General features: G+C 41.4%; 5 protein-coding genes and 1 long non-coding RNA gene across 6 annotated transcripts in view; 3 read left to right on the top strand and 3 right to left on the bottom strand.

Annotated features, from left to right (window-relative positions):
- Positions 1-4,043: 4,043 nt before the first annotated feature.
- On the top strand, positions 4,044-6,032 carry LOC115774735 (uncharacterized). The gene is made up of 3 exons (XM_030722128.1): positions 4,044-4,296; positions 4,853-4,988; positions 5,217-6,032. Exons 1-3 carry the CDS (start codon positions 4,160-4,162, stop codon positions 5,967-5,969), a joined length of 1,026 nt encoding a protein of 341 aa, XP_030577988.1. The 5' UTR covers positions 4,044-4,159; the 3' UTR covers positions 5,970-6,032.
- A 6,013-nt stretch (positions 6,033-12,045) lies between these two features.
- LOC115774937 (uncharacterized) lies at positions 12,046-14,409 on the bottom strand. Its single transcript, XR_004019229.1, has 3 exons — positions 14,111-14,409; positions 13,398-13,476; positions 12,046-12,734 (listed from the first exon to the last, which is right to left on the bottom strand). It is a non-coding gene; the product is annotated as an uncharacterized LOC115774937 (long non-coding RNA).
- A 1,117-nt stretch (positions 14,410-15,526) lies between these two features.
- Positions 15,527-19,686, bottom strand: LOC115774928 (uncharacterized). Its single transcript, XM_030722402.1, has 4 exons — positions 19,618-19,686; positions 17,372-17,463; positions 16,324-16,752; positions 15,527-16,171 (listed from the first exon to the last, which is right to left on the bottom strand). Exons 2-4 carry the CDS (start codon positions 17,445-17,447, stop codon positions 16,014-16,016), a joined length of 663 nt encoding a protein of 220 aa, XP_030578262.1. The 5' UTR covers positions 17,448-17,463; positions 19,618-19,686; the 3' UTR covers positions 15,527-16,013.
- Positions 19,687-25,463: 5,777 nt separating this feature from the next.
- On the bottom strand, positions 25,464-42,856 carry LOC115774581 (uncharacterized). The gene is given in 9 exon segments (XM_030721935.1): positions 25,464-25,924; positions 25,926-26,132; positions 26,135-26,177; positions 26,179-26,209; positions 26,212-27,035; positions 30,092-30,183; positions 32,691-32,801; positions 32,890-33,063; positions 41,972-42,856. Coding segments are annotated over 9 exon segments (2,604 nt in total). The 3' UTR covers positions 25,464-25,687.
- An 8,234-nt stretch (positions 42,857-51,090) lies between these two features.
- Positions 51,091-56,219, top strand: LOC115773862 (low affinity immunoglobulin gamma Fc region receptor III-like). Its single transcript, XM_030720781.1, has 6 exons — positions 51,091-51,128; positions 51,202-51,237; positions 54,568-54,831; positions 54,911-55,156; positions 55,478-55,777; positions 56,112-56,219. The coding sequence occupies exons 1-6, from the start codon at positions 51,098-51,100 to the stop codon at positions 56,192-56,194; spliced, it is 960 nt and encodes a 319-aa protein (XP_030576641.1). The 5' UTR covers positions 51,091-51,097; the 3' UTR covers positions 56,195-56,219.
- A 13,793-nt stretch (positions 56,220-70,012) lies between these two features.
- Positions 70,013-71,621, top strand: part of LOC115774578 (Fc receptor-like protein 5) — a 6,667-nt gene continuing 5,058 nt past the window's right edge. The window contains exons 1-2 of the mRNA XM_030721932.1: positions 70,013-70,043; positions 70,126-70,161. Of these exons, the coding sequence (XP_030577792.1) occupies positions 70,013-70,043; positions 70,126-70,161 (67 nt within the window). The remainder of the gene's footprint in view (positions 70,044-70,125; positions 70,162-71,621) is intronic.

Here is a 71,621-nt window from a genome sequence, read left to right as displayed (position 1 = left end):
GACTTTTTTTCCCCTTGGCTGCTGAAGTGGAGCATGTTGGATAAAGTTTGAGAACCACGGCCCCAACCCCTCAACCTGCCAGTCCACCTGAACCTGAGCCTTAAACCATGTCTTTTCTTTGGTTTTTGAGCCCACAGTGTGACTGAAAACCACACGCGTCACATTCGAGGTGGGCCAAGTCCAGCCCTCGGGCCCTCATATCTTCAGGTTGTTCCTATAATAAATTGTGGCAAGCACAGTTTTAACTGTGTTTTTTTTACAGCATGCACAGCAGAACCGAACAGACAGCAGCTCCTCCACAGCAGCTTCACACTAACAAGCAAAGAAAAAACAGGCACACAGTCTCAGAGGTTTTAAAGAGTATGGTTTGTGTCATCATCTTGATGTTTGAATTCACACACCGGCAGACATAAGGTGCCGTGAACAGGAAGCAGAGGGCTCTGCTGAGAGAGGCACCGCAGGAAAATATGTCTCTGTGCTCTCTAACTGATGATGCCGGACTGTATTTTTCGACCAGGCTGTTACAGCTGAACTTCCTGCACAAATATTGAATTAAACGTTATTTACTTGAATTTTACATCAGCGTGTGTGTGGTTTTATTAAAGGTGTGTGAGTTGGCTACATGGCAGCCTTCCTGGAGCTCTATAATCAGCCTGTTTTCGTGCTGTGTTCACAAACTGATGAACTCCATCAATATATCACATTTAATACTAACATCTGGGCTTTAGTGGGTGTTATTGTGTATGTTAAAAATCAGTCATCAGGAAGTGACAACTGGTTATAGTTCAGCTTATTTTACAAGAATCTCAGATTGTGTTAGTTTTGTCTCCACTGTGTTGTGTTAGTTTAACAAGAGAACTGCTGAACATCAACACACAAACTTCTTTTTCTACAGATTCTGAGTATTTCATATTTTAGGGATTTATTCTTTAACAGACGTGAACAAACAAGCTGCAGAGGATTGAGGAGCAGAGCGATGGCGCCATCTGCCGGCCAAAAAGAAGAAACACAGCTGAAGGTCCCATTATGGTTTTACCCTGACAGGAAACAGAAGACAAGATGTTTTTGATGCTTTTAGTTAGAGATTCAGAGCAGCTGTTGAGCAGAAACCTCTTTGGTTAAAGACGGCGGCAGTGACAGGAGGAATGGACGGACAGAACTGGAACATTTGCTTTCCCCCCCTCTGTGGTGCCAGGTGCTGGCGATGGGTGTTGGTGTCTTTGAGAACCAGCCCACACCTCCACAGGTCTGAGAGCTGATTATCGATTTAGCATCACTGACTTAAGTTAGGGTAGAAAATCATGCAGTCACAGTCACTTCTTTAGCCCCTCCCACAGCCTGTGACATCAGTGGGTCCAACTTTGGGTTCCACAGTTTTGTGGTGACGTGCTGCTGCAAGACACGCCCAAAACTGGTTCTAGATCAGATACCAGCACCATGGTGGTGAAAAAGGGGTATTAACCATCAAATGAAACATCACACAGTTCAGTTTAATTCAAGGACAAACTCATTTTTCTTTGTTTCTTAATCTCGGATCTTTGAACTTGAAAAGCAAGAGAAACACAGGGTTAAACTGACTGGAGGAGAGCGATTTAAGCAACTCCCAAAGATGCCACTGACTGCCATGTTGGAGGTCAGTAAATACAGGCACAGTCAGCCTGGAACGTCCTCCAGATACCAATCATCAGCTACAAAGCGATGTGCGATGAGTGGTCCATATGTGGACGTGCAACACAGCTCTCAGGCCGACCTACTCGTGGTTCATCTACACATGCCAGTTTGTTTCAGCAGATTCTCCGACATAATGAAGCAACCTCGGTAAGCTTTCATGAGACGACATATTTTAGAGTTTCCATTTTAAATCTGTGAAAATAGTCGATGTTCGGAGACAGATGAGGGCTGTGGTGTCCACTAGGACACTAGAGCTACAGTTTACTTCCCTTTCAGGTCAGAAACCTTCTTGGTGAGGTCTGTGAACACTGAGGTGTGCAGGTTTGCTCAGGTCCGGATTCCCCTGAATCTCTACAATAAAAGGTGGCGAGAGCAAAAGTAAAGCTGCTGGTATCAAATTTATTCCTCCACTGAAGCCAAGCAAAGGTGGGAGAATGCTTTCAGTGCTATTTGTCGGTTTGTCATTGAGATTCTGCAAAAACTACCAAAACAAACTATCTTTCATGGAAGGTCCAGTTAAATTTTAGTGCAGTGACATCATTTACTCTGAGATTGGCCTCAAGGAGGACTGATGTCTCCAAGTTCCCCTGAAAATATGCAGGCCTGACAAAGGGCTGTGGGTCAGGAGGTAGAGCGGGTCGTCTACGAGTCAGAAGGTCAGTGGTTTGATCCTCGCTGCTCCAACCTGCGTGCCGAAGGATCCTTGAGCAAGATACTGAACCCCAAGTCACCCCTAATGCATCCAGTATGAGCGTGTGTGTGAATGCTTGCTTTGAGTGCTCAGACTGAGTAGAAAAGCACTAAATAAGAATGAGTCCAAATAAAACCAAACTGCCCTTTAATTAATCTCTTATAGCTTTTAATGACTCTTCCCTCATTTGAAAGGAAAAAGTCTCATCATCAGTCTGAGGTTTCCTGCCGTCTCATTCTGCATTCAGCAGCACGATGCAGCTGTCTGCCTTCCAAATGGGAATCTGGGAGAGAAATCCCTTTAAGTCAGAAACCCTGAGAAGCGATCGCGGGTGAGATGGCTCGTTACGGCGACCAGCTGCTGTGTCAGACTTCCAAATCGAGTCTTAATGTTCAAAAGCCGGAGAGTCATTTTCTGCCAGAGAGCGCAAAGCTTCTGCAAAGCCGTCAGCCTCGGCGCCGCTCGCCACGCTGAGCTGCCGGGACCATATGTGCAGTGCAGACGAACTAAAGATGGAGGCTGACATCAGCAGCACCGGTGCCCCCCCTTCTTCTACCTGAGTCACCTGTAATGCTTAGATTAGGCTCTTCAACAGGAAAATGTTCACATAAAGACACACAACACAGAAAATATTCAATTAATATGAATAATTTGACATTATGAAGATGCAAAATTCTGCAAGTGAGGGGAAAGAAACTATCAGAGCTATCGCTAACAAACGATAAAGTCACAGATTATTAAAAAGACAGTTTTATACAGCTGACTTCTGTCAGCAAAGCGCCTGCAAAACACTTTTCTGAGGGAGTGACCTTCAAGCCAGAGGTCAGAAGATGATGGAGCAACACAGCCAGCGAGCGGCGATGGTTTCCTCTATTTTAGAGTCAGAAGCACGAATAAACCATCAAAGGTGAAGAAAACTTAACGTTCCCTTCTGAACTAATCCAAAGAGAAATCAGAGGACTTTGCAGAACGAAAAACTGTCGTGGAAAAACGTTAACAGTTTAAATCTTTGATGACATGCAGTCAGGTCCAAATCCAGGACCTTCTCGCTCCTCTAATCTCTCCACAAACATTTTTTTTTTAGTTGTGTAATTATTTTATTCCCTTTTTAAGTAACTACGGTTAAAAACCTTTGTTTTATTCCCAGCTCTGCCTCAGTCTCCTTTTTCACCCGGACACTGTTAATGCCGAACAGTCCCTGCACTTCCTGTGGAAGATTACCAAATGGGCTAGTTGCACTAGGGCTTGTGACGTACTTCCATTTCGAAACTATGCTGCTGCATCGTTTCCGGTATGTTTGTTTTAATGCTTGTTAGCTGTTGTTGTCTGGTAATTCAGCATGAGTGTACGCATAAAAGTATTTAAAACGGTACATTTTCAAAGACAGGAGAAGAAATACTCCGAACATTGCTGTGTCCCACTTTGTTCGGCTTCGTCCAAATTTAACGGTGTTTTAAGTTTCCATAGTTTTCCGACTCAGTCCGACTTGAGAAAACGATGGCTGATAAACATACGCCGGGATGATTTCACTCTTACCGCTCACACTAAGGTCTGTAGCAGACACTTTGCCACTGATCAGCTCATAGAGCCAACGACCCCTGATGGTCGAAGAAGACTGATTAAAGGTGCTGTACCAATGCTTTTGAGTGGAATGGCTTTAAAGTTGAGCCACTGCGGCGTAGTGTTTGGGAGAGAACAGAGCGACCCACTGAACTTGTCCATCTTGAGGAGCAGGAAGAGCAGGGTCTCTCAAATGATCATGACTACTGCTCAGTCCCTGAACCGTCTGCATTGGACATGTCTGCATCAGCTGCAGAAGACCTGTGTAAAGAGGTAGAGGATCTGAGGAAGGAAATACAGGAGCTGCGTGTCCAGCGTGAGTTTGGATTACAGCGGTTTGCTGGCTCCGACACCGACATCAGATTCTATACCAGGTACACCTAAGTTCTGTTCAAGCTAACTGTTTCAAATATACAAATTTCAGCATCACTTAAATCAGTGATTCTCAATCTGTGGGATGCAAACGACCTGGGAGAAAAGTAATGTTAAGTTGAACATAAGATTAATTTTCATGGCATAACTGGGAAATCCCATCAGTATACGGCAGCAGGTACGTTAGCATAGCGGCTAGCGCTATTTTCCACCGTCTTTGTTTACATAGAGCAGCAATGTCGTTTCGACCTGCAAAGTGGGACATGATGGAAAAAGTTTGAGAACCACTGAGTTAAATTAAAGTGTTTCCTGTCATAATAAAAACACTGTATCTAGACACACACACATATATATCTCATGTAGATGCATTAGTATTTAAGCAATATCCTAACGCTATAGATAAAATACAGAACCAAATAGCTTCTTAATCATACTATCTGAAAGTTAAATAGCATACAATTTGAGACACTGGTTTAGTTGTCAAAGCTGACATCATTTTGCTCAGTGTGTGGAGCATTAATTAATGATTGAAATTATGTTTTTCTTTTTTGTGAATAGATTTCCAAGCTATGACCATTTGATGGCATTTTGGTTTTTGATTGAGCCTTGCATTTATAAAATGGTCAGGGTCTCAAGAGCCAAATCAGCTGCCAAGAGGAATGAAGAAGTGGTGACACCTGCACGTTCATCAACAGTAAGTTATGCTGGTACTCAGATCTATGCATTTATATAGGTCTACATCCTAAAGGACTCAGCCTCCCTTACATACACCTGTGTGCTACAGTCCCCCACTGTTTACCCCATGGTATTGTATACATAACCATTACAAAACATTCAGCCAAAAAAAAAAAAAAAAAAAAGCATAATCTTACTAGTTTGTAGCATAAGAAGTAACATTTTCTCTTTTATTTTAACCTCCCAGAGGCAGCTGCTCCAGCCAATCGATGAGTTCTTTCTTTTTCTCGTCTTCCTGTCGGTTGGTTTGAAGGAGAGGGACCTGGCACATCGACTCAACATACACCAGTCCACAGTGAGCCGTATTATTGCAACATGGACAAGTTTTCTTGCCACTGCACTGGGGTCTCAATGCATCTGGCTTACGCGTGCAGAAGTGCAGGCTTACCTCCCTGAGGAATTTAAAGATTTCCCAGACACCCAGGTCATCCTAGACTGTACAGAGCTGAGATGCCAAACACCATCCTCACCACTACTCCAAAGTGAAATGTACTCCTCATACAAATCCCACTGCACTATGAAAGCCCTGGTTGGCATAGCTCCACATGGTGCAGTGACATTCATCTCTGATCTGTATGGTGGTTCGATTAGTGATAAGGAGCTATTCAAGCAATCAGGCATCGCTGAGAAGTTGACCGAAGACATGGCAGTGATGGTTGATAAGGGCTTTCTAATCAGTGACTGCTGTAAGTGCAAAGTGTACTGTCCACCTTTCCTGTCTAAGCAGAAGCAGATGCCAGCATACCAGGTTAAGGAGACACAGGCCATAGCCAGACTGAGAGTACATGTGGAGCGAGTCATTAGGAGGATAAAACAGAACAAACTTTTTGATGGCATCATCACCTTATCACATGTCTACAACATCAACCAGCTGTTTGCAGTGGCATGTATGCTTTCAAATTACCAGAATACAGCTTTAGTTAAAAAATGGGTTAAGTGAGCCACAAGACACCAGAATGCAATGCAAGTAGCTTATTGTCACCATCCTAAAATTAATTTTATTTTTGCCTAAATCATCAAATTTTTAATATTTGGTTCAGTTTTGTTTTTTGAAAAAGTTACTTAGGCTATTATTTTAGGAGGGTGACTTTATGGAAATTGGCCTGCAGCTGAAGCCCCTACAGTCAGCTGACAAAATCTGATTACAGAACTTATACTTGGATGTTGATAGTTGAGTTCTAGTTATTGATAGTTCTAATTTTTTTGCAGATGTTGAATATTAATACTATATTATGCTACTGTGTTTCTATACATGTTCCAGATTATTTAAAATCTTGTTAGTCTTTTTTTTTTACATCAAACATTTGTCATTTTCTTCACTTGTGTAAGTTTAACTACATCAGTATGGGGTTGTTTGTCCTGAATATAATACAAACTCAGTATCTTAATGTGTTTTAAAAACTCAATCAGTGCCATTTCTAAAATAATTTATTTCACACAAACGTAAACTGTTGAAACAAATTCATAAATGTTTAAATTGCAAATAAAATGTAACTGTTACACAAGCAAACCTGAAGAATCCTTTTTACCCTTATGTGTTCAGTGTTCATTTTTCAGACACAGGTATCTTGGCATATATGTGTAGAAAAAAAAATGGTCAGCTTTTTCTCTGATTGCTCTTTGCACCTCTGCATCTGTGTATATTCTCTCCACAAGGTAGTCCTCCTGTGCCCACACAACAAAGTCACACCACTGCATCCCGCTGATGAGCAGTTGTCCTTGTACCTGCCAGTAATATGCATGGCTCTTCTTTAGTGCAGGAGAACCAGAGTCTATTTGTACATATTTGCAGTCAATGAAGTTTTGTACATTTGGGCATTGAACTCAACAAGACCAAACTGGGGGTATTCATTGGGGTCAAATACAACACCATCAGGAGATGCAGCAAGCCAGGGGGCAGTGGGGTGAATGACTAGACCACAGGGTGAGTAGTTTACATTCATTAGCCTACTGTACTCAGTTGCTATTGCTGGCTCCATCTCAGCACCTCTCCTCATGTCTGCTGTTTGCCTTGTTCCCTTCATGATGCGTTCAGCAAGTGACTCTGCAGAGCTCTGGCCTCTGACATGACACACTTCGCGAAACCTAGATGCAGTCACTCTGGGCCTGCGGAGAAGATGCCACTCAGAGCTGGAACTTTGCTCACGTGTAGCTGCTTCTATTTCTGAACCATTTCCAGAGTTACAGACAAGCTCTTGAGATGTAGGAGCTCCTCTTCTGAGCACACAAACGCACAGTCTAATGGCAAGATGTCGTAACCCTCCAGAGGCAAGTGTGGTGTTGGTGGTGCATCATGGTGTAGTGTGATGTACCGGGATTTCAAAACTGGCTGCTGATATGATAGAACACTGCCCTCCTGCACCAGGCCAAAGGCACTTTCCACAAGGGGCTTATCAGGTCTCATGTTCATCGTGGTCACAAGTGGCCTGTCCTCAATTTTAAATTTTGCATATGCCTCTGTTATTCTGAACATGCAGTGATCTGGTAATGGACCCACCATGCCTCTGTAGAATCCACTCCTAAAGGAAAAACATAATGATAACAATACAAGGGACAAAGTTATTATATTGAAGTAAAAATAAAAAACTGAAACAGTGCATATATTTGAGACAGGGATGTATGTCTAGATATGTGAATCTCTGAATAACTGTAATAATAATCAGCTGCCCTTCTCATATGTAGTGTGCTAAACAACACATATGTAAATCAATGCATATTCTGAACTTATAGAAACTTGCTTCTGGCATATTGTATATGCATGAACAATACACATATGCATTGACAATGGAAACAAAATTTCATAAATCTACTTACCGTACTCCAGTCTGGACCATCCTATTTGGTACCGCTTAGTGAAGACCATAGAGTTGATGGGTCCTGGCTTCACACCCTAACATAAGACATATTTACTATGGATGGTTCTACTGTCTATATGTAAACATGGACTAATACAAAAACTTTAATGTCATTTAAATTACCATTGTGCGTGGCTGTGCCATTGCTGTTCAGATTCGGTGCAGCTATGGACAGGAGGGACAACAGGAACTCTGAGTTCTGAGTAGTGCGCTGTTTGGAAGAGCAGTGCCACTGTGTGATTGCACATAACAGTGCCTGCCACACAGGAGCACTGGCTGGATGTCAGCGCCACTGGTGATGAATCCAGAAGCTTAATCTAAGAACAAGAAAGAAAAATTAGAAATGTACATCACTTTCTGGAAAAAGAGCCAACAGGAGCATGGTTCAGTGTTATGGTTACTGACCATGCTCATAAACAGGCATACCCTCTGAATGCTTAGTGTTGCCTTCTCTCCTACTGAAAAAATCTGATTAACCATCCTTGATAACTGAAATAGCTTGCTGTATAGTATTAACTTAATGTAAATTTGTTTCTGATCACCCAAACACACATTGATCAAATGATCTGACCAGTCAAATTATGTGTGATAAAGCAGGGAGATAAAACATTCAAGTTGGTGGGCCTTAATAATGAACTGACTGAACCCCATTGAACGGGGTGAACAACATTACACTGCTTTCCTGCCTACACTTAATCTGTGTGGTGCCTCACTCTTCCTCATTGACCTGTAGCACCAGGCTCTCACGCTGACCTCGCCGGACAACCTGTCTTTATTGGACACTGAATAAAGTCACACATGCAAGTCCCGTTAGTGTTTCTGCATTACTCACGTTAGTACTTAAGCACATGGCACACAGTAAGATTAGCATAAATAGCTAACTATTTAACAATAATATAATAATAGCTAATAGCAAGAGTGACATTAGTTAACAACAACTTCCGTCTATAGTTAGTATGAGACAAAACATTAAGAACGCATGTTGCGAGGTTATGTCGAAAATTACTATTGAATGAAGCACATAAAACCTTAGCTAACGTTAGCAAACGTTACTTTGCGGTTCATTGTTGTTTTCTTACCTTCATAGTTGTGTATATATGATGCAGCATATAATTTAAATCCTTTATCCAGTTTGCTGGCTGGGGCTTTCATTGTCCTGCAAATCCGATGAACATCAGTGACATTTAATGTTGGGAGCTCTTGCAAGCATCGGGTGTAGAACGTCGCAATTTTTAACCGGAAGCGGTGGAGCCGCGTCGCGCCGAACACGGAAGCGATTGTGCAACAGGCCCATTGAGCCAAAGTTGACACAGTTGTGTTTTTTCATCTGAATGTTTGAATAATTTTGTAGACGAAGGATAAGCTGATGGTATCTACCCAACACTGATCTGTTGGGTTCATGGTTCTAGGCTTGTCTTTGTTCAAGGGGCACGAATAACAGTAATATTATTATTAGAAAAACACAGCATCAGATGTCATTATTTAAAACATATTTCCATTTAAAGTCAGTTTAGTGAGTCACTGCTGGGGTTTAAATGGTGGGATTTGGCCACAGTGCTTGTGTGATCAGATCCCGTCGTCTCATAAAGACCTCAAACTATAATGCAGTGCCTGATTTTAACCAAGCAAAGAGCCTTCCACTGGTTCAGGAGCGTTACGTGCCTAAACGCTGACTGAAACATGGAAATCCGGAATGAGCAGGTTTTTCCATCAGTGGATATTTTCTTCCCTGATGGCATGGGCATTTTCCGATAGGACAATGCCGGGATTCATTGGGCTCAAACTGTGAAAAAGTGGTTCACATATAGATTGGTCACCACAGAGTCCAGACCTGAACCCCACTGAGAATCTGTGGGATGTGCTGGAGAAGACTTTATGCAGCAGTCTGACTTTCCCATCATCGCTACAAGATCTCTGCAGAACTAGATGGAAATGAATGTTGTGATATTGGATAAGTTTATCCAAAATGATGGCATGTTTAATGTGTGCCATCATCAAAGTTTTTTTGGCTGGGAAGTGGATTATCCCAACAGACCAGCCTCTCGTCATTCCTGGACTTCCTAAGAGTAGAATGGGAGGCAGAGCTTTCAACTACCAGCCCCTCCTCCTGTGGAACCAGCTCCCAGTGTGGATTCAGGGGACAGACACCCTCTCTACTCCTAAGCTTCAAACTTCCCTCCTTCATTCCATCTGCTTCTACTTATCCAATTCAGGAAAAAGGAAGGGCCCCCCCGGACAGGTCACCAGACTGCTCTGAGGCCAGCACAAAGTGACAGATAACCATTCACACCTACGGCCAATATAGAATAGACCTAACCTATGCATGACATTAGAGTGTGGGAGGAAGCCAGAGCACCCTGAGAGAACCCATACAGACACAGGGAGAACATGCAAACTCTCCAGCCTGCAGGGGGATTCAAACCCAGGACCTTCTTGCTGTGAGGTGATGGCACTAACCACTGCATCACCATGGGGAGTCCAGTGGTGTGGTGGTTAGCTGAATTAAAAACTTGGGTCAAAATGCCAAATTCTACATTTCTGTATATTTCAGATTGATGCTAACCACATGGCACGAAGATCCTGAGCTGAAGCTGCGGTCTGGAGAGTTTAGATGTTCTCCCAGTGTCTGTCTGGGTTCTCCGGCTTCCTCCCACAGTCCAGAGACATACTTGTTGAGTTCATTGGTCTCTGTATGAATAAACTGAGCTGAATTAGCATCGGACTGCAGTTTGCACAAAGTGCCATTTTTCTACAGGGATGTCCAACCTTTTTCAGTCCGATTTAATCTCAATTGAGACAGTAAATTATTTTATAATGAATATATAAAAAACAGCAGCTTTCTCCCTTCCTTTCAGGAAATAATGACAAGTTCCTTCTACTCACATTTAATAAGCAGACCATGAAACGGCTGGGAGGTCTTAGGAAAAAGGTTAAGTTTTAACATTATTAAAATGAATGCGTTTACCAAAAGGCTAAAACCTTCTCATGCATCATCTTCTCCACCTCTCTGCAGCCTTCACACTTTGCAGAGCAGTGCAGCGGGCTTGATTGGACCCCTCAGGCCTGTTTGTCACCACTGCTCCATCTCCCAAAATACTGGAGGCTGTCACATATACAGAGCTAATCTTAAACTCTGGGGTACATTTGCTGTTTTTGTATTCTGTTTGCTGAGAAAACTGTCAGCACAGAGGGCCACATGCAGACACAAGCAGGGAATCAAGAATTCGAGGCTAAAAACCTGCTGAAAGTCCTCTGAGGTCGGGCTTTACAGGGAGGCGATACGCTGCTGTCCAGCAGAGGGAGCGAGGAGCGTATCACACCCTCAGCCGAGGAAAACACACTGCAGAGCGGGTGGTGTCGCCTCCTCGCGGGTCTGACCAAAAATTTACCTTACAAGCTACGGCCACAAAGGAGAAACATCAGAGATCATCCACTCATCAGTTATTATGACCCATGAGGAGACTGTAAAGTTTAATAGTTTTTTTTTTTGTTTTTGTTGGGGGGTGTTTTGGGTTTTTTTAAGGTTAATTTATTGAAAATAAGGCAAAACAGTCTAATCACAGATTACTACAGAAATAAAAGGCATATGTCTGTGCATGTGCATGATGAGATATTAAATGCTGACAGGCTGTGCGCTCTCTCTCTTTTGACATCAACTGTGGATCATGCTCAAAGTTTTATGGCTGCATGTTCATATCTGCTGGCACATCCCAGCTAATTCCCCACGACTGCTGCCAGTGACTGTACAAGTGATGAAAAACATTAACGCAAAAACTTTGTACATGAGACTATAAAAGAGTAACTGTGATACTTTCAGTACAGTTTGCTTCTAGTACTTGTACTATAGAGCTACTGACTAGGAATGATCAATAAAATGATTCATCAATCCATCCCTGGGAAACAGCACTAAACAGGACTTCATGGCCCTTAAAGGGGTGGGTTGTTCAGCTGAACGGACCATCAGAACCACCCTGCCCGACCCGCAGAGAAGCCCAGCCCTCCCCTCCCTCTCCCCAGCCACCTCTACCAGCTCATCTGGGGGGGACCCCAAGGCATTCCCAGGCCAGCCAAGAGATATAATCTTTCCAGCGTGTCCTTAGTCTGCCCCGGGGCCTCCTCCAGGTAGGACATGCCCGGAACACCTCACCTAAGAGGCACCCAGGAGGCATCCTAGTCACATGCCCAAACCACCTCAACTGGCTTGTTTCGATGTGGAGGAGCAGCGGCTCTACTCTGATCCCGTCCCAAATGGCCAAATCTACCCAAAGCTCGTGACGTAGATCGACCGGTAAATCGATAGCTTCAATTTTACGCTCAGCTGCCTCTTTACCACGACGTACCGATGCAGCGTTCGCATCACTGCAGATGCAGCCCTGATCTATCTGTCAATCTCCCGCTCCCTTCTCCTGTGAACAAGACCCCGAGATACTTGAGATTCTGAGGCCACCAAGGTGGACGCCTTCCACCACTTGTCTACGCCTAGAAATTCTGTCCATAAAAATTATGTAAATGAGTCGCTTCAAATTTGATTAAATGAACATTTAACTGCAAAGTCGTTCAGTATCAATAAGCCTCATGATCAAAGAAGCTTTAAGTGTATGTATATATAGAGCAATATTATAATTAACAGGATAATATTTTACACACCAAAAACAAAGACATTTTATCTCGTGGTGGGTGCACAGAGGCCTGCTTTTTGAGAAAAACCTGTCCAATGATGGCCAGAAATCATGTCAATCAAACCAAGCGTGTGTTGCCTGGTTCCTGTTCGGTGCAGCAGCCGCCCTCTCTCCGTGTCCTGAGCATCTCGGAAAGACATTCAGGCTTCTCCTCGTCTGTCTCCCTCGTTCCTGTTGAACAAAAAAACAAACAGATCATTATTATAAAGCAACATCTTCCGGTCAACTTTTATGAGTTCACTCTGTTTACAGTGTTAACCCTTCGTCTTCATGACTGCCGCTCTTCTCTATGGCATGTTCAATATCAGCTTATGGGCCAAATCCTGATTGCTGGAGATCCACTCCTGCCTGGGGTCCAGGTTTGTGGGCTTCAGCTTTTTAAGGACTGAGCAAACTAAAAATGCCCTCAAAGGTCAACTTCTTCCAACAATCCAGCTGCAATTTTAGCAAATCCCAATCTGACTGAGAATCAGTGGTCAGTCCTTAAAGAGCAGGTGGGGAAGCAGAAGCCCACAGAAGGAGATCACGTGTTTAAAATAGATAAAAACTGACTCTGACTCTTAGAACGGGCAAAATTTACCAAATGGACTTTGCCCTTTATTCAGTATGACCCAAAATGAGTGACTGAGCCCATGAATTCAGTGTTTGCAGAGGTCAGAGGTCAAACTTTTATAGGACCCAAAGTCTTGTTGCAGTCAGAGCAGTTTAAGTGAGTTATATTTCTGGGCTGCAATGTTTGAACAGCTAATAGTCTAGTTGTGTCCATCCCTGAAAAAATTACTTTATCATACATGTTCATGTTTAAAGATACAGCATGATGAACAGCTCACTCACCTTTGGCTGCGTCTGTGAGGTCGGGAAGGACGGGGAAGCCCCATGCAGACGGCTCTTTGCAGGGGCTCCGAGTGATGATCTAAAACACAAAATCATAAACAGAACACTTTAAGAAATCTGCAGTATTTATTTATTGAGTGTGCAACATCAGCAGGGTAACAAGTTTACCCAACCAAGAGGAGAAGGCTAGCAAGAAACAGGCTTTAGGGCACGAGAGTCAAACCCCAAACCTGTGAGCCAGCCTCCTCATTGTTTTACATTCTTCATTTGAAAGTTTGAAGTCTAATTTTTGCAGCGGGAGGACCGTGTGCTACAGCTGAATGAAATTTACCACAAAGCAAGAACCGAATGAAAGATTCCTGATTTTCCTCTAACATCAGGATGCATCTGCTCCAATCACCTCGTGCTGATTGTTATTTCCAGGCTTGTGAGCATGTGGGTGTGAGCTGGCTGCCTTTCTGTAGATCTGTGATCTGTGACTGAGCTGTTGATCCCTAAGCACCTTTTTGCTGTCTGTTTCAGGTCGTTATGTGGAGAAAACTGCAGACGAGTAAACGGGGCAGTTAAATTAAAGCCTGTCAATAAGCTACACGTCTGTCTCTAAATGAAAGTGAATCTGACACCTCTGCTTTAGGAGAAACTAACGTGAGCTGCTTGTCTGTCTTCAGATGAGCGTGCCAGTGTTGGAGAGTCTTCAGTTAAACAGTATTTACCTCTCAGTCGATCACTGTCAGGGTGACCTCTGCTCTGAGCCTGGCAGACACCTCTGGCCTCATGTTGCTTGAGCACGCTGGTCTGTTGCCCAGTATAACATCTGCACACTTTTCCAGATCTGATCTGGTGAGGATCTTCAGAAGTTTGTGGTTTAGTCACTCAGCTTTCCCCCGGCACAGGTTTGCAGACCACACCCAGCTGAGCCGACCTGCTGTCTTTGTCTTCTCGATGACTCCATCCAGATTTCCTCTGGAGCGTAGTGAGCCCTCTTTGTTAATCCTTGCCTTGCTTTTATTGACAACCCCCCCCATTTTTCTAATGGAGTTTTTTCATTACTGCAAAGTTTTCAAAAAAAAAAAAAAAGATGATGAATATCGTTCTGAGTTTTGAGTTCAGAGCACGAATTTTTCGGTTGCTGCTCAGATGTACCCTGGGTGAGGAGCCCCGGGGTCGGTACTTTTTGTTCCCCCATGGAAGAAGTTCATCATGAAAAATATATGGTTACTTGATTTTTGAGACAAAATAAAAATGAAAGTCATAAAGTAAATAGGTTGTAATATCTTTCAGTAATGTTCATGTTGAAACTTCAATGTGTGCCTTAAAAAGGTTCAAAGCACTGATGACAGAAGCAGCAAAAACAAAGTTCAATGAGAGAAAGAAAGCAGGTAATTCGATTTCATATCAGATTACAAGTTACAGGAAGTAACTGTTTATATTTCAAACTAAAAGTCAGTTTGAACATCACAAATAATATTTCATTTTCCTCAAGCCAGATTTTTGGTCTCCCTTTGGTCTGTTTACGTAACTCTCAGGCAGGACTATCAAATGTACCAACCCAGAGGACGTGGAAACAAGCTCGAGCGCTGACTGGTTGAACAGATGGCCGGACCAGGAGTAGGAACTGTCGCACTGTGAGGTTGTGCAACCTCGTGCACAGAAACAGTTAATACTTTCAAGTTATCAAAGAATGTGATGACAGTTTTTAAATTATGTTTTCTGGTTTCTTTATGACTCGACTAGTCTCAGTCTAATTTATTGAACAGATAGTAAACCGGTCCTTTAGTTTCACCACGTTACTGCTTGTTTTTTCTAACAGTTCAGGCGGTAACAGACAGCTACAACATGTAAACGCGGGTCTGCACAACTGTGCTACTACCAACCAGTGCAATGGCAGGACCATTACAGCTCCTGCAGGAAGCTTTGCGGATGGAGCTTTCCATGCTGTAGCCATCTTGCTGCAGATGCTCCCCCCCCCCCCCCCCCCCGTCTTATCATGAACTTTATCATAAACTTTATCATAAACTGCTATCTGAGGAAGCCGGCTTGCCTCCACAGTACCCTGGCTCACTCGTCTCTGCTGGCCACAGCCCCTCCCCCTCCCCCTAGCGCTCCCCATGCTGTTTATGTGCGTCTACACTACTATGCAGAGGTTTTTTAACCTCATACTGTGCCCCATTATGGGGCAAAATATGAGATGATTTTTTTTTCTCCTCACCTATCCTATTGTTTGCTTGTTTCCCCTCTTATCTTTGTAAAGCGGCAGCGCCTCATGGCTGCAAGGCCACAGACATTTATCTCCCGTTTGTTCGATTTGTTTGTTCTTTTCATTACATGTGTGACATGTAATGACAGTAAATTGATTCTGATTGAAACTGAAATTGTCAGTGCCTCATCCACATTTCTTTTCTCCAGCTTGTACGTCCTTCACAGAAAGAAGTGAGTCCCATAACCTCAGCACTGGTCGTCCTTCCTGTGTAGGCTTAGAGTGAAGCCAACAGACACACAGAGGCAGCATTCAGTCTCCAGTCCAACACATCCATCCTCGTTCCCTCCCCTCCCACGTTCAGATGGGTCATGACTGAAGAGCAGAATTCATTTACTTTTTTAAAACTGTGTAATGTTCTACACTGTGTCTTGAGAACAAAGAGAAGGGGATGTGCATCTTTTATAGATCCAAATTCCAGCTATTCCAGCAACAAAGATGACCATCCCAACTACAACAGAAACACCCACTTTCAGTCCACCCTTGCTTTCCATCTTCTCATCTTCAGGTTTGTTGTCTGCAAAAACAGGTGTACAGTCAAGCTTCTGTTAGACATCATCTTTTATAAAGTTCCATCTGCAGTATCTTTATAACGCACATCTATTTTATCTGAGACATTTCACAGTCAGGAAACATCTTCAACTCTCATCCACAAGTCTACAAACTCACCGGAGCGAGTGATATCCAGGTGGACGATCCCGATGACTGGAATTTCTCTCCTCCTGCGGTTTGCAGTGCTCCGAATGGCTCTGCACTCATATACTCCTGCATCACTGGTTGTTATATTCTTGATAATCAAAGATGCGTCTCCATCTGTCATCTTTCTGTCCTTCAGATCCACCCGGTTGACAAAAGTTGGATCTTGGTCTTCTGGATCAAACTGCTCATCGCGAAAGCTGAGGACATATTCAGTCCTGTTACTTCTGTGCCACTGTAAAACTTTGACTGGGAGAGGAACTCTGCATGGGAGTGTGACCGTCTCTCCTGGTTCAGCTGTGATGCTCCTCTGGTCCACAGGAGCAGAAACATCCATCCAACCATCCACCTCCTTCAGCTTATCCAATTCAGAGTCGCGGGCTGTGCTGAAGCCCGTCCCAGCTGCCAAAGGACGACAGTTTGAATAGTTTGAATGATGACAAACATGCTAAATAAAACTAGCCTCACTCATTAGGGAGCAGGGGGAGATAAGAACAGGTTTGTGCTTTTAGAAGAGTACATGTGGACCAGGTGACGTTTTATGAATCAGAGACCGACTAATTTCAGTCCAGATATTCCTGAAAGCCGGATGTGAGAGTTTATCTCATGACATCTGCATCATGCATCTCTGGATGTGTTTCATGGACGACGAGAAGGAGCAGTCTGAGATAGGTTGGTGCAGCAGTGATGTAGCAGACTGCTCCGGTGGAGAGAGCTGAGCCAGAAGGTGAAGCTTTGATTTAACTGTCGATTAGTTAGTTAGTTTTTCAGATCACACCTATCGTCTCTGTATTTGAGTATCAATTAATGGGATCGATGGATTTATGTAGATTATAGGAGATAGGTCTGCTCAGCTGAGTCTTACACAAACTGACAGGATGGTGGTTTACAGATCACCTCTGGAGGACTTTAATGGACTATCCTGCACTAATTTAAACCATTGGAGACACACTGATGTGTAATTAGGATCAGATCTAACAGGATGTGAAGGTTCTCTCAATTAATTAAAGAACAAACTCACCCTGATGGTCGGCTGCCATCGCAGACACCGCCAGGATCAGGCAGCACGCAGTTATCGGATGATGCTCCCGAACCATTGTCGCTTTATAAAAGCTGAAATGACAAGAACCGGCCTGTTATTTAAAAATAAGATAAAATAAAATAATAATGAGCTTTTCCTGCAGAGCTGCAGCTGCAGGCGCTGAACCAGAGTGATGAGAACAAAAAGGGCAGCAGTGCCCTGGTTCAGACAATAGGCTCTTTATGTCCTATTTTTTTCTATCACTGTTTAAAATATAATGCTCAGCAGGAAATAAAACTTTATAAAACTTGCAGATTTTCTTCAGCAAGATAATCCATGCTGTTTTTTAATGTCCTAATGAAAGAAAAATTAGAGGGAAACGTTCCACATAATATTTTACAGAGTGTTTCAATTAATATATCACAAACAGCATTCGCTCTTTCAAGCTGACAAACAGTCTCTTGTGGCTCTTGGACGACCTAATGTGGATTTTAAGCTGGGGTAATTCAACCCCACCCAGAGTCCCAGTGATTTTCCATCGTTGGGAAGCTAAAAAAAAAAAACAGAATTTAGTGGATGTCAGGGAAGAAAACCCCACTAAGCGTTCCTGACAGTGTGCTAGGTAAATGATATTCCTGTGTGCTATTGTTATTGAATAGTGCTAGCAGAGAGGACTATATAGGTGGATCTCATAAATGGTGCCTTCCTGGGGTGTCGGAAAGGGCGTAACTTTGGGTCCAACATTGGGGGGGTTAAGCTCGCTGCCTATTTATTTATTTATTAAATCATTTACTTTTCTAACAGGATTCAGGAGATTTTGGGTTAATTAGAAATGTATTAGAAATACACTGTAATGCTTTTACTATGTATTTATTTAACGTTATTTGTATTTACTCTGCACCTTCAACAATGAAGAAAAGGCTTACATTTTTCACATTTCTTCCAACAGTAACAAATATCTTTCATGAACCTGTTTTGTTTTATTTTGCAGCCCCTCGTTCCACTTTTAAAGAAACTGTTTTAATTTGGCAAATATAAAAAATAAAATATTTTACAGCAGTCTGTCCTCCACTGAGCATGAGAGAGTTTAATGCAATCTTTACTATTAAACACGTTCTGTAGAGAAAAAGGTTTGAACTTGATGTGTTTAAAATATAACGAGTCTCATCCTGGACCTTTCTGGGACTCTCATCATCAGTCCTGTTATCAGTACTATATTAGTCATTAATAACTAAATACATAAAATGTTTGTGTGTGTTCACTTGAGTAAAACTATATACTTGTTTAATGAGTTTAGTTTATTACATATTACAGGTATTGTACTGAGCCGCATGTGTGCAAATAACCACTTTGATCTTCTTTTTCTTTGACTCATTGTCAGATTAGGAGGAGCAGGTCTGACGGAGCTAAAATACCTGAACAGGTATTCATAGTGTGTCTGATACACACAGCTATTAAATCATCAGCTAACAATACATTTACCTCATTTTGATTTTTCCGCTTTTTTACAAACTACACCCGCTGCCCAGCAGCTGCTTCCACAAAGCTGCGGCCTGGTGGAGAAAGCGGGTTGTTGGGTGATACCAAGTTTTTGTGGGGAGAGGGGGGGTTACATTACCAAATGATTAAACATGCTAGTAGTTTACCCAAAATTGATAATGAATAAAGAAAATTAACGTGTTGTTCATGTAAGATGTTTTTTGTAAATCGAAATGATGTGACTTTATTGGGGGGGGGGGGGGGGGGGGGGGGGGGGGGGGGGGGGGGGGGGGGGGGGGGGGGGGGGGGGGGGGGGGGGGGGAATTTACCTTAATGAAACTCAATACACAGATAAATATGAATACAACAACCCAACTTAGCCAACAGTTCTCAGCTCCGTGAAATCCCACCTATTTATCCTAATCCACTCCTGTTCTACAGGCAGGAGGGAATTCACATTCAAATACGATCCAACACTGGTCACTAACGGGGGACATGCCGCTACATGTCCCTCCAGAAACTAGCTTTAACTAATATGAACATAACACGCATGTCACAATAAAGATAAACAGGTTCATCGCCTAAAAGTTAAAGCATGCACAAAGTCTACACTATGAGAAATCAGCCTCGGGGAAAGTATCGTCATTACTTATCACGCGTCAAAGCGAACCGTAAGTTTTAACACGCTATGAACGCCACACACAACTCAGTAATACTCATAAGAAAGGCACACGATAAAGAGCAATGCGGTTAAAAGGATAACTCACGTCTGCAGTAATGACACTACTCAGATTTCCACGCTAACTCTTTACTTGGCTTTACTTACGACCGGTACTTCCGTTTACGTCACTAATGACGCTGGAGTAGCTTCATTCATTCAGATTCAGCTGACTGGTTGTATTTGACAGACGGAGCTTTAAAACTGTGGCGCGATACTCGGTGTATGTAAGACGACTGAAACGCTGTTTCACGTCACTAAAAGCTGCCGTTTTTCTAATGATGGATCCTTCAAGGAAACAATAACAAAGAAAACATCAGTACACCGAATAAAGGGGAAATAACATATTCACACTGAAGAAACCTTCTACCAGCTTATTCCCCCCAGGTTTCGGCTTGTTCGTTTATCGAACAGGAATGAGACAACACAACGGAATAAGGAGTCCAATTATTAAATTTAATCAAGTTCAAACAGTTTTACAGATTAATCCGGGTCAGGACTGCATCTCATCCCCGTGTGGGATGACATGAGCCGACACGTTCTAATTCAGTTTAAGATTAAGATTAAGATTAAGATTAAGATAGTGTTTATTTGTCACATGCACAGTTATACACAGTACAATGCACAGTGAAATGTATGTTGTACCTGCAACCATATATACACACACATATAAATAATAAGAAGAATAAAAATAAAAAAAGTAATTCACACTATACTCTATATACTATACACTATGCACACTTTTACGTGGAATTATAGATTATAAATTATAGATTATAAATTATAATATTTACATTGTGCAATAATGGTCCAGTTAGGGCTCAGAGTTGAGCAGACGGATGGCTTGTGGGTAAAAACTCTTCTTCAACCTTTCAGTCTTAGCCCTCAGGCTTACAGTTTCATATAGTCACAGCTGATCAATCTTGGTTACATCACATACTAAACAGAATGTGGAAAACAGAGAATTTCAACAACAGGGTGACCTCGAAGTCTCCATTTCTATCATTGTGTGTAGTCAACATATAAAAGTGACTTTGCCAAAACGTGACTGCAGCTTCTGCCTGTGAGAGTTCTTCCTCACTCACAATGAACTGATCTCCTTCATGACTGATATGTTTGATTATAGGACAGAGCAGGGTTGTTATAGTTAACGAAAACGAACGAAATAACGAAAACTGAAGTTGAAAAAACATTGTCGTTAACTGAAATAAATAAAAACTAAAACTTGCGGATTGATCATTTTCCGCTCTCAGAGTTGAAGCTGGGAGCACCGCGGTGAAGTTAGTTTCAAGTTGGATATTGGATATTCAAGCTCCGCAGAGTTAGCGGCATCTAGCTCGCAGTTGATCCGATTCAGGGACTCAGATTTCGGCCAGCCGCTCTCTGCCACTCCCTGTTCTCTCGCGCGGAGGTTCACTTAGGGACTATCGATAAATTTCCGAACCAAACATTCTTGAGAAACAAAAATCAATAAATTCCTTATCTTGTGACCACCTGTGAGGAAACTAGTATCAAATCATGCCAATAAATTACATCGGTGAGGTACACACATTTTTATCCCATTTTAAGCCTTTTCATATTTTTTAGCATTTTTTTTAGCAAACTCAAAATCCATGTGAAATTATTCTACTACACTAGACAGATGAGGCACACTCATTGTCTTTCCATTTTAAACATTTTTAAGAATTTTTTTTAGCAATTTTTAATATTAAAAATTGTGATTTTTCTTCAATAGCTTCCAGGTCATGTGACCCACAAACTCAAAATCCATGTGAAATTATTCTGCTACACTAGACAGATGAGGCACACTCATTGTCTTTCCATTTTAAGCCTTTTTACATTTTTTAGCAATTTTTTATGTGAAAAATTGTGATTTTTCTTCAATAGCTTCCAGGTCATGTGACCCACAAACTCAAAATCTGTGTGAAATTATTCTACTACACTAGACAGATGAGGCACACTCATTGTCTTTCCATTTTAAGCCTTTTTACATTTTTTAGCAATTTTTAATATGAAAAATTGTGATTTTTCTTCAATAGCTTCCAGGTCATGTGACCCACAAACTCAAAATCCATGTGAAATTATTCTGATACACTAGACAGATGAGGCACACTCATTGTCTTTCCATTTTAAGCCTTTTTACATTTTTTTAGCAATTTTTAATATGAAAAATTGTGATTTTTTTCTTCAATAGCTTCCAGGTCATGTGACCCACTGACTCAAAATCTGTCTGAAATTATTCTGCTACACTAGACAGATGAGGCACAGCCTTAATGCTATTGAAACAAAGCACAGTTTTATTTTCTACATATAATTTTAAATTCTCTCTTTTGAACTACATTGAACAGGGTAGAAAGATTTTTTCATTAGGTGCACAACAGACATTTCCAGCTGCCTCTCTTTGCCTTTTCATGTTGTTTGCTCTTGATGTCTAGGCACAGGGCATGGAACCATTTGTCACAACTGTCACACTGGATCTGTTAAAATATAACAGAAAACGTATATGTTTAGTGGTATAGTAATACAGTAAATACTCCTCTCCTGTCACATAGTAGGGTGTTTACTTGCTTGGCATATGTTATTTACAACTTTATCAGTACCTAGCGGTACAGAATGCTTCAGATTTTCACATTGACAACTCATACTCTCACCCAGTCTGTCATTTGAGGTCCCGAAACTGGGGGCTTGTAGGCCGCACACATTGCACACAACTCTGGTCATCGAACACTGTAATCAAATTAGGAAATAAACCAAATATTATGATGAATTATATTATGAAGTGTATGTATGTATATACAAACACACCACACACACACACACACACACACACACACACACACACACACACACACAGCTCAAAAAAATAAAGGGAACACTCAAATAACACATCCTAAATCTGAATGAATGAAATATTCTCATTGAACACTTTATTCTGTACAAAGTTGAATGTGCTGACAACAAAATCACACAAAAATCATCAATGGAATCAAATTTATTAACCAATGGAGGCCTGGACTTGGAGTCACACACAAAATTAAAGTGGAAAAACACACTACAGGCTGATCCAACTTTGATGTAATGTCCTTAAATCAAGTCAAAATGAGGCTCAGTATTGTGTGTGACCTCCCTACAACGCCTGGGCATGCTCCTGATGAGGTGGCAGATGGTCTCCTGAGGGATCTCCTCCCAGACCTGGACTAAAGCATCCGCCAACTCCTGGACAGTCTGTGGTGCAACGTGACCTTGGTGGATGGAGTGAGACATGATGTCCCAGATGTGCTCATGTGTGTACCTCACCAATGTAATTTATTGGCATGATTTGATACTAGTTTCCTCACAGGTGGTCACAAGATAAGGAATTTATTGATTTTTCTTTCTCAAGAATGTTTGGTTCGGAAATTTATTGATAGTCCCTAAGTGAACCTCCGCGCGAGAGAACAGGGAGCGGCAGAGAGCGGCTGGCCGAAATCTGAGTCCCTGAATCGGATCAACTGCGAACTAGATGCCGCTAACTCTGCGGAGCTTGAATATCCAAGATCCAACTTGAAACTAACTTCACCGCGGTGCTGGGAGCGCCGTCGGGCAGCTGTGCGCTCACCGTGCTGGTCCTTAAAGTAATGGCAGCGGTCTGCGGAGAGAGCGGCAGAGTCCCGTATGGAGTTTCTCTGAGTCCGATAATACAGATAGAAGAGCGTCTTGTTGTGAATGATGAAAAATGGAACACGTCTCAGTGAGGAAAAAACAGCAAAGTCCACCTGAGGAGCGCACACAAGGAAACCGCTCTGAACCGACAATCTGACGGTCAGCTCCGGAGAAATGTGAATCAGCCACGCAGCCGCAACGTTGCGATGAGCCTGTTCCGTCCTTGTGCGTTTCCGGCCACTTTATCAGTGAGAGAATAACAATCAGGAAGAATCAATATAAGGACTCGAGGGAATGAAGAAAGTGAAAAAACAGGGACAAATATGTTTGCAGCCAAAAAAACTGAGCACAAAGAGCGAAGACCAAAAGAAGTCCCAGCCGCATATAAAACACCTGCACACGACCGTAAGGTAATGAACACACAATCCAGCTACACAAGCAGAAATGCGACATGAGGCCACATACAGTATGGAGCATCTAACCAAGCTAGCTCCAAAACAGAAGCTGTCGTTACTGCACTGACGCTGAACTTTATTGTAGTTTATTGTAGAATTTATTGAGTTTGAGGAGTTCATGTTTTTGTTTCTCCCTGTTGATGTTCATGTGTGTCCTTAATATTACGCACATTTAGCATGTAGTGCTTCTGTCTTGTGAACAGTTGGTTGTTGAATATATTTCTTTAAAGGTATCTTTTGTTGAGTTTTTATTACACAAGAGTCACTCTTGTACCTTGAATCTTGCACCTGACAAAGTATGAAAAACTAAAACTAATGCTGAAACTAACGAAACTAAACTAAAACTAAGCCATAAACCCAAAATAAAACGATAATGTAAAATCCAAAACTATTATAACCCTGGGACAGTCATTTACACCTGTTTAAATACAGAAAATCATTTTTATTGGCACAGCACCAGTAAAAAGGAGAGAGGGAGATGCTGGTGTTGCTGTCGCGCTGAAGCTCAGTCAGCTCCAGCTGCAGGTGTAGCTGCAGGTGAGGTGGAGGGTCATCAGGGTCAAACAGCTACATGTCCTTTTCAATAGTAGCATTGAACCCAGGAGCGCTAACTGCTGCATACGCTCCATTTGCACATCTGTACTGCTAACCATGACCTCCTGCAGAGCTGGAAGTGGGTGGTGCTCTGTTTGTGACAAGTGTCTCTGGAAAAGTTGCCGGTTGGTGGAGGAGTTCATCTTTCCAGGTTATCTCAAAGAGTCTCCAAAGATGTCAGTGAATTTCTCACTAGTCACTTTTTGGAAACAAAAGAGCCGCTAGGTTGGCAACACTGTGTGTCACCTATGACCCCCACTCAAGGCACACAGCATCAGAAAACATGTGACACACAACTCTGAAAGTGTCTGTGTGTTGTTAGTAAGGTGCCTACAGCCAGTATTCCTGCTGTTATCAAGGAGCTGGGAAAACGTCCTGAACTGGAGACTGTGGAAGTGCTGTGGAGCTGATGGTGAGGGAACTGGGTGCAGCTGCTGAACCTCCACCAGCAGAAACGGTTCTCAGTGAAGAACATGAGGTTATGACCACTACACAAGAAGACACTCATATTACTACTGTTCAGTCTCCTGATGTTGCCTTTGGTACAGGCCTGACTGTGGCATTTATTTGACTCTTCTTTGGGTTTCAGAGAGAATTGGAGCGTTCTTCAAGTTACTGAGAATAGTGAAACATACGTTTGATGACAGCTTTCTGTGTGTGATCCACTTTAAGATGACAGTTTTCCATTGATCATAATGTAAAACAATGCATGAACATCAGCACTGCTGGAACAACAGGAAGCAGGAAGGCTTCAAATCTGACTCTGCTCTTTGGTTTGAATCATTCAGAAGAACTTTCTGCATCAGCCTCATTTTTTACCTGTCAGAGTATTTTGATGTTTGCTCTGAACAAACATGAAGGACAGATGAGCTCAGAGACGTTAGAGCTCCAACAAGACTTCACAAACTTTATTGTTTCACTGTCACACCATCATCATCATCATCAGGGTCACACAACAGACCACACTGTAACCAGGAAACAACATTACAATAACTAATCACATCCATCCACATCAGCAGTTACAGCTCCACAAGTTTCTGGATGATGACACATTTAGTTTGTGGTTTTCTCTCTGCACACCAACACAGTCAAACATATTAGATTCTATTTGATTGGTTTGACTTTAGTTTGAGAAGCACAACAACAAAGTGCTGCTGTCAGTCCAGATCCCAGCAAACTAAATCATCTCCATTCACATCAAACACAAACAGGAATCACTTGGAATGATTGTAAACTTGGTAGAAGCTCAGATCTAGTTTGGGGAGTCATTCAGTGAGAAACAGTGAAATGATTTCCATGTGAAAAGGTGGAGAGCAGGAAGAGAAAGAAAGAGTGAAACTAAAAGAGAAACAAAGAGCTTTGGAAGAACGAGGCAGCAGGAGGACAGCTGCAGTTTAACAGCTTCAATTCACTGAAACATCATCATCCTCAGCTCATCTGCTGCACCCTCACCTTCAATGGCAGCACCTGAACTTCACCATAAGTGTGAATGTATGGAAACATCCTGTCAGTGAAAGTGTGTGTGAAGGTGTGTATGTGTGTGTTAGTATCAGGATCAGAGAACGACAGATTTCCTCTGTTCCAGTCCAGATTCACTCGGATCCTCTGGAGCTTCTTCTGCACTGACAGAGCAGTTTGAGCTGATGGAGACCATGCTGAGTATTTACCTTTTAGAGAGCCATATTCTCCATAATCCAGACCGTATGTATCCCTTCCTCTGCACAGACTCTGCTAACACACCCAGTCCCCACCATGTACTGTCTCCAACCTCAATATCCCAGCTGTGAGTCCCTGAGTTAAAGCCCTCAGAGCCCAGGACAGAGCAGAAACAATCAATCCTCTCTGGATTATCAGGAAGCTTCTTCCTCTCTCCTCTTCCTCTGGTCTCACACTGGTCAGATCTTCAGACAGGATGAGTTGGATGAGCAGTGTTTGGGTCCAGGATCAGAGAGTGTAGGAGACCATGTCCTTCATGGTGTTCCAGATGTTGAAGGTCAGGTTGCCCAGGTGTTTGGCCTGGTCTATCAGAGCTCCTGTGGGCAGCTGTGGATCATCCAGCAGGGGGCAGCGCTGGACTCTTTCCACTGCAGCCTTGTAGCTGTGCAGGAATGAGATGTCTTCAGCTCTCAGCTCCTCCTCTGTGGCTCTGACTGTGTGTGAAAGAGCTGCTATCTCTCTGCTCAGAGCCTCCATCTTCTCCTTCATCATCATCCCACTCTTCTGCTCCTCTTTGTCCCTCAGTGCAGCCAGCCTGGCCTCCTCTTCCTCTGCTAGAAACTGCCAAAGCTTCTCAAACTGCTCCTTAATCTGCCTCTCTGTGTGTCGGGCCTGGACCTTAATGTGTTCTGCTGTTTGATCAAACTTCACTTGAACTTCTTCACAAATCTTTAACTTCTTCTCCAGAGTTTCCTGAAGCTCCTTCTTGTGTTGTCGTGCAGCTTCATCGATGGGTCTGAATCTGTGCTCGCTGTGTTTTTCTGAGTCTCTGCAGACGACACACACTGGCTGCTGATGGTCCAGACAGAAGAGTTTGAGTTTCTCAGAGTGCAGACTGCAGAGATCCTCTGAAGCTCTCTGCTGTAAGAAAGACTCACACAGGTTCTTCAAAGCCAGGTTTAAAGGTGGATCACACCTTGAAGATCTTCTCTTACAAACTGGACACTCGTGTGTCGTCCTCTCTCTCCACCATCTCCTCAGACAGTCTTTACAGAAGCTGTGGCTACATGACAGAAGAACAGGATTTTTTTGTTGTTTTTTTTTAGAAACTTTATTTATGCTTTGGTTACAAACACAAATAGAATAAAGTGTCAGATTTCTTTAGATGTAATGTGGGGGTAAGGCAAGGTGAAACTCTCTCCCCATTGCTTTTTGCCATTTATTTAAATGACTGAGAATTATTTGAGTCAATCTTATACAGGTTTAAATAGCCTTGCATCAAAGTTTTCTGAGTTTCTTAATAGTGAGGAGGTAGAAGTGTATATTAGGTTATATGTACTTCTTTACGCGGATGATACTGTTGTTATGGCAGAATCTGAGGATGAGTTACAGCTCGCTCTTAGCTGTGTTTATAAGTACTGCAATGAATGGAAACTCACTGTAAATACATCAAAAACCAAAATTATTGCATTCTCCAGGGGCAAAATCTGGAATCTTCCTGTTTTCCATTTCAGCCCTGATAAGATTGAAGCTTGTAGTGACTATAGGTACCACATTTAATCATAATGGTAATTTTACCAAAGCAATTGATAAACAAATGACTCAAGCCAGACGTGCACTGTATACTCTGAAAATCAATGTGCTTAAGTTAAATCTCCCTATTGATATCCAGTGTGAACTCTTTAACAGAACGATCGTACCCATCTTGTTATATGGATCTGAAGTATGGGGTTTTAACAAATTAGACCAAGTTATGTTCCAAAATAAATTTTTAAAAACTTTACTTGGAGTTAATAAAAGAACAGCAAATTGTATGGCATTTGGAGAATTGGGTCAAATTAGCATTGAAGCACTAGTACAAAAGAATGACACATTTTTTGGGCTATCTTACTAATGGTAAAGAAAAAAGTTCTCCAATACCATGTTCAGACTACATAAAGATATGTATGATAAGGATGTCTTTAAATCAAGATGGGTTTCAAAAGTTAAAGAGATTATAAATAATTGTGGATTTTCTTATGTGTGGCCAAACCTCCTGAGGGTCCCTAAGACCCGGTTTAAAAACCCGGGGTGACCGGTCCTTTTAGGTTGTAGCTCCCAGGCTGTGGAATGCCCTGCCGTTGTCTGTCCGTAAAAAGCAGCTTAAGACACTTTTATTCAGACAAGCTTTTAGTTAAATGTTTTACTTCGTCTTATCAGCTATTGTTATTTATTTTACTTGCACATTGTAAAGCACTTTGTGATTTTATCTGTGAAAGGTGCTATATAAATAAAGTTTTACTTACTTACTTAATATTGGGGTAATTGATGCTGATTGGCTTAGGAATACATTAGTCGGAGAATTGATATTTAACTGTTCCAAACTAAGAAAGAAACATTGTCTAATTTTATTAAATAATGCTATATTATTTTACATAATTTCCTGTAAATTCTCTGTGGTAAATCAAGAATGTTTTCTTTTTACACATTCTGACTTCAGATTTATTGCTCACAGATTTTACAGTTTGCTCTGTTTAATTCTTCATATGTTTATGCTTATTTTTAAACCTTTGCTGTAAACACGAGGCATGATGTTTTGGGTGCTTAAATTTATTATTTTTTTTTAATGGTACCTCGCTTTTTCCAGTCACTTTCATAGATACCTTTTTGGAAATGTCTGGACCTGACGCACGTCCCCGTGAGGTCCAGGGTCAGAATCAGAATCAGAAAGTTTTATTGCCATATGGGTGAACAGGTTCACAGCATTAGGAAATTGCTGCAGTACTTTGTGCTTACATAAAAAAAAACAACCAAGAGAAACCAGAGAATAATTAAAAGATAAAAGAATGTAAACTATAGTCCAGTAATATGTACATCAGTGCAATCAGACAGGTGCATAGACATAGGGTCATCAGCGTTTGTGGAGGGTGGTGGTAACAGTCTTAGGGTTATTGTTCATGAGTCCAACAGCAGAGGGGAAGAAACTGTTCTCATGGCGGGAGGTTCTGGTCCGAATGGACCGTAGCCTCCTGCCTGAGGGGAGAGGGTCAAAAGGTCTGTGCCCAGGGTGAGAGTGGTCGGCCGTGATCCAACCTGCACGCCCCAGTGTCCTGGAGGTGTACAGGTCCTGGAGAGATGGGAGGTTGCAGCCAATCACCTTCTCAGCAGAGTGCACAACGCGCTGTAGTCTCTGTTTGTCCCTAGTGGTGGCTCCAGCGTACCACACAGTGATGGAGGAGGTAAGGACGGACTCGATGATGGCAGTACAGAACTGCACCATGGTCCTTACTGGCAAGTTGAATTTCTTCAACAGCCGCAGGAAGTACAACCTCTGCTGGGCCTTTTTGACGACAGAGGTGATGGTGGGCTCCCACTTGAGGTCCTGGGTGATGGTAGTCACTTGTGACCGTGCCCAAAGCGGCCGCGCCTATTTTTGGGCCTACGCCCCTTGCGATCACAATAGGCTCCTCGCCGACCCTTCGGTTGGCTCGGGCCTAATAAAGTAAAATAAAATCACAGTGAAAAACTCCATCTGCAACCGTTTATTTCTGTGGAATGTGCTGAGAATGATTAAGCAGCATGAATTATAGCAAACAAAAGAGATTTGCTGTGAGGAAAGTTTAAGTGTTCCGGTTGTCAGTGTAAATACTGCAGCTAATACTATGAAAGCACGTTACTTAACAAGAGAAAACCCACAGGGACCATCTGATGGCTTTGACAGGACAAGATAGGAATACACACACGTTTCCCTGCTGTTCATTCACAGAAAACCCTGCTGGTCATCCCTGCAAACCTTCATGAAGCTGTTGCAGCAAAGAAAGAAAAAAAATGGACATTTGGGGAAGCTTTCATTACAGTAATAAAGAGCTGTTTTTTGGGTTTTTTTTTCAGCAACATTAAAGTAACTGAAGCCTAAGTGTTCTGGCAGCACTGTATCCTTGGGTTTTTCATAGCTGTGTAGCTGTCATACTTCTACAGTTATTGTGGCGGTGCTTCTACTGCTCTCACAGCACATCTCTTCAGTGCCATGCTGAGTGCACCACAAGGTTGGGGATTTTTGCAGGACGTCAGCAGCTGACTGTGATTTCACTGCTGTCCATGGTGAGAGAGTCCTCTCTCTGCACAGCGTGCAGCTCGTCTGTACGCACGGCGTGAGCGATGAGCTGAAGCTCCTTGGTGAGTGTCTCACTTCAGTACGCCACACGGATATCTGGTACGTTGGCTCGGCAGATGTCTTTGCTCTCGGGACCCTCCTTAGCATCATTTGGACCCAACCAGTAGCTTTTGGCCTGGAATTAGGGGAAGCTACGTGAGTGGAAGCCTCAAAGATACAAGTGAAAAAACAAACAACAAAAAAACAAACTAACACATATTTGTCATTTAGGATGTCCTCTTATAAACTAAAGAGCCCAAGGGTATCACTTCAAATGAATTCAAAGTTGCCACTTTATTAGGAACACCTGGACTGAATCAACCTGGAAAACTGTTCTGCCAGAGAGTTTAACCCAAAGAGGCTCCTCATGTTTATTTTGTTACACTGGTGTTATTTTGGTGTATGTGTGAAGGCCCCACGCCCTCTTGTGATCAATCAGTCTTTATTAGTTGGCTATGTACCACAGACCTTCAAGGTGGCTGTAATTAAACCTCTGCTTAAAAAGCCATCACTTGACCCAGCTGTCTTAGCTAATTATAGGCCAATCTCCAACCTTCCTTTTCTCTCAAAGATTCTTGAAAGAGTAGTTGTAAAACAGCTAACTGATCATCTGCAGAGGAACGGTTTATTTGAAGAGTTTCAGTCAGGTTTCAGAATTCATCACAGTACAGAAACAGCATTAGTGAAGGTTACAAATGATCTTCTTAGAGCCTCTGACAGTGGACTCATCTCTGTTCTTGTCCTGTTGGACCTCAGTGCAGCTTTTGATACTGTTGACCATAACATTTTATTACAGAGATTAGAGCTTGCTATAGGTATTAAAGGTACTGCACTGCAGTGGTTTGAATCATATTTATCTCATAGACTCCAATTTGTTCATGTAAATGGGGAGTCTTCTTCAGACAGTAAGGTTAATTATGGAGTTCCACAGGGTTCTGTGCTAGGACCAATTTTATTTACATTATACATGCTTCCCTTAGGCAGTATTATTAGAAAGCACTGCATCAATTTTCATTGTTATGCAGATGATACTCAGCTTTACCTATCAATGAAGCCAGATGACACACATCAATTAGTTAAACTGCAGGAATGTCTTAAAGATATTAAGGCCTGGATGACCTCTAATTTCCTGCTTCTAAATTCAGATAAAACTGAAATTCTTGTTCTCGGCCCCACAAATCTTAGAAACACGGTGTCTAACCAGATACTTACTCTGGATGGCATTACTTTGGCCTCCAGTAACACTGTGAGAAATCTTGGAGTCATTTTTGACCAGGATATGTCCTTCAATGCACATATTAAACAAATATGTAGGACCGCTTTTTTGCATTTGCGCAATATTTCTAAAATTAGAAACATCCTTTCTCAGAGTGATGCTGAAAAGCTCATTCATGCATTTATTACTTCTAGGCTGGATTATTGTAATTCATTATTATCAGGCTGTCCTAAAAGCTTTCTGAAAAGCCTTCAGCTGATCCAAAATGCTGCAGCTAGAGTACTGACAGGGACTAGAAAGAGAGAGCATATTTCTCCCATATTGGCTTCTCTTCATTGGCTCCCTGTTAAATCTAGAATAGAATTTAAAATTCTTCTCCTCACATACAAGGTCTTGAATAATCAGGCACCATCTTATCTCAAAGACCTCATAGTACCATATCACCCCAACAGAGCACTTCGCTCTCAGACTGCTGGCTTACTTGTGGTTCCTAGGATACTTAAGAGTAGAATGGGAGGCAGAGCTTTCAGCTTTCAGGCCCCTCTTCTGTGGAACCAGCTTCCAGCTTGGATTCGGGAGACAGACACCCTCTCTATTTTTAAGATTAGGCTTAAAACTTTCCTTTATGATAAAGCTTATAGTTAGGGCTGGATCAGGTGACCCTGAACCATCCCTTAGTTATGCTGCTATAGGCCTAGTCTGCTGGGGGGGTTCACATAATGCACTGTTTCTCATTCACCTTATTTACTTTGTTTATACTCCACTCTGCATTTAATCATTAATTGATATTAATCTCTGGCTCTCTTCCACAGTTCTCTTCCCTCAGCCCAACCGGTCGCGGCAGATGACTGCCCCTCCCTGAGCCTGGTTCTGCTGGAGGTTTCTTCCTGTTAAAAGGGAGTTTTTCCTTTCCACTGTCGCCAAGTGCTTGCTCATAGGGGGTCGTTTTGACTGTTGGGTTTTCTCTGTATTATTGTAGGGTCTTTACCCACAATACAAAGCGCCTTGAGGCGACAGTTTGTTGTGATTTGGCGCTATATAAATAAAATTGAATTGAATTGTGGCAGTTCTCTGTGTGCATATGCTGAGCTGCAGGGTTTCCTCAGTTGAGCTCAGTGTGATGGCTACTTTAACTCCACCTGCCAGTGGACCAGCATGCCTGCACCCTACCTTGCACTGAACTAAACTTCTTAAAGGCACTTTTTAAGGCCTTTTAATGTGGTATCTGGATTACATTATATACAGTTTTATTTCTAATTTCATGGATACATTATTTAACACTGCGCAATAAATGAACAATATTTTCCAAACTTTTCCACATGTTTTGCTGACCTACAATAGATTGTGTGGGTATATGTAATGCATACGTATCTGAATACTTGATACCTGACACACAAACACATGAACAGAGCTTCAAACTAGTTTACCTTGTGTGAAAATCCACTCATGAGGACACTGTTTCGTGCCAGCTCACACATATCGCATGAACTTAGTTTCCACACGTGAGTAGCAATGCTGTACTCCTCCATCAGAGGTTCCTGGGTTCAAACAAGCAAACATGGGAAATCATATATTTTACTTCTGTGATTTTCACACTGTGTGCATTACGTGTGGACTCATACCAACCTTGGTAAAGTGGAACTGAAGAGGATCATCAGTGGACAAGGAGACCATAAGGCCTCTGGACAGATACTCTGGCAGTGGGTTGTGGTGGTAACTGAGGAACAGGCTGTTGTTGCTCAGTGGTGACATGGCAATGCCAACCTGAGCAAGGTAATAAAGATACTGCAGCACCGGAGCCTGAGGGTCAGATGAAGGTGAGGAGCAACAGAGGCAAAGAAAGAGGCAGAGAAACCAGTAAATATAGCTGCAAGCTACTAGGACAGTTTTTCAAACTGAGCAGCAGCGGATTGGCAGACTTGTTTTGATTATTCTTGACGAATGAAAAATAACATGCCACTATGTGCAGTCACACTAAACTAAATAACAGCCTCTTTGTTTTTTTAATCCATAACGTATATAATTAGAGCCATAGGTTTTGGGAAAATGACCCATTTTTGTCTTTTTTTTTAAGTTTTTAAATCAAACAAACAAACAAACAAGATGTGATTGAAGCGCAGACTTCCAGCTTTAATTCAAGGGAAGTATTGCATTAACTGTTTTGGAATTACAGCCATATATATATATATATATACACACATAGACTATGTAGGCCATAGTCCAGTGGGAGAGCAGTTTAGCTAATTGATGACACACATCAATTAGTTAAACTGCAGGAATGTCTTAAAGACATTAAGGCCTGGATGACCTCTAATTTCCTGCTTCTAAATTCAGATAAAACTGAAATTCTTGTTCTCGGCCCCACAAATCTTAGAAACATGGTGTCAAACCAGATACTTACTCTGGATGGCATTACTTTGGCCTCCAGTAACACTGTGAGAAATCTTGGAGTCATTTTTGACCAGGATATGTCCTTCAATGCACATATTAAACAAATATGTAGGACCGCTTTTTTGCATTTGCGCAATATTTCTAAAATTAGAAACATCCTTTCTCAGAGTGATGCTGAAAAGCTCATTCATGCATTTATTACTTCTAGGCTGGATTATTGTAATTCATTATTATCAGGCTGTCCTAAAAGCTCCCTGAAAAGCCTTCAGCTGATCCAAAATGCTGCAGCTAGAGTACTGACAGGGACTAGAAAGAGAGAGCAGATTTCTCCCATACTGGCTTCTCTTCATTGGCTCCCTGTTAAATCTAGAATAGAATTTAAAATTCTTCTCCTCACATACAAGGTCTTGAATAATCAGGCCCCATCTTATCTCAAAGACCTCATAGTACCATATCACCCCAACAGAGCACTTCTCTCTCAGACTGCTGGCTTACTTGTGGTTCCTAGGATACTTAAGAGTAGAATGGGAGGCAGAGCCTTCAGCTTTCAGGCGCCTCTTCTGTGGAACCAGCTCCCAGCTTGGATTCAGGAGACAGACACCCTCTCTATTTTTAAGATTAGGCTTCAAACTTTCCTTTTTGATCAAGCTTATAGTTAGGGCTGGATCAGGTGACCCTGAACCATCCCTTAGTTATGCTGCTATAGGCCTAGTCTGCTGGGGGGTTCACATAATGCACTGTTTCTCATTCACCTTATTTACTTTGTTTATACTCCACTCTGCATTTAATCATTAATTGATATTAATCTCTGGCTCTCTTCCACAGCATGTCTTTTTCTCCCCTCAGCCCAACCGGTCGTGGCAGATGACCCCCCCTCCCTGAGCCTGGTTCTGCTGGAGGTTTCTTCCTGTTAAAAGGGAGTTTTTCCTTTCCACTGTCACCAAGTGCTGCTCATAGGGGGTCGTTCTGACTGTTGGGTTTTCTCTGTATTATTGTAGGGTCTTTACCCACAATACAAAGCGCCTTGAGGCAACTGTTTGTTGTGATTTGGCGCTATATAAATAAAACTGAATTGAATTGAATTGAATCTCCCTGACATATGGCACTAATGGTGTCACTTTGCCTCAGAGTGTGAGGGCACAATCCACCAGCGGAATGGCAACCTCACGGGCCCTTTTTAAAGGGGTTCCCGTGAGTGATGTTTGTGCTGCAGCTAATTGGTCATCACCGCACACTTTTTGTTCGGTTCTACCGTTTGGATGTGACAGCTCCTACGGTGGCTCATTCTGTCCTTTCTGCTGGGCCTGCCTTGCACTAGGGCGCTGGTGATCCGACTCCAGTTCGGTGGCTGCTCTCTGGCACGTGTATATATGTCCCATACTATACGTTTTGTACCGAGTGAATCGACTGAAAGGGAATGAATAGTTATGTCTATAACTTCTGTTCCCTGAAGGAGAAGAACGAGGTACAACACTAGGATGCCCCGCCGTGCAGCCGGGCTCGGTGAAGAGCGGCTATTGAACTGAGGAATGACCGTGATGACAGTGTTATATATGTGCAGGCGGAGCCACACATATGTCATCACAGCTCATTTGCCTTAGAGGCGTGAATAGAGGTGTCTCCAGCAGGACACGCGAGGGTGTGATATCCCATACTATATGTGTTGTACCTCGTTCCTCTCCTTCAGGGAATAGAAGTTATAGACATAACTATTCGTTTTGTTGGCATCTGACCGAAGTTTAAATAAGTATATCAACTGTTTGTCTTTGTGGTTGCAAAGTCACATACCTTATTTGCAGTGGAGGACAGTGGTACCAACTGCGAGACAGGAAGTAGTGACTGATCGGTGGCGTTTGAGATATCAGCCATGTCATGTCCACATTTGAAGCAGAAACCTGCAGTTCAACAAAGGGATAGCATAAAGACACTCCTACCAAAAACCAGTAAAGACGTACACATGATTAAAGTCTCATCGATCAGTTCTGTAAAGGATGCTCTGTGACTAGTGAGTGAAGGTAGCCTAAAATGACAGCATACTGTAAGCTCCAAACATCAAAAGAAAGATGCACTATAATGTGAACACTATACTGTTTTTGGACTAAGCATAAATGACAGCTGACGCGTTCTTGTTAGGGGCTCGACACACGGGGAGCGACATCGCTCGCTCTCCATTCATTTCCTATGGAACTTGTGTGATGAGGCGACAATCGCTTGGCACAAATTCCATAAGAAATGAATGGAGCGGGAGCGACGTCAAGCCCTTCAGTATTGAGTGGCCCTGAATGGAGTTTGTAATATAGATTAGAATTTTATTTTTGATTTGTAGCTGACACTTTTTGAGATTAAACACATCACTATCTGTATTAAAGTTTTATATAGTTTATGTGCTGTTGTCACTGTAAGCTGCAAGTACTGCTGCAGCAACACTTTTGTTTAATTTAACAATAACTTGTGCAACAAGGTAATGGCCTGTTTACAAAATGTCAAACTTTTTCACATTTTTACTATTTATTTTCTGTTAAAAATGATCACAAATATATAATTTTCCTTTTAATTAACTGATTATTTTTCTGACAGGACCCCCAGGAGAGACGCCATTAATTGCTGCTGCCCCCACAACCTGGCCCCGCATAAGCGGAAGAGGACGGACGGACCCCCAAGATTAAAGCAAGCTCACTGGACCACAAATGAGCCTGATGATGATGCCCTTGCTATGACAGGTATTCCACAATATCACACCATGGCATTTATGTCCATGTTTGTTTAGGCATTACCTTTTTCACACACACACATAGTCTATACTAAAATAAGTACCGATTATCTAGTTTTACTCACTCTCACATCATTTTATTTTAAAACTGTAGAAATGCTCCAAGTAAAACTCCACGTGATGCAGAAATGACAGATTTCTTTGTAGTGATTAAAGAGAACTTCAAAAATTTAATGATAAATATCTTAATTTTTCAGTACTTGCACTCAAGTGGCCGATAGTTTGGTGGACAAGGTTTCATTTTTCAGCATTTGTCTGAGCAGGATGCATTACACAGTATAAAGGCAGACTGCAGCTGTCTATGTGCAGGTGTTACACCCTGGTATGATTGGCCAGTTTTTCAGACTACTTTTGATTTTAGTAGATCTGCAACCCTGACCTGGAGCTGATGTGCGTCACATTAAGACCACGCTACCTGCCACGGGAATTTACTAACATATTTGTGTGTGCTGTCTACATTCCACCAAATGGGAATGCCACCAGAGCAGCCAACCAAGTTGCTGACAGTGTCCATCGCCATCTACAGAATAAACCTGAGGCTCCTATGCTGATACTGGGCGATTTTAATCATTGCAGCTTAAATAAGAGTCTTCCTGGCTTTCATCAATATGTGAGGTGTAACACCAGAAAGGACAATATCCTGGATAAGTGCTATGGTAACATTAAGGAGGCCTATACAGCCAGAGCTAAACCTCCTCTTAGCAACTCAGACCATAATGTGATTCATCTGTTACCCACTTAAAGGTCAATCTTTAAGTCCCGTAAACCAGAAAGGGGAACTGTCAAGATATGGTCCAAAGACAAAGTTGAGGAATTGAAAGGATGCTTCCTCTCTACAGACTGGGAAATCTTTTTTAAGGAGGCCGATATGGACCACGCAGCTGAAGCAGTAACTGCCTATATCTCTTTTTGTGTAGACTGTACTATACCACAAAAGACTATCATAAGATACCCTAATAAACTATACATCACAAGAGGCATTAAGGAATGCATTAGGAGAAAAAAGAATGCCTTTAAATTAAAAGCAGCTCAAAAGGACTTGAATCAACAAATGAGACTAGCCAGGTTGCACTATAAAGAACGGGCAGAACAGGAACTTGCTATGTCCAACTCCAAGAAACTGTGGGACTCTGTCAGAATAATGACAAACATGGAGGCAAAAAGGAAGCCTCTGTTTGCCAATGATGAAACCACAAAAGCAAATGAATTGAATACATTCTATATGCGTTTTGAATCTGATAACACCAGAGAATGCTGCACTGTCCTAAAGAATGTAACCTGTGATGTGAAGGACAGGATTTTAATTGATCCTAATGCCGTCACAAGAACCTTTAGAGCCGTGCAGGGGAGAAAAGCGACTGGGCCTGATAATATGTCCACTTTCCTTTTAAAGACATTTGCAGAGGAACTGACTCCAGCTTGGCAAAAGCTGTTCCAACTTTCAATTGATACACAGACTGTGCCAGAAATCTGGAAACAATCCATCATAATACCAGTTCCAAAAAAAGCATGTCCTCAGGAGGACAATGATTATAGGCCTGTCGCACTTACCTCAAATGTTTTTAAATCCTTAGAGAGACTCATGATAAATGAACTCAGAACTGACGTAGGGCCACTGTTAGACAGGTATCAGTTTGCACTAGGGCTGGGACTTTAACGCGTTAATTTCGATTAATTAATTACGGGGAAATTAACGCGTTAAAAAATTTAACGCATTTTAATCGCACTTTGCACCGTGGAACGTTTCTCAGTGCACGAGTTCCCGGCATACAGATTATATCGACGCACAATGTCCAAATTAGGGGCCGCATCCTGCGAAGGACCCGGCCCACGTCTTTCGCAGCCCACGAACACCACAAAGGCCGGAAGTGAGCAGCTAGCCTTCATATCAGCTGCCGTCACCTCTGTGTAGCTCATGTCGCCTAGCAACCGTGAGTGCGAAGCACAGCTGTGTAAAAGCAGCTGTTAAACGGAGAACGAACTTTTTCTCCTTTTTGTGGTTTAATTTTAAGTCTTTAATTCAAAATAAGCTGTTAAAACAAGCATAACACATTTCAACATCAAGGAATACAGCTGAGAGAATGATTAATTTCCAACTATAACAAGTGAGACATTAATGTTGACTAAAACTATCCAGTTATGATGCTGAACTTTAATTTCAGGTGTTTGCTTATCACAGGAGCACTTCCACCCTTCGTTGGTCTGTGTAGCAGACTGGTGGGAAAATAAACAAAATGTTGAAGTTTAAGCTTATGTATATTGATTTATTCATCAACTAAACTTAAATTAATATTTCTCATGTCAAATATTGAAATGTGATTAAAATGCGATTAATTTCGATTAATTAATTACAAAGCTTGTAATTAATTCGATTAATTTTTTTAATCGAGTCCCACCCCTAATATATATATAATATGTATATATTGTTTTGTTTTGGAACAGGAAGGGGCCATCCCCAAATTGTCTCCACAAAATTGAGATTCCAGAGAACACGTCTCCACTGCTCTAGAGTCCAGCGGCGGCGTGCTTTGCACCACTGCATCCAACACTCTGCATTGTGCTTGGTGATCTAAGGCTTGGATGCAGCTGCTCAGCCATGGAAACCCGTTCCATGAAGCTCTCTGTGTGCTGTTCTTGAGATAATCTAAAGGCCACATGAAGTTTGGAGGTCTGTAGTGACTGACTGCAGTAGATTGGTGACCTGTGCACACTATGCCCCTCAGTATCCACTCACCCCACTCTGTCATTTCATGTGGACAACCACCATGAGACACTGTCATTTCCAATCACTGTAGAATATTTAGTGGTGAGGAAATTTAACCACTGCACTTGTTGCTCGATACCACGCTGGAATTGACTGAGCTCCTGAGAGCGACCCATTCTTTCTCAAATGTTTGTAGGAGCAGTCTGCATGCCTAGGTGCTTGGTTTATACACCTGTGGCCGTGGAAGTGACTGGAACGCCTGAATTCACTGATTAAGATGGATGAGTGAATACTTCTGGCAATACAGTGTAGGTTCACTTAAAGAGTGGATGACCCTTTTCCTGCACTTCTACCACAGAGAGATTTCACCTCTCAACATTTTACATGCTGTCATAAAAAGCCCAGAGATCAAAATGATTGAATATTTCAGACTGTTAGGAACCACTTACCGTATTTTCCGGAGTATAAGTCGCACTTTTTTTCATAGTTTGGCTGGGGGTGCGACCTATACTCCGGAGCGACGTATATGTGACATTTATAACACATGAACCAAAATACTCCAGCCACTTGACATCTACGTGAACTGCAGCTTTAAGGCAGTCTTGCGTAACCTGTGGGCGCAGTGGATGGAGAGCACAGCTTAACGGCAACTGGGAGAATGCGCCACCCAACTTTCCTGGAAGTCATTGGATGGATCAAGAAAACATGGGCTTCAGTGACAAACCATCCTGTTGGGATTCAGAAAGGCTGGAATAACTGGAACTGCAGCTGACGACGAGTCTGACTAACGCGACACAGAAGAGGAAGCGGCGCTTCGTCTACGGAGTGTACGGAATTGTTTAGAAGTGACACCGAGGATGAAGAATTCAATGGATTGATGGTTTGGTTAACTTGTTAGTATGTTCTTTATGCTATGGTTATCTGAATAACTTAATGTTACGTTAACATACTGTAGCGATTCTCTTAGTTAGAGAGCGTGTTGATGTTGTGGGATTTCGGACTGTTCGGGAGGTTCGTGAAGGCAGCATGGAGAGAGAGAAAAAGACCGAGAGCTTGCCTGTGTGTGTGTTGCTGTTCCGCTGTTGTAGTTGTGGTTGGCGTGGCTGTGGCCTACAGCAGCCGTTTTTCTGTTAATAAAGACGACCTTTGTTGTGAATATCGCCGACTTTGGAAGTGTGTTTACAACGTTACAATACCGAACACGTGTTCGTTGTGCGTCATGTAGCTGAATGTGCTACGTTAGCATAACGTAGGTGTAACCGTGTTCGTCCTGTTCTTTAATCCATTGTTATTTTAAATTGCCGTTCAAGATGGAATTTGTGCTCTGAGTCTCGGATTCTATCAACCCCCCCCCCCCCCCCCCCCCCCCCCAAAAAAGTGCGACTTATAGTCCAGTGCGACCTATATATGTTTTTTTCTTCTTTATTATGCATTTTTTGGCTGGTGCGACCTATACTCCGGAGCGACGTATAGTCCGAAAAATACGGTAACTAAACTAAACTACCTAACTGTGCACAAAGTGCTTGCAGTTTATCTACTTGAACCAACAATATTATGCAACCACCTAGCATTGCTTAGTTTTTCTTTTCTTTTTTTTTAGCTTTTCAAACTGGTTAAGCTCTTTAAGCAAATCAAGTTTGAGCTATTTTAAGCATTTTTAGGCATTTCAGCTCCAATCTTTGAGCGTTCAGCATTCACATGACATTTTCTGCAGGACATGTTTTTTTTTTGTTTTTTTTTCTAGTGACTTTTGAACCATTAGAGAAAAAATGATTCATAACCATCTCAACCACGCGTCTTCTTGTTTGGCTGCTTTCAGCACTGCTGGTATTTATGAAACTCTCTCTCCAATTGATCATTCTGAGTTAACTTCAATAGTTGCTTCCTCCAAACCACCAACATGTCTATTGGCTATGTACCACAGGCTTTTAAGGTGGCATTAATTAAAGCATCACTTAAAAAGTAATCTCTTGACCCAGCTGTGTTAGCTAATTATAGGCCAATCTTCAACCTTCCTTTTCTCTCACAAATCCTTGAAACGGATCAACAGCAGAGGAACGGTTTGTTTGAAGAGTTTCAGTCAGGTTTCAGAATTGATCACAGTAGAGAAACAGCATTAGTGAAGGTTACAGATGAGCTTCTGGTGGCCTCTGACAGTGAGTAAACAGCACTGCCCCTCAAAGAAGCAGCTGCTGCAAATAATTCAGCTGTTTCACCCAAACAGGAAATGCAACGCTAATCACAGGACATAAAAAAACCAAGGCAGGACAAGAAATTTTGTTTTGTTTGCTCAATTGCTTTATTAATGTTTGAATTTAAAACCTTATACATCTAATTTCTTAGTCTTTGTTTTTTTTGATTGCTGTCCAATTCAATTTTATTTATTTAGCCCCAAATCACATCAAGAATTACGTGTTACTGATGTGAATATTATTGTTTTGACTGCTGGGTTTTCTGTGTAATTATTGTCGGGTCTGACAATATAAAGCGCCTTGAGGCTTCGCCTTACAATACTTACACAGAAAACCCAGCAGTCAAAACAACCCCCTATGAGCAAGCACTTGGCGACGGTGGGAAGGAAAAACTCCCTTTTTACAGGAAGAAACCTCCGGCAGAACCAGGCTCAGGGAGGGGTGGTCATCTGCCGCGACCGTTTGGGGCTAGTTGTTAGTTTGTTGTTCTTTGGTGGAAGAGAAATTTACAGGATTGAGGTTGGAGATTACAACAGTGGTCCTTCAGGATCTTTTAAACAGTTGCATAAATCTCTTCCTCAGAGATCTCTTCTTCAGCTTTTTCTGAGCCTCCTCTTGAGTCTGCTCTAATTGATGGACTTGATTCATTACGTCAGTAATGAATTTATCTTTTTCTTCCATAGTCTCATCAATGGACTCCTTTAGGGATTTCAGAGCTGACTGGATGGTGGACCTTTCCTGGAGCCACTGTGACCGCTCATTTTCCAGGTCTTCCTGGGCCTTGGTTGCTGCTGCTTTCATCATGGATGTTATTTTGATGTGCTCAGCCTGAAGACGTGACACGTCCTCCTCCCTCTGAAGTTTTTCCTCCTCAAGTTTTTTCTGTGCCTTGGCCAGCTCTTCCTTCAGTCTCTTAGTTTCTGCAAGCTGTTCTGCTAAGAGCCTCTCGGTCTGAATGTTCTGTTGTTTTCCATCATTGGCTGCTGCTTCCAGCTGTTCAATTTTGAGTGAACCAGCTGTGTTGATCTTTTGTTTATAAAGCAGTGCCTTTCCCATTTCTATCTGGACGTTGACAGTTTCAAGCACTGCTTTCAATTTCTCTTTTTCTTGCAGCAAGACAGCCTTTTGTGCTTCTAGCCGTGCACTCTCTGCTCCCTTTTTGCCCATGATTTTTCCTCTCCCTGAGTCAGAGGTTCCAGCAACAGAGGGTGTAGACGGCTGTGGTTCTTTAGCCGAGACAGGCCGGGGTCTGAGACCAGCAGCAGCCTTGACTTGATTCACTTGGGGAGGCATTTTCAGCTTGGGCATCACGACTGATGGTCTGGGCTGGGAGCTGTTACTTACAGCCTGCTGGATGTACTTCACAGGAATCCCAAAATCAAAGTGATGCACTGACCTTTCTTCTTCTGGTTTTATGTACACCTGTGTTTGTGGTGCAGGGGTCACATCTTGCTTCAGACTCTTCTTTTGCAACTTGGGCATCACGACTGGCGGTCTGGACTGGGAGCTGTTACTTACAGCCTGCTGGGTGCACATCATAGGTATCCCAAAATCAAAGTGTTGGACTGAGTTGTCCTTTGAGTTTATGGGTATCTTTGTATGGGTATCCATTATCAGGTCTTTCTTTGGAGAATGATCCTTTTCCAGGGTAACAGGTCCTTTTTCTCTGTCCAGTTTAGCTTCACGGTCGCTGTCTGCTCACTGACGTGCTGAATGCTGAATGCAGATGCAGATTCTGAGGTTTCCTTAAAGGCTCTGCTGAATCCTTTGTTCTGACAGAATCCTCTGATGTCACAATGAATTCTAAGCAAACTGAGGATTCCATGTTTCCAAGTCTCTCTCTCTCTCTCTTTCTCTCTCTCTCTTTCTCTCTCTCTCTCTCTCTCTCTCTCCTCTCTCTCTCTCTCTCTCTCTCTCTCTCTCTCTCTCTCTCTCTATATATATATATATATATATATATATATATATATATATATATATATATATATATATATATATATATATATATATATTAGGGCTGGGACTTTAACGCGTTAATTTTGATTAATTAATTATGGGGAAATTAACGAATTAAAAATTTTAACGCATTTTAATGCACTTTGCACCGTGGAACGTTTCTCAGTGCACGAGTTCCCGGCATACAGATTATATCGACGCACAATGTCCAAATTAGGGGCCGCATCCTGCGAAGGACCCGGCCCACGTCTTTCGCAGCCCACGAACACCACAAAGGCCGGAAGTGAGCGGCTAGCCTTCATATCAGCTGCCGTCACCTCTGCGTAGCTCATGTCGCCTAGCAACCGTGAGTGTGAAGCACAGCTGTGTAAAAGCAGCTGTTAAACGGAGAACGAACTTTTTCTCCTTTTTGTGGTTTAATTTTAAGTCTTTAATTCAAAATAAGCTGTTAAAACAAGCATAACACATTTCAACATCAAGGAGTACAGCTGAGAGAATGATTAATTTCCAACTATGAGACATTAATGTTGAATAAAACTATCCAGTTATGATGCTTAACTTTAATTTCAGGAGTTTGCTTATCACAGGAGCACTTCCACCCTTCATTGGTCTGTGTAGTAGACTGGTGGGAAAATAAACAAAATTTTGAAGTTTAAGCTTATGTATATTGATTCATTCATCAACCAAACTTAAATTAATACGTCTCATGTCAAATATTGAAATGCGATTAAAATGCGATTAATTTCGATTAATTAATTACAAAGCTTGTAATTAATTCGATTAATTTTTTTAATCGAGTCCCACCCCTAGTTTGCACACACAAAAAAACGTAGTACTAATGATGCCATGTTAACATTAATGCATTTTATTCTAAAGCACCTTGAAAAGCCTGGTACATATGCTAGAATGTTGTTTGTTGATTTTAGCTCAGCTTTGAACTCAATTCAGCCACACATGCTCCTTGAAAAGTTGGTGCAGATGAATGTAAACCCCTTTTTAATCAGGTGGTACCACTCTTTCCTTACCAACAGGCCGCAGAAAGTCAAATTCAATTCTACTTTTTCAGATACATTGGTAAGCAGCACTGGCGCCCCCCAGGGATGCGTCAGTTCACCATTCTTATTTACCCTGTACACAAATGACTGTGTCAGTTCTATGTTAAATCAGCACATTGTGATGTTATCCGATGACACCGTCATTCTCAGTCTGCTCACCAAGGATTCCAGTGACTCCACCCACAGAACTGCCGTGGGGAGGTTTGTGACCTGGTGTGATAAACATAAACTTCACATAAACATCTGCAAGACTGTTGAGATGCTGTTGGATCCCAGATCAGCTAGTGACCAGAACCCTGTGATCATACACAATAAAGCCATTAAACAGGTGACCTCGTACCTCGGTGTTCACGCTGACAGTGACCTGAGCTGGCGGACACATATTGCCACGATCTCTGCCAGCATTCATCAGCATCTTCATTTTCTGCGCAGACTCCGTCTATTTGGAGTTTGCAAAAAAACATAATGGTAATTTTCTATAGAGCAACAATAGAGTCAGTACTCCGGTATGGTCTAACTAGCTGGTTTGGAAATCTAACAGTCAAATCCATAATCTAATAAGAACAGTGGGCAAAATTCTGGGTCACACTCCCCCCAAGCTTCAGGAACTCTTTGACCGAGCACTTATTGCACAGGCAAATAGCATCTTGACTGATAGCTCCCATGTTCTGCACACAGAGTATGTGCTGCTGAATTCAGGAAGGAGGTACAGGGTTCCTCTATGTAAATACAACAGGTACAAACATTCATTTATACCCCTGTCAATTAAGGCAATCAATGAGCTAACATGATGAAGAAGTACACATAGCAAATTGTATAGGTTCTTAAATTGTATATTGATTAAAATGTATATTGGTTTTATATTTACAGTTCTATTTTTTCTATGTAAATTATTCTGTTTTTTTTTTTGTTGTTTTTTTGTATTTATGAGATTGAGTGGTTGGTTTTGTTCTGTTGTGCAGGGGTACCCTCTTCTTCTTCTTCTTCTTCTTCTTTTTAAACCAAGATAAATTTCTCCCAAGGGAGACAAATAAAGAATTTTGACTTGACTTGACTTGAGATGCCATATGTTGCCACGTCATTTGATTGGTTGATATGGTGCATTTTTCCCCATCAATAAAAAAGGGGTTTCAATTCAATTCAGTTTTATTCTTATAGCACCAAATCACAACAAACAGTCGCCTCTAGGCGCTTTGTATTGTGGGTAAACACACAATACAGAGAAAACCCAACAGTCAAAACGACCCCCTATGAGCAGTGCTTGGTGACAGTGGGAAGGAAAAACTCCCTTTAACAGGAAGAAACCTCCAGCAGAACCAGGCTCAGGGAGGGGGGGTCATCTGCTGAGGGGGGGGGGGGAGAAAAGACATGCTGTGGAAGAGAGCCAGAGATTAATAATAACTAATACTAAATAATTAAATACAGAGTGAAGTAAAAACAGTAAGTAACTAAGGTGAATGAAAAGAAACAGTGCATTATTCAAGATTCAAGAAGTTTATTGTCATGTACACCGCAAAACACTGTGGTTATGCTGAGCAATGAAATTCTTACTTGCGACTGCTTTACAAACAATTAAAATAAGCAACTAAGTTAAAATAAAATTTAAGAACTAGTATATTAGGAAAGTAAAAGTAGAAAATAAAAATAAATAAATAATAAAGCAAGTGCAATATATACAGATATATACAGATGAAAGAAAGGCAGGTAATCACAGTTTGGTAATCAGTCAGTGGTTCAGCAGCCTGATGGCCTGTGGATAGAAACTGTTTTTTAGTCTGGTTGTTCTTGCTTTTACACTCCTGTAACGTCTGCCAGACGGCAGGAGTGTGAACAGTGTGTGCTGTGGGTGGGTACGGTCCTTGATGATGTTGTGTGCCCTCTTTATTACCCGGGTATTATAAGTGTCCTGTAGTGATGGGAAGGCAGCTCCACAGATGAATTGTGCTGTTTTGATGACACGCTGGAGAGCCTTCCTGTCCTGACTGGTGCAGTTTCCATACCACACCGTGATGGAGTTTGTCAGGATGCTCTCCACAGTGCATCTGTAAAAGTTGCTGAGGAGCTTGGGGGATAATCCGAATTTCCTGTTTCCTTAAGAAGAAGAGTCTCTGCTGAGCTTTCTTGACAGTCTGTGCTGTGTTGTAGGTCCAGGTGAGGTCTTCACTGATGTGGGTGCCAAGGAATTTGAAGGTCTTCACTCTCTCCACCTGAGTCCCGTTGATGAATAATGGAGCATGCTGGTCTCTTCTCTTCCTCGGGTCAATAATCATCTCCTTAGTCTTCTCTGTATTTAAGGAGAGATTATTTTCCTGGCACCAGGACACCAGCTGGGCCACCTCTTCCCTGTAAGCTGCTTCCTCTCCCCCAGTAATCAGCCCAATGACAGTGGTGTCGTCAGCAAACTTGACGATGGAGGTGTTGCTTTGGGAGGGGATGCAGTCGTAGGTGAAGAGGGTGTACAGGAGAGGACTGAGCACACAGCCTTGTGGGGTCCCAGTGCTCACTGTCTTTGTTTCTGATGTCCTGGTACCAACTCTGACTGCCTGAGGTCTGTCTGTAAGGAAGTCCAAGACCCAGCGGCAGAGGGAGGGTGGTATTCCGAGGGTGAACAGCTTTTCAACCAGCCTGCTTGGGATGACGGTGTTGAAAGCTGAACTGTAGTCTATAAACAGCATTCGAACATAAGTGTCCTTATTTTCAAGGTGTGAGAGGGCTGTATGGATGGCTGCATTAACAGCATCATCAGTTGAACGGTTCTGACGGTATGCAAATTGCAGGGGATCTAATGTGTCCGGAATGGATCCTTTAATATGGGACATGACCATCCTCTCAAAGCACTTCATTACAAGTGAAGTGAGTGCAATGGGACGATAGTCATTCAAAGAGGTTGTGTTGGTTTTCTTGGGGAGGGGCACTATAGTGGTGGACTTGAAGCATGTGGGCACAGATGATTGGGAGAGGGACAAATTAAAAATATCTGTAAAAACCTCAGCCAGCTCTGAAGAGCAGACCCTCAGAGCACGGCCAGGGATGTTGTCGGGGCCAGGTGCTTTTCGGGGGTTGGTCCTCCTCAGGGCCTTGCACACCTCAGTCGATGTTACAGTGGGTGAAGAGCTCTGTGTTGCCTCCGGTAGTAGAATCTCTCTACGTTGGATGGAGTTGAGGGTGTCAAAGCGAGCATAGAACTGGTTCAACTCATCTGGTAGGGCGTTGTTGCAGGCTGTGATCCTGCTGTTCCTCTGCTGAAAGTAGAGTTATGGGAACCCCCCCAGCAGCCTAGGCCTATAGCAGCATAACTAAGGGAGGGTTCAGGGTCACCTGATCCAGCCCTAACTATAAGCTTGATCAAAACCGAAAGTTTTAAGCCTAATCTTTAAACTCCAGTGTTACTGGAGGACAAGGTAATGCCATCCAGTGTTTGCTTGTGAATAAAAGCAAAAGAAACCCCCATCACTTTTTGCTTAAAAATATTACAATAATGCAGTGTCTTCCTGCATGAAGTGCGCATCAGACATGAGGATGATATACAGGTAAAAACATGGTGTGAATTATAGAGTATTACTTTGGTTTTGCTTGGCCTATCACCGCAATTTTAAAACTGTTTACTTTTAAGTCTGCTTTTCTGAGTCCTGCTGCTACATCATTTGAAAACAACAGTATAATTGTGACACACTGGTGTGTCTGTTGACTGATTAAATGGGGAAGCAGACTACAAGAAGAAGTACTGTAAAAAGGCTGGCTGTATTCATTTGCATTTATGGCAGTATCTTTCTGCAGACAAAAATTATTGTGATTTCATAATGTGCACATTTCTGAAGAGTTGTCTGCCATAATGCACGTGATAGAAAGACTATTTGCTAATGGGAATATATGTATTCTGATTGGAAGTGGTTTCTAGAAGTCTGGCTGCGAAGAACCTTTAAATATACTTGATAACTACTTGTCCAGCTGTAGAGAAACTGAAAAGTGCAGCACAAACTAGAAATGAACATGGATGACCTTCAATAAAAAAACTGTGCCTCAGCTGTTACAGAAGGTGCAACAAGATATTTTGTCTTATTGCAACAGTCTTACCAAGTGTAATTATCTTTCTGCACTGGCAGTTTATTTCCCTTGCTTTGGGAAGATTCAGACTATAATCAAGTGATAACATCTGGTTTTTAGACAAAATACATTTAATCTTACACATTCAGCTCTTGCTTAGTATGTCGCTCTCAAAACAAGATCAAAAATACTTTCTTGGGCTGAATATAAGATTATTAGACTTAGCAGGACAGTTTTTGCAGGATATTCCCAGATAGTCATGCAGCAGCCTCTAGGCCTGTGAGACTGGGGCCTTTTCACTTTATCCTACATTTTCATGAGCGTCAGAGAGCTAAACAAGTTCCAGTAATTGATTCACAAAACTTGAATGTTTTGAGTTGTTATAACTGAGCCAGCTGTGATCAGCCACATCAGTTATCTGAAACAGATGTCATTTCCCTCACGTTTTCTGGCATCTTTCCTCCAGCCTCATTGGGAGGAACTAAAAATCAAGTAAAAGAGATAACCTATAGAAAAGTTGGTGATTTTTCAGGATCATGGACACGTATGGATTGTAATAAACTCCTAATGAGTAATTTGCCAGTTGTGTTTTATTGATATTCTGAGTATTTGTGAATTTAACTGGACATTTAACCCTCTAAAAGAAAATGAAGCAAAATTTGAAGACAATGACCTTAAAACTGTAGTTTTATTATGTAATATGTATGTTATGAGTGTATGAGTTTTGGAAAATGGACTCCCCCTATATCTTTCAGAAAACTTTCTAGAAGATGAAACATCATGTACAGATCCTATATCTGACTAAAATCGCTAAAATGAATGATAATGTTACCTGTGCTTTAAATTAGTAGCCTGGACCCTTAATTGTCTTGCACTCAACACACGTTAGTAAAACAAAGGTCTTGAGTCCAAAGAATCTTCTTTTGTATCTGTACTAAAAAAACAAAACCTAAAGGAGAATCTTGACCTTTCTAATTCAACTGAATTGTACAGTGTGTAGTGCAGTGTAGGTCAAAAAATTGTCACTCTAAGGTCCAGTGACTTCCAGTGCACTTTCTCCTACTTCCTACCAGTATACAAATATATTGTAACATCATAACCACCAAATTATATTATGTAAATTATTAGTGACAGATTAATAATACTATTGCAAACAGAATGACTTAACAAAATTTATATTCCCAAATGTATACTATTATTCTTTTAAAAAAAAAATGGCTTCAACAATCACTGATATGTCATTTAACCACACTTAACAGAGTTGTGGAAGTATTTTGAGGATTCTAAATAATCACATGCAGAGATGCAAAAATATAGTTTAAGAGTTTATTTAAAGATTAAAGTAGTTTAAAAATAAAAAAAAGATTAAAGTAGGGCAGGGATCCTCAAGTCCAGGCCTGGAAGGCCAGTGTCCTGTAACTTTTCGATGTGTCCCTGCTTCAACACACCTGAAGTAGGGGGAAAATGAAGGAGAGCAGGAGAGAAAAAAGAGAGCAAAGATAAGATCCCAGCAATCAGAATATGATCCCCTACGAGCAAGCACTAGGTGACAGTGGGGAGGAAAAACTCCCTTCTAAAAGGAAGAAATCTCCAGCAGAACCAGGCTCAGGGAGGGGCGGCCATCTGCTGAGACCGGCTGGGGGGGTGAAAGGAAAGAGAGGAGATAAAGAGAGGAAGGATAGTAGGAAAGATAGAGAGGAGGGGAGAGTGGAGAGAATAAGGAGGAAGACACAGTGCAGAGCAGCTACCTAAACTCTGCTCCCAGTGAGGTCGATTATCTCGTCAATAGTTTTACATCCTCACTGCGTATAACTTTGGATACTGTGGCTCCTCTGAAAAGGAAAGCTTCAAATCAGAAGTGCCTGACTCCGTGGTATAATTCACAAACGCACAGCTTAAAGCAGATAACCCGAAAGCTGGAGAGGGAATGGCGTCTCACTAAATTAGAAGATGCTCATTTAGCCTGGAAAAAGAGTTTGTTGCTCTATAAAAAAGCCCTCCGTAAAGCTAGGACATCTTACTATTCATCATTAATTGAAGAAAATAAGAACAACCCCAGGTTTGTTTTCAGCACTGTAGCCAGGCTGACAAAGAGTCAGAGCTCTGTAGAGCCGAGTATTCCTTTCACTTTAACTAGTAGTGACTTCATGGATTCCTTTACAAATAAAATTTTAGACATTAGAGAAAAAATTATTCATAACCATCTCAAAGATTATTCTTCATGTTCGGCTGCTTTCAGCACTGCTGGTATTTGTTTAGACTCTTTTGCTCCAGTTGATCTTTCAGAGTTAACTTCAATAGTTACTTCCTCCAAACCAGGAAGTCAAAGTCAAACATGTTTTCACTTCATCCAGTCTTTTACCGTATTGTAAATTGTGTATTGTATATTGTATAGCAGTTAAGTTAAATTATAGGACACTGTATAATACTAGAGAGACACCATCAACCAGAACCAAATTCCTTGTGTGTGTAAACATACTTGGCCAAAATAAACCTGATTCTGATTCTGATGAATCTGTTTCATTTTAATACTTAGTTTCTCTGCTGCTTTTACAGGAAAGGGTCCTTCGTTCTATTCAGATAAAAGGTAAAAGGAAACCACAACACAGACACAGGCTGTGTGTGTGTGTGTGTGTGTGTGTGCGTGTGCGGGGAAGGGGGGGGGGGGGGGGGGGGGGGGGGGGGTCATTATCAAGCCTCAGTCAAATATGTCAGCAGCAGAATGGAGGATCGTTTTCTACTGTGGCTGCTCTGTAAGTACACTAAATATTTTGTTTGTCATATTAAATGTTTAACTGGAACTGACCAGAGTGTTGCTGTGTTCAGGTTTGGTCTCACAGCTGTACGGCACAACAAACCAAGGTCAGCTCACTTTTTTACTTCATTTTATTCTACCAGGAAGTGGGTGTGAAAATCTTTATGCACTTACAGCATATTTAAATGATACACAACATGATGTACAAAAATCACAGCAGTGGTCTCTTAAGGAAGAACGATAGCATGCTTCTTCATTCTTTATGGTGCTACATAATTTATCCAGTTTTTGTTAATTATTCAGTGTTCAAGGTGCTAAAGGAAAATGCAGGTTCTCTTTCTGAACAGCAAATTTCACTTTCTGTTTGTAGGTGATATCTAGTAACAACTGAGCTGAGAGAAAAGGTACAGAGGCAAGCTAGAAGTTCAAAGGTTAATTATAAAAAATAACAGTGCTGTTTTCTGGTGGTGATCAACCCCCCCAAAAGAATCCAGTGGATGTAGAGACATTTGTAAATGTAGAGATGTGCCTAAATCAAGGGTCTGTAAGATGGAGGTTTCATGGCTACAGATCGAAAGGTACCTGAAATCAAAGGCATGAAAATAGCTTCCTCAGGGTACCGGGGGGGGGGGGGGGGTATTTTATTACTTTGAGTACATTTCAGACCCTGCACAGTTCAGGTTGTTTAGTTGGGATGTGACTGTGGAGCTCATCACTGACGATATGACCCTGACACAGGACTTCATGGTGCACGACCTCGTTAAAGCACAGTCCCGGTCACACTCCCCACCTGCTCTGCCAGCTCTGGACACTGCAGACTCTAACTCTGCTGTTCAGTCTCTGGGTTGTAGTGGGAGACCCAGCTTTCATCAGCAGTGATTGGCCATCGCATGAAAACAGTTTGAGGTCCATGTTGACATCTTAGAAGTCATTCAGTAATAATTATGTGCAATAACTGAACCCTTGCAAAATTTTACCTTCATACTATGAATATTTTCCAATTAAGAGCTAAAAATTTTAATTCATGTTCATGTTATTTTATCCAGCATTTCTGAGTCCTCCCAACAATCTGCATGAATTGATGATGTTCAGCTGACTGAATTAGGACTCAGCAATCACAAACCATCAAACAGCAGCAAAAAGGACTCAAATAAACAGAGGTGGCAAAAGTACTGACATTCTGTACTTAAGTAGGAGTACAAGTACTTGTGTTAAAAAATACTTTGGTAAAAGTTGAAGTACTGGTTCAACTTCTTTACTTAAGTAATGGTAAAAAAGTACAGGCTCTGAAATGTACTCAAAGTAAGAAAGTAAAAGTAGTTCTTTGGAGGACGTTTCTACCAGATATTTTTATGTAAAGCTAAATGAACCTTATTATATACCTTTCGCCCTATGATAGCTGGGATGGGCTCCAGCCCCCCTGTGACGCTGAACAGGATAAGTGGAAGATGATGGATGGATAATATAATACATGAGAATACAAATGTTATTCCAATCTAAATTTTAATCCTAATGAGTGCACTCAGCTTGAATCTGTTCTGTAGGACACAAACTGTGAAAGTGAATTTAAACACAGCTCTGTTCTCTGTGTCCTCCATAGTAGAGGGTGACTGTGCCTCCACCTAAACACCAACATGAGGATACTCAGGGGTTACAGTGGGATTCAGAAGCTGGAGGAACCCTAAGATCAGCTGTAGTGTCTCTGCATGGGGAGAAGAATCACAGCTTTCTATTGTAGCTGCAGTAAATGATGTTGGTGTGCAGGCTGTGATCAGCTGACCTGCTGCTGCTGCTCTGAGGTTTACTGCTCTGTGTGGATGAAGTGAACTCACAAAGATGTAACCCAGTATTTCACAGCTCTCTGAGCTGATCTCCATCCCCTACACTGACAGCATACAGGCTGTAGAAATGTTGGATTCAGTGAATGAATCTCAGCATCAGCAGCTTTGATTCAAACTCATCTCTGCTGCACTGATGTAACCTGTAACTCTGACCATGAACACAGCCTCTGTGCACCAACACAGAGCTTTACTGTAAATACAGTACAACAAGCTGACCTGTTTATCACACACTAAACTGCAGTATTTCCATACAATATTTGAATTACACAAAGTCAGCATCCTTCAGTTTGTTTTCCAGTCCTTATTTTTAAATCTAACCTCTCTTCTTCCTCTTCTGTCCTCTTTCTCCATCTCTGAGTGAACTTCTCTCTCTTTGCTCTCCCTGTAAATACAGCAGCTCTTCTTTTAGCTAGCAGACACACTGTGTGACAAACTGCACACACTTTGTGTGTTTGCTGATATTTGTTGAGCATTCAGAAACATTGCACTTAAAATTACCTGCCACACGTTACTCCCTTTATGCTCGCTCCTCTTCAGTAGCGCTAATTAAGATGTTTATGTCCCGTGAGCACAATTTACGGACTTGGTCCGGCCCGCTGTGACCCCTGATTATAGCGCTATAAATGATACATAAATTATATGGGTTTGCATATTTAATCCCTTTGAGTACGATTGTCTCCTATGTGATTTTATTCCTCCGTTTAGGCTCAGATCGTTTGATGTTTGACGGCGCACTGACCGGAAATGCACACTTCCCTCTGACGTGTTAAAAAGTAACGAGTCTGTTTGAAAATGTAAGAAGTAGAAAGTACCGATACTTGTGTAAAAACGTAGGAAGTAAAAGTAAAAAATAGTCAGAAAAATGAATACTCAAGTAAAGTACAGATACCTGAAAAATGTACTTAAGTACAGTAACGAAGTATTTGTACTTCTTTACTTCCCACCTCTGCAAATAAATAACTTGTTTTCACTTTAAGGTGGCCAGTGATACATCTGCTGCAGCAGCGCTCACCTACCACATCCTGTCAGCACAGTGACAGACTCACATTTAACAAACACTGGGCACCTCTCACCTCACAAGACATCCTGTGTTAGCGTGGCTCATTGTTGCTGCTGTGCATCTTTGGGACATTCATTTGCTATCATTACACAACCTGCTGCTCACCATCAACACAGAGTGTGTATAAAAGATGAGTGTAGCTACCACGACACCTTTCTGAAGCCTCGGTGTTATATTTAGACCTGACAATGGAACAACCTGCATTCATTCACTGGGTGCGCTGTTAAGTTACATACCAACATAAAATAGAATTTCACTTACCAAACTGAACAACAAGCTGCCTGCACCACCCAGAAGGCTGGATTATTTATTACATATATAATTAAAATGCTTCCGAAACAACACAAACTCTGTATAACTGTTAACAGTCTACTTCAATCTGAATAATTGGTGATTCCAGGAAACTGCTGCTCTCAGAAAGAACCCTTCATACTTAAATGAGGCTGTTGGTGGACGGTGCTGTCACACTGTAACTCTTCTGGACTTTCAGGAGTTTGAAAATGAACATAATTAATTTCTCCCTCTCTGCCTCACAGCTCGTCTGACTGTGAGCTCCAGCTACTCTCAGCTGTTTGAGGGCGGCTTTTTGTCTCTGAGCTGTGAGGGGGGGGGCAGCTCTGCTGGATGGACTCTGAGGAGGAGCACGACCAAACGACAGAGGGCTCTGTGTGGAGATGGGTGGGGAAAACAAGCTGATTCTTCTTGTACCATCTCCTACATCTTCAGACGGGACAGCGGTGTTTACTGGTGTGAGTCCAGAGAGGGAGTAAACAGTAGCACCATCAGCATCACTGTGACTGGTAAGCTGAGCGTGTGTTGTTAGTGCTGATGAAGCTGAGTGTAAACGGATGAAATGCTGTAGTTTGTCTCTGTGTTGAGGTGGATCAGTGATCCTGCAGAGTCCCGTCCTCCCTGTGATGGAGGGAGATGACGTCACTCTGCGCTGTAAATCTAAGACCTCACCTTCAAACCCCCAAGCTGCTTTCTATAAAGATGGCTCCCTCATCAGGAACGAGCCTACGGGTCACATGACCATCCACCATGTTTCCAGGTCTGATGAAGGCCTCTACAAGTGTAACATCAGTCCTCATGGAGAGTCTCCATCCAGCTGGATCACTGTTACAGGTGTGAATTTTAGTATGATCAACAATTAATTAATTCGTAGACCCTATAAAAGATGGATGCAGGCACTGTGATGCTTAGTGAAGGTGTTTAGTGAGGTCACAGAGTGAGGAAGCTGAGGGAGAGTTTTCCATAGACTTCTACACCAACCAGAACTCTTTTTGTAACCACAGGAGTTGCCCCCTGGTGGCCATTAGAAAGAATGCAGCTTAAAGGCACCTCCATGCTGGCTTCACTTTTCAGACTGAACCAGAAAGTTGCATCCATCTTTTATACCGTCTATGATTTCATCCACGTAACCACCTGAACAGATTCTCTCTACAGGTAAACCTACAACCACAGCCCCGCCTTCTACATTAGCCCCACCGACCACATCATCCCCGCCCACTACATCATCTCCATCTTCTGCCTCAACTGTGCTTTTTGTCTCAGCCCCACTGACTTCACCAATCCCATCCACTGCCATGGCTTCTCCTTCTACAGCTCCGCCGGCTGTTTCAGCTCCACCCCCTCTCTCCACCCACCTGCAGCTTATGATCAGAGTGGTCTGCCACCTGGTGGTGTTCTGCCCATATTTCATCTCCACTGCGCTGATGGTGTCTTTATATCGACAAAGGCCCTCAGGTAACTGTCATTGTTAAATATGCAGCTGATCACTCTGTTAAAGGGGAGCTGTTGTGCTTTTCTTTACTTTCTGTCATGCCTGTTTACATAAAGCTACAGTGCTGGATGTTCATATTAGACTCGGCCATGGGATTGGCTAATTGGACACAGGTGAGTAAAATTCAGCACAGGTGAAGCAGTGTGGAACATTTTGATCTGTAAATCATGGAAAGCTACTTAAGAACTCAAGGAGGAAATATGGAAATTAGCACAATGGGTCCCCTTTAATTGTCATTGTTTATCCTCATTTAATATGACATCATTATGACCAGACATGAACTCTTTGTCTCCATAGCAACAGCACCACACACCCATGCTGTGCAGAAACTGGCCGAGGACGTTGTCATCATGGAGGTCACCACCGAGCATCAGCTCTAATCACACACATATATTAAAATATAACACAGCAGTGTGTGTGTGTGATTAGAACTGATGCTATGTATAAGTGAACATGTGTGTATATACTAGGTCCGTCCCCTTATTTCTTCTGCCCCCCCTCTTTTTTTTCCTTCTTCTCTCTTTCCTTTCTGTCAGACCTGGCAGCCATATTTTGTGGGCAATAATCAAAATGAAAGAATAAATAAAACAAATGACAAATGACCAACATCAACAGGAGCAGCCTATAGAGAACTCTTTTTGTAAAAATCAAACATGTTTGGCACAATAAAGCTTTCAGATCATGAGTCAGTTTGTGACAAATGTCAGACATGACGGGCTTTAAAAAAATTAAATAAAAGTTTTTCATCTTTCAGAAGTGAAGCTACGAGCATCTTTGATCTCGTCTGTGAGTCGCAGTAGGAGTAAACAGGTGTTTACAAAGACAGTACATTTGTACACATTATTCACATCCTGGTGAATAATTTACTAGTTGTTAAAACAGGAGGTGGAAAAAGTAGAAAAACATTCAGATTTTATGTCTCTGTATTGATGAGGTTAAAATGTTAACATTTGCTGTAAGAGGCATCTGAAACTCTTCACTGATGACCAGATGTTATTTCAAATATGGCTGGAATGTATTTTAATATTCACAGCAGCAGCTGTTTCTCTGAGGGTTAATATCCACACAGCGGGGAAGCATCGAGTGGTGCTGATCATTTGTATTACATCATTACTTCACAGACTGTTCAATCTGTGACAGTTTGTTAGAGTGTGTGTTTCAGGTCCATTTTAAACTACTGGAAGCTGCATACACACTGGTATGTGGGACTAATTATACTGTATTAAATTTTATTAAGTAAACAGGATCAGATCTAACAGGATGTGGAGGTTTTTATTATTAATTAAAGCCCAAACTGACCCTGATGGTCGGCTGCCATCACAGACAGGAGCAGGCAGCACAGTTATCAGTGATGCTCTGAAACCACTTTCACTTTATAAAAGCTGAAATCACAAGAACCTGTTATTTTAAAAAAAAGCCTGAGGTCTGCCACATCACACAAGAACAGGACTGAACATCAGCTACACAGCTTAAAGAGCCATGAATCCAAATTTGAAACTTTAAAATCATTGTCAGGGCGTACAGAGAAGGTCAGGACAGGTCCAACAGTGTCTGTCTGCAGTCATCTGTCAAGCACAGTGGAGACTTCATCATGGTTTGGGGTTGCAGTCAGACAGTGCTGCTGGAGATCTTCTTAAAATTGAAGGAAATATGAACACAGAAAAAGACCGTCAGATTTGCATCCAGCATGTAAAACCATCTGGAAAGCACCTGATTGGCAATGGCTTTTTTCAGCATGACAATAATCCTAAACACACTGTTAATGCAGTGAAAGCATACCTGAATAAAAACACACAGGTGAACACCATCAGTCATGGATCGGCCTCCCCAGAGCCCGAACCTCAACAGTACTGAAGCTGCACTGGATCATCCTGATAGAAGAGCTTTGAATGTCCTTCAAGAAGCCTGGAGAACGATTCCTGAAGACTGCTGAAGGAAATTACCCAAGAGAGTTCAGGCTGTGCTGAATAATAGGGGTCACGGCAGATACTGAATTTCAAACATTGCTGCATCCATTTCCTGCAAAATATAAAGAACTGGGGAGAGAAAGATATAGATCAACGATCAATGATTGAGATCAACTAAAACTAAATGGAAAACTTTAAAGGAAGACTGTTAAAAACTGTAATAAAAACTAGACTTTTTATGGGGGAAAAAAAAACAACCTAAAACTGACAATAATACAAAACCAAGATAAATTAAATATACAGAAAATGCCCCTTTTCCTGTCACCAGTTTATTAACGTTAGGAGGGTTCATCACACTTCAAGGTCGGTGGCTGCCAGATGTGTATCATCACACCTGTCCTGACAAACAGCCCTGACACACACAACTAAAAACTAAAACCAACAGTCTAAAGTGAAATGAGCAAACAGCATCTGGAAACTGACCTGAACTGAAAGCAAAAATTTGAAACGGAAATAAAAAAAATAATAATAAATTATAATAATTCTGCCAGACACAAGCCAATATCATCTTTACCTGGACCATTAAGAGTTAACAACAGGAGCAGGACACTCAAATGAAAGCATGAAGAGGCCTTTATTTATCACAGTGTCAGGATCACATTGTATGGAGCACAAGTAGAAAATACAACATAAATGAAGTACATAAAAATTTGGACTCTTAAAAAAGGCAGTTCAGAGGTAACATTTGGCCCTGCTACAATCATTTAGTAGTTATTACGTTTTCATCAGAGTAATAAACACTTTAAGGCTTTTTTGTGCAAAACTAAACCCAAATCTTTACAACAGGAAAATAATCTTAAAAAAATAAACAAAACCAAACAACAAATCTGTATAACAACGGTAAACATTAAAAGTAATGAAACTGATACTTAATAACAAAATGGGAGCAATAAGCTGTTCCATCACAGCTTTATCTAATATGTAGCTTTAGAGGACGAATAATAAATTATTGCATAAAATAGGAATGAGCAAAGAATCTGCTGTGGTTCCATAAAGACACTGTGATCAGACGGCGATGCAGCAAAGGACAGGAAAATATAAAGAAAAGATAAACACTAAGTTCTTTAGCTTATTTACTACATTATACAGTATATCTCACACACATATAACTGGAATGGCCTTTAAAGTGATTTCAATAATAAAGTACAATACAGCGCTTTTGTCTAACTAAGCAGTGCTTGATGAGATCCAGCACTTCTGTATGTGCATTTTTTGCTGTCAGCCTTGTTGACCTGCTTCTCGCAGCACAAATGTGAAAAGCTCGGCCTCTGAGTGCACTTCAGCGACACATTAACACTGAGCAGAGATCTCCAGATATCACAAAAATGACATCTTCTATAAAATCCCTTGAGCCCTCTGTAATCCCTTTCTTTCCTTGCTCAGTGCTATAACCCAGTCAGACCTCTCAGGTCAGCAGATCTCTGAACTGTTCCTTGAATTAGATCTAAGCTTTCAGTCACTGTGGTCCTTTGGAACAAGCTGCCTACTGACCTGAGATCAGACACAATCAAAAGCTTCTTACTTTCATGAGTTTAAATAGAATGAAATGTGCTATATAAATAAAACTTTTTTGACATATTATATTTATATTATATTATATTATATTTCTATTGCAGCACTAAATGGGACCCCGATGGGTCCTTCAGTTCTTTGGTCACTTAAACGAAGTCAAATATGATTCAGCGAGTTTAACAAACTGCAATATTTATTTAAACAGCCAAATTAAAGCCAGATTGTGGTTTCATTTACAGATGTCCAGATTTGTGAAGTGCATCACAGAAAGCAGCGCCTTTGCTGCTGCATCCAACAACAGTTTAAATGATGTTAACTGCATAAATTAAAAGCAAAGGCTTCCACGTAGTTAACACTCAACTACATTTCAATAAGGCCGCTGTGTAATATGTAAACTTGTAATAATTCTGTAATTCTGACTTCTGTAAACATTTTCCAGATGAATTTATGGCCTCTGTCACTATTTGAGTTTTACTAAATAAAACATTTTGTAAATCTTGGTTCCTGTTAAGAGTCAAAAAAGGAGATGAAGCAGGGTAATACTTTAGGGCAGTGGTTCCCAGAGTGTGGTTTGAAATTACTCAAAGTATGCATAGTTACATATTTATATAAATGTATTTAATATAAAAAGTGAATTAAAACTGGTGATAGGATGAGTTTAGTTTGTGATATGACTCAGTAGTAAGTTTGTGTCCCAGTGTGAGTGGGTCACATATTAGCAGACTGGGTAGTATTAGCAACTTATGGTGTGGGGTGGGGGGGTGTGGTTTTTAAGTGGGCCTCAGCACTTTTGACTTTGAGAACCACTGTGTTAGGGTGTGACTGACCATCCGTCACATCCATTTTCAAAATCCAAACAACCAATGACTAAGACCAACCCTGCTCACCCCCCCACAGCACCACAATATGTTTTCCTGTTTACACGACAACATTTCCAGTGGAAACAGTGTCGTTTTGCCGTTGTTTCCGTGATGCATTGACACGGAAACGCTAAAAATGCTGCAGTTCCTGTAGCCAGGCCACCAGTTGGCGGTGTGGATATAGGAGCCGCAACCAAAGCGTGCATGTGTGAGTACCCCCATTTAAAAAAAGCATTGTTTTGGTTTGTTTACATGGAGATGGAGGCCAGAGCGTTTCAGAAACGCTCCACTCTGGAGCCCGTTTCCAAAAAAAGTATCATTTTCACTCTGTTCTCGTGTAAACGGGAGGCCGAAACGCATCAAAACTGTTGCCATTTTCATCTGGAAACACTGTCATTTAAACAAGGCTTAAGACTTAAGGCTTAAGAGTGTTAGCTGAAAACATGAAGACATGACAGTGATAAATGTAACATCAATCTAGTACCTGGATGTAAAACACACATGATTCTCAGGAAAAATCAGCACCTCTTTTGATTTAAGGAGTTCTGGAAGCACCTTTCCTGATGTGTTGCTAACAGCAGAGCGTCATTAATGCCTGTCAGCAGTAAGACACTGATGTTGGCACAAATAAATAAAGGTCTGTTATCCTGTTAATACTTGGTGCAGGCCTGCAGTATTTAACGCCACGTTTTTTGAGGTAAAACTTTGAAACAAACTTAATTTGGACTTCTTACAAACTTTGTTGCATAGAGTTTTTGTGTTATTCTGTGCCATGATGTTTGACCTGTGGGATTATTTATAGAAAATTAATCTCATTTTATATTTCTTGCACCACATCATAGGAAGGTGTCACATTTAATAAAGCTTCCCTGACAATAGGCTCCACAGCTGTCCTAGTGGTAAGTAATGCATAAATCTGAGATCAGAGATGAGACAAAACATCCAAAATGTGCTTAATGTAGGTTAGATGCAGTGTTAATTTCGCTGACAAACTATTTTCATCAACGACCCTTTTTTTCATGGCGAAAACGAGACGATAACTAAATAAAAACCTAAAAGGATAAAAATGATGACGAAATTAATTGACACTTGATGAAAATGCTCGACGGAGACGACATCCAATCAGAACTTATTTAATTTTGTAACAGGGCGGGATTGGAAATCATCCAATCAGACGCGCAGTTGCACAAATGTGATCTAAACCCGTGAAGGCCAAACTAGCCTGTGAATTTTTCAGGCAGAGCAGGCCAACTCATCAATATTTTATTGTTATGCTCAATAAACAAGGTCAGGTACATAAATGTGTTTGTGTGTGTATTGGTCTTTCAAGCATCAATAATATTCCCTAACTTTTAATAAATGTTTAATTGTGTGTAAGTGTGTATAATGGCTAATTCAAGGGAACTGAAGAAAAAGCATTTACATTTTACACCCTTTATATTTTAGTCGACGATATTCTTACGATAATTAGTTGACTAAAACTAGACTAAAACTAAAATTATTCAGATGACTAAATTATGACTAAAACTAAATTTGCTGTCAAAATTAACACTGGTTAGATGGTAGATAAACTGGTACTTAGACAGTGCTCTTCTACTCCAATTGAGGACTCTGCTTTTTTCTACAAGCAGAGCTCACCCTTTCAACTGTCATTTTAATTTTTTCACAATAGATTTTTCACAATTATTTTATGGAGATGTCGATGTCATTTCATATTGGCAGGGAGCAGAGGCTCCAAGGTTTATCCCATTCTTTCTTATACAGATTACAATACCAGCCACCAGAACCAGAACGACAATGACAGAGATACCACTAACAGAGACAGCTGCAGATGGTTTTCTGTTCCTGCATCACTGATGGCTCCAACCCCATCTGTGGGACAATATAAAAAAATGCACAGGCGTGATGTGTCAGGCAAAAACTAAAAGAAAAAAAGCTCTTTTAGAGTGTCATCATTTGAAGCTTCACACTCACATCAACCAGGAGGCAGCTTCAACTCTGAGCCACAAACTCAATTCTACCAACTCACCTGACAGACTGACGTTCATCACGTTCAGCTTTACGATGCTGAGGACTTCAGCGTCTCTCTTCCTGCGTTTTGCTCCTCTTTGGTAGCCTTTACACTCATACGTTCCACTGTCGCTGGTCATTACGTGCATCAGTACCAAAGACAGATCCCCGTTTTGCATGTGTCTGTCTTTCAGATCTACCCGGCCAATAAACGACGCATCCTGGCCATCTTGATCCAGATGGCCATCACGACAGCACAGCACATAGTCTTCTAGGCCATGTTTGTACCACTCCACGACGACAACTGTCATGTTACCGGGAGCTTTGCATGTCAGAACGACTGACTGTCCAGCTGCAGACATGATGTTTTCTTGGTCTGAAGAAGAGAGCAAACACAGAGGCTCAACTATTAAAATACACAAGAGAAATGCAGATAATAAAATAAGCATCATACAGTAAGTAGTAAGGAGAAACGAGCGAAGACAAATTAAGCAGACAAACAAATGCTGAGAACTGTCCGACATGATGAATACACAAATTTAACCAGAGTTTCTGATTAACTGGGGACACCCTTCACTTATGACCCACAAACTAAGATACTGTGGTGATCATAAAATGTAGACTTCTGCTCATCTTTCAAAGATTAAAGCCTCAACAGTGTCTACCAATGTCATACTGGAGCCACTGAAGGCTAAAATAAATGAAATTAAAGGGCCTGCAAAGGGGGGCTAAAATTCAGAGAAAAAAAATTTTCAATTTAAGATTAAAGTCATAGATTTATGAGAATAGTAGTTGCAAAAAAAAAAGAGAAAAGAAACAATATTTCACTGTTGCAAAGTTAATAATGAATGAACACTGTGTGTATGCGCTAATATTTTTCTTTTTCTTGCTTCAAACCCTGAACTACAATTCCACAGAGCCACTGCTTTGAAGCTCGCTTTGTGGTGATCACGTAACGTAAAACACGTAATCTTCACTCATCGTGTTGGCGTCCACCGTCTGCCTGCATCCCTGTGGTGACCTCTTCAAACAGCACCCAAACACTGCCATAAACAGTGCTGTTTGCGACACCACGAAGTAAACACGAGAGTACAAAATACATCGACAGACACTTGAATCTCATCATCTCATCTATGTCATCATATCTCACAGCCCTAGCAGAGACAAAGTGGGAGACGCAGAGAGATGTGAGGAGTATGAGGAGGCTGATGAAGATGCTGAGACAGGAGAAGAGGCTGAAGAGACGGATGACTTTATAAAGTCAGTTTACCATCTGATCATGTGCTCAGTTATATCAGGCTAATGTAACCTAACATTAACTGTAGTTTACACACTTTAAAAAACAGCTACTCACCCACAGCTTTAACTGCCACAGTGAGCCACATGAGGACCGTCCAGATACCGAAAAGGCCCATCCTGTGGAAACAGTGAAGGACGAGGGATAAATTCTTCACTCTGCCAACATTTGTATTACTTTAACGTTTTTAGGGAGTCAAGCTGGTGTATCCTTCCCCAACACAACACACACGCTAACTCTGACAGGCACATGACAATTTAATAATAATACCAACTTACCTCGACATGTTTTCGCACAATCTTTGTAGTGACTGGACTGAGCTGGCTGTGAAAATCATCTTCTTGAGTCTTTACTGGCGGCTGGTACACATGAGGTGTGGAAGTGGAGTGTCAGACTGCAGGAAATTAGAGAAAAAAAACAGTTTGATGTCAAAATCATACCTCAAACGTGGTTTTCTCCAGGACATGCAAAAATGAAAAGTCAAAATGTTGTCTTCAAATTACTAAAACAGCTGATTTGTCTGGGTTTTTATAATTTTATTTTTATAATTTAAGACTCACACCTGGCCTCAGATCTGACACTCGTTATCGCTGAAATCTGGTGAGATTCAGTCTGAATAATGCTGGTAAAAATGGACTGGCCTTCCTCCTGCATGTTAATGGGAAATAAGCAGGGAGGTACAGAAGGAGCTGAACTGACGGAGCTCACGTAACCCCAAGCTTTATATACCAGCTCACCCCAAACTCATTCAATTTGATGGATGTGACCCCCATCAAGGTGACACATTGCTAACGAGTCAGGTAAAGTCCTTCCGTGATGCCTCAAGCCCGTACTGTTGGCTGGCAAAGGAAGTGTTTTTTGGTTTTTTTCCTGTTGCAGGTGTGCTAACATTCAATAACACTGGCAGGTGTTTTAATGTGTGTGTGTGTGTGTGTGTGTATATATATATATATATATATATATATATATATATATATATATATATATATATATATATATATATATATATATATATATATATATATATATATATATATATATATATTTATTTTTTATTTTTTCTTCACACATGCAGAAACTAGACTACTAGCGGTGTCCATGTTTTATATATTGATCATAGATGCAGTGCATATTCATGAGTGTCTACTCAGGCAGAAACTCAGGCAGAATATTAGAAACTGTCACAACTCGCTTATTTTTCAACTTATTGTTAAGCAGTTTGGTTGGTTGCAAATGTTTAGGACAGGGATGCACTGACTTTCATACCAACATGTTTATCTCATGCTAACACTAACTGTAATGGTTCTACATCTAAAATGAACATTACACTTCTGCAGCTTCTTTTTGGGATGTCCTGAAAAACGAGTGTAAAATGTAAAAAGTGACAGGATTACTACAACCAGCTAAACCAATGCGCTGCTAGGTACCCATGAAAAAGTCCTCTGTTGATCAAATGTTCGGGTTTAATGGACACCCCTGAGACTCAGAGCTTTTTGAATTACTGAAAAATTCCAAAAATTGACTTAGATATGGCAACTCTAATGAGAATGACCTTTGCCTTTTGTGTCCCAGACTTTGCATCACAGAAGTGCATCATTAAGGCCGGTCCTCACATGTAATCCTGCCCAGTTTTGTCATTAGTCATCAGAATAATACAAAACTTTGGCTGTGAGATTTTTTGGTATGGAAAACTGTCTGAGCTCATCAAAATTATAGGATTGCAGTGAAATTTGGGCTTCCACAGAAACCAATGTTGGATAACACCTGTACATAATAAATGTGATTTGTAAATGTTTGTATCTATCTATATGAGTATTTACTATTATTTTTGGAAGCATAACACTTAAAAATATATTCAGTGATGAAGTGACGCAAACTCTCAGCAGTCTCATTCATATTTCCCTGAAAGTTCGCAGCGCCATCTTGCGGCCACCGGCGTTCACTGTCTAAAACGACATACATGGCTTGTAAGTAATTAAAGGTACTGATTCAGTGACGAAAACATCTTTAAAAAGTATTGTAACGGACTGGATTACAAGTTACGTGAGAAACAACACTCCTGCCACAAGGTAGAAGCTACGCTCACTTTTTGGTCGTGGTTTTTATCCTTTATTTATCAGGGTAAAAACTGTCACTGACAGAAAACGGGACTTTTTTTAGAGAGATCTGGCCAAGAGGGGTGCAGAAATTGCAACAAATATAACAACACAGTTCTATAAAGATTTTTTAAGTGGCCAAAAAGAACTGGGTCAATGTCGATACAAAAACGCAGTGATCATCATAAAGATCCTTGCAAAACAGGTAATATTTAAGCCCTTCTTAAATCCTGTTGACTGGCTACTTACTAATATGAGCAAATGCATTACACATAAAAAAATAAAATAAAATAAAATACACATAGAATTAAAGCCGCAAGCGGCGTTAAAGGCCCTCGCCGCCTGCGCGCCCGCCAAACCCCGCGCGAGCCGCCTGCGAGCCCCCGCGAACCCCCAGCAAGCCCCCTACGAGCTCCGCAAACCCTCAGACAGCCGCCTGCGAGCACCGCAAACCCACAGCGAGCCACATACAAGCCTCACAAACCCCCAGGGTTAGGGTTAGGGGTTAGGCCAGGGCCACGCCCCCTGCAATGTAACATCATCATGGGCTTTACTGGAAATGTTTGTGGTCAATGTACAGCTCAAAAGACGTGACTAAAGTGTGTCATGTAGAAATGTTCATTTTTCCATTGAAAATGAATGGGGAATTGGGGTGTGGTTACGGGGGCGTGGTGCAAAATGAGGCATGGGTGTGATTGACTTTTTTGATCAGGGTCATATACAGAATGTGTAAACCAAATTTCATAATTGTAGGAGTAACTAAAATTTTGGAGCTCTATGTAAATTTTATTTTGATTATGTAGGGGGCGCTATTGCAGGAATTGCCATTGTTTCTCCATTTATGGATAGAGGGTGGGACACTACATAAGTTAGTAAAGTTTGGGACAAATCGGGCAAAGCATGCACGAGTTATGACAGAAAAGGTGAGTGTAAAAAAGGCCAAAACAAAGGCCAAGTTCAGCGCCCCCTTGTGAAAAGACCGTTTAATATTCTCCAAAACCATGAATAACTTTTGATGCCCTACTTGTGTAGATTATGCTGAGTGAATTTGGTGACTGTAGGTATAACGCCCTAGGAGGAGATGTTTCAAATACGAGGTGTGCGCAATCGCTGAATTGGAAAAGGTCAAAGTTCAGGCCAAGATGGCTGACTTCCTGTTTGTTGTGTGGGGGTGCTCCAAGAGGATTTTTTGCTTGTCATGACCTGTTCTGTGTGTGACGCGAATTTCGTGGTTCTACGACAAAGTTGACCGTGGCCTCTCCCATAGAGGGCCTGAAAAATGAAATTTCCGGGGGGCGCCGTGGAGCCCCCTTTGAGAGTTTGGTCTTGGCGACAGTAAAAAACAAAACTTTTCACCAGACCTGACCACTCTAGCGAAAATGGTGAGTTTTCGAGTATGTTCAGGGGGTCAAATTTGAAGTCAAACTGGCAGAAAGAAAAAGAAGAATAAAGAAGAAGAAGAATGACTAACGCTAACAATTCCAATATTCCGCGTTTCCAGTGACCCTCATATATACGTTTTCGGAAACGTCTCGACATGACTCACGTCCCCATGAGGTCCGGGGTCACTTGCGACCGCGTCCCATGCGACTGCCCCCGTTTTTGCACCGCCCCCCTTACAATCACTATAGGCTCCTCGCCGACCCTTCGGTTGGCTCGGGCCTAAATATAAAAATCCCTTTTTGGCACAACAAGTCGTTTCGCACTTGTCCTGCGCCTCCTGCGGCTAAGCTACAAGCCGACTAACAGCGGCGCAACTGCAACCTGATCGACTACATACAAGCATTTACATTTCCGCCTCTCTATAAATGATTGTCATATACTCATAAACAGACTGTGTTAACAAGAGAGAATTAGGGTTAATTTTACTCACTTTTTCCCCTGGGTTTACTAAAGGTCATTCATACAGGCTGACGCTAAAGCAAAACGGCTGCATCACAGCAGAGAGCAGGGGGGTGCATCATAGACGTATATACGCTTTTAGACATAGATACGTAGACGCCGCATTGAGCGGAGCAGCCCGTTGCTGTGACAAGTCAGCGCGTCCGCCATATTGGATGTGGCAGATCAGCACTGTAGACTCATACAAGTGAATGAACTGAACTTCTTAAAGCGCCTTTCTACAAAGTTATTTAACTTAATGCGTTCATTCACACATTCAAATATGCACTAATATACACTGTGAATATATAATGTGCACATATATATATATATATATATATATATATATATATATATATGCATATATATATATATATATATGCATATATATATATATATATATATGCATATATATATATATGTGCATATATATATATATATATATATATATATATATATATATATATATATATATATATATGTGCATATATATATATATATATATATATATATATATATATATATATGTGCACATATATATATATATATATATATATATATATATATATATATATATATATATATATATATGGCCTGCAGCCTTCTTTTTTCTTTTCGAACAAACTTTATTAACAATTTATAGAAAATCTTAATACCAGGGTTACATAAAAGAAAAAAAAGAGTAACATAAAATGCATAACAAAATTACACTATACAATACACAAAGTAAATATATTGAGTTACTAAGTTACATAAAATTTGTCCAGAATGTGATTACTTTTAATTGCCTTTTTATTCTTGAGTTCTTTAAATGTGGTGCTGTATGGCAGAAGTTATTGACAGAAGTGGTTAATATTTGGTTTGGAGTCTGTCCATTTGGTTTTATGAATATGAAATTTTCCCAGGAGCAGCAGAAGTTGAATGAAGTAAGTGAAGTCTTTGTCCTCAAAACATACTATAATGTCCTTCTTATCGCTGTAACTTATTACTTGCATGTCACTCAGGACTCATTTTTTTATGAAAAGTGCTGCAAACCAAAAGTGTCTTTGTGTGTCCAGTTATGGTTATCAGCTACTTCTGCCATGGGAACCTGTTGGTCATTGTATTAATCAGTTTGAGGTAATTACAAAGCACTGTTGTTGCTTTGGTTTAAAACAGTGTGTTCCTGAGACAATGGAAACAGATACCAAACATGCGCTCTACCAGCCCTCAGGTGTGGATATGAGCTTGGTTGTAGAGCTGTCGCTCAGGTCTGACTGGATGTGCATAGCCACTGTCACCAAGTAGAGCTCCACTGTGTTGTCCTGCTTCAAACTGAGCACGCAAAGAATTCTGGAAAATCCTGGAATCATGAGTTGAAGTTTTCCAACATTCAACATTGGTGGAGAACTGCACACACCCTATACATTTACTGAAAAGCAGTTTTTGTGATTCCTGTACAGCTCAGCATGTTCTGTAGAAGGACACTTAATGTGAATCGGATATCCATCAATACAGCCAATTACTCTGCTGAAGTGCCCATATTCACAGTAGTGTACCTTAAAGGTGGCCTGATCAGCAGCATCAGGGAACTTAATTTTCAGTTCACACAAATCTCCTGTTTCACTGTGGAAGGTTCCACATGTCCAAAACCTCAAGGTGAAGAGTACTTGTAAAAAATAAAGTATTGGAGTTCCCCTCACTGACTCCAGCCGGGTTTAATTTAAGTTTGCTCTAGGCTTCATTCGAGAAATCAGATTATTTAATTCCAGACTAGGACAAGTCTGAGCCTATTTTTAATCCATGTCTGAGAAAGACATTTCAACAAGTCCTGGTTTAAGATGCAGTTTAGTCTAAAACTTGGTCTTAATCCCTGTAAACCAGGTCTCAGCGTATCAGAGGTTTCAGAGCTCTAATAAAGAGCAGCACAAATATGACTTTATTCTGCTGATGATCATGATTTTACATGATCAATGATTTTCTGCACCATTCCCTGCCATGGTGGTTATGCTTTTGCTACTGTGTGTGTGTGTGTGTGTGTGTGTGTGTGTGTGTGTGTGTGTGTGTGTGTGTGTGTGTGTGTGTGTGTGTGTGTGTGTGTGTGTGTGTGTGTGTGTGTAAAAAGTTTGAAATGAATTGTGATAAACCTCTGTAGGGTGCAGAGTGGGGCTCACATCCACGAGGTCTTCAAGGTCAGCTTCATGAATTATTAGTCAAAAACTGACAAAAAGCCTCAAAACTGAGAAATTGTGATTATTGTTGGTGTCGTGTTACTAATGTCGGTTGTTTATTCTGTTATGTGGACACATACGTGGTAAATAAAGCTGATCCTGATTCTCCTTCTTGTTCCTCTTAGCCTGGGAGATCTACCTATTTATGTTATATGTACCTATGTTACCTATTTTAAGACTTGCTGAGGATTTTTTTAAAGATATCCTGATAGCCACAGAACTTTCATTTTTGATTTTTTTTTACTGTAAACCTGCTTTTACGAGAAAGGGGAAGCATTTCTCATAATATTCAGGTGAAACTGGGCTCAGAGGGGAGAGCGGGCTTTGGTCATCAAAGTGCGATTCTGAGGTGACCGAGCTGCACGATGGCAGAAACATTTCTCCTGGGGCTCTTCTGTAAGTGCACTTCATATTTCATATTTCAGCTCTTTCACTGTGTGTAAAACTTTAAATAAACTTGAGCGTCCTTTGTCTTCAGTTCTGAACTCTCTGCTGTGCCACACAACAAACCAAGGTTGGTACATTTTTATTATACGTACAGAGGAATGAGTCTGAATATGAAGCAGTTACAGATTGATTTTCTCTGAACTGAAGCATAGAGATATTTAAGGGTGAGGACCCAGCATCTTCCACAAAAACATTCATTATTGTTTCAGCAGGTTTGTTGTTGAATCAAAGTTTTCCAGGATGAGAGAAACAAAATCTGCACAAAGTGCTGAGAACAGTAATCATGATTTATGACTGAAGGACTGACCTTTGATGACGTTTGTCCTTATTACGATTATTCTGCATCCTAATTCAGTCAAACCTAAAAGCACAAAAGGTCACGGTGATCATCGCTGCATCTGCTGCAAGAAGCTTTGCTCACATTACCATGACATCCTGCTGAAGCTTGCGTGTTACAGGTGACGTTTGCCGAAACGTTTATTCGTGTAAAACTGGCGCATCTCGCCTTACCGAACATCCTGCGCTAACTATGAGCCTGCACTAAAATGCAGGAATACACTTTGGATTTTGGCTGATCCTCAAGGTGAAACCTTTTTTTTTCTGTTAGTTTCTCTCATTTCCTTTAAGATACTAAAGCTTTTATTTCCCCAGCTCACTTCCTCCTGCCATCTTAGTTTCATTTTGATTCATGATTTGATTAGGGAGGGGGTGTCTGTAGCTCAGGAGGTCGGAGCGGGTCATCTACTAACTGGAAGGTTGCTGGTTTGATCCCTGACTCCCCCAGTGTGCGTGCCAACGTGTCTACAGGCACGGTGCTGATGTGTTCCTCGTGTTAGATGTTAGATGCTGTGGTACTCAGAGGAAACCCACAATTTGTTGCAAAATGCTCCTCCAGCTGTTTCTTTTTGATACACTTACTTTTCCAAATTTTGTTGACCCGTCCCAACTCTTTCAGATGTGAGGCTGCCATCAGATTCAAAATTAGCTGAACAGCATCACTGTGTTCAAAAGAATTATAATAATATCATGATTTAAACTCAGGAAATATGGCAGTTTTTACTGGCATCAGCCACACGTCGCAGTAGACAGACAGATGCTGTGATTCCTTATTTACACTGCCAGCAGCTTGGACCTGCTGTATGTAAAGCCTCATGCTGAGTGTTTTCTCCATCATCTCTGTGATGCCCTGTTCTCTTTTTGAATGTAATGGGGGGATTTACACACTGAACTTCATGTTGTGTTCACCTGAAACTGGAAACGAGACTATAAACTCATCAGGAAAGTGTTTACTGACATCACACAGAGCTGAGGGCCATTTTCCCACAGGCTTCAATACAGTGTTAATTTCGTTGACAAAATATTTTCTTCATAGGTTTCGCCAATGACCTTTTCTTCATGACGAAAACGAGATGATAACTAAATTAAAGCCACCTACAAGGATAAAAACGATGACGAAATTAATTGACACTTTCGTCTTGACGAAAGTGTCAATTAATTTCGCAAGAAAATTAATTTACACTTTTGAAA

The sequence above is a fragment of the Archocentrus centrarchus genome, chromosome 24, assembly GCF_007364275.1.
Source record: "Archocentrus centrarchus isolate MPI-CPG fArcCen1 chromosome 24, fArcCen1, whole genome shotgun sequence".
Taxonomy (NCBI): Eukaryota; Metazoa; Chordata; class Actinopteri; order Cichliformes; family Cichlidae; genus Archocentrus; species Archocentrus centrarchus.
Note: the sequence above shows the minus strand (reverse complement) of the source record. Positions and strands in the feature narration are given on the sequence as shown.

Bases quoted from the DNA above. Each gene is read 5' to 3' on its own strand.
- LOC115774735 (XM_030722128.1), top strand. From the start codon at position 4,160: ATGTCTGCATCAGCTGCAGAAGACCTGTGTAAAGAGGTAGAGGATCTG. The intron at 4,297-4,852 runs GTACACCTAAGT...TTTTGTGAATAG, and splicing joins GACATCAGATTCTATACCAG to ATTTCCAAGCTATGACCATT. The intron at 4,989-5,216 runs GTAAGTTATGCT...TTAACCTCCCAG, and splicing joins CACCTGCACGTTCATCAACA to AGGCAGCTGCTCCAGCCAAT.
- LOC115774928 (XM_030722402.1), bottom strand. From the start codon at position 17,447: ATGGTTCGGGAGCATCATCCGATAACTGCGTGCTGCCTGATCCTGGCG. The intron at 16,753-17,371 runs GTGAGTTTGTTC...GTCCTTTGGCAG, and splicing joins GATGGCAGCCGACCATCAGG to CTGGGACGGGCTTCAGCACA. The intron at 16,172-16,323 runs GTGAGTTTGTAG...CTGTTTTTGCAG, and splicing joins CCTGGATATCACTCGCTCCG to ACAACAAACCTGAAGATGAG.
- LOC115773862 (XM_030720781.1), top strand. From the start codon at position 51,098: ATGGAGGATCGTTTTCTACTGTGGCTGCTCT. The intron at 51,129-51,201 runs GTAAGTACACTA...TGCTGTGTTCAG, and splicing joins TTTTCTACTGTGGCTGCTCT to GTTTGGTCTCACAGCTGTAC. The intron at 54,832-54,910 runs GTAAGCTGAGCG...CTCTGTGTTGAG, and splicing joins CATCAGCATCACTGTGACTG to GTGGATCAGTGATCCTGCAG.